The sequence below is a fragment of the Populus alba genome, chromosome 17 (genome assembly GCF_005239225.2).
Source record: "Populus alba chromosome 17, ASM523922v2, whole genome shotgun sequence".
Lineage (NCBI taxonomy): Eukaryota > Viridiplantae > Streptophyta > Magnoliopsida > Malpighiales > Salicaceae > Populus > Populus alba.
The window spans coordinates 803,248-875,336 of NC_133300.1; the positions used below are offsets into that span (position 1 = coordinate 803,248).

A 72,089-nucleotide genomic window follows, 5' to 3' on the forward strand; every position below is an offset into this window, starting at 1 on the left:
TTGAAATATCAAATTTCCTTGAAATTACTTAATAATTACAAAAACAATATCAAATGATGAAAAAACCTTGGATATCCGTTTAACAAATTCTACTTTTATTTGTAATTTCTAGAAAATATATTTCATCAAAAATAAAAATAAAAATAAAAACAAAAATAAATATTTTTTTAATTTAAAAATATTTTTCATTGATTAACAATGAGAAATTTTGATAGTGTTTTCCACCGCAAAACAAATGGGGCCATAGTTTGTTGTGTCAGCAACTTCGCGTTAAACAAAAGAACCGAAAAGAAAAAGAAATTAAAGATAGTAATCTTTAATTATACTTAGATGGTGTTTGGCGCTGCGTTAGCTTTTGCTTTTTTTTTCAAACGCAGTATTATGGTGTTCAGTTATCTTCAGCAGCTGTGTTTCGGCCATGGGACCCACAAAAAATTGATTTTTTACCTGCGGTTTGCGCAAGCAAGTTTTTCCTGCTTTTCTTGCATTGTTCATGTTAATTGTGTTCAATGAACAGTGCAATTAACATGAACAGTGTACATGGTACACTGTTCACTGCACTGCGTGAACTTATCTTTCTTTTTTTTTTTTTTTTTTTCTTTTCTTTTTTTTAAGTGTGTTAATTTTTTTAGTGTGTTATTTTTTAAAAAAAAAACTAGTTTAGAGTGAATTTTATACATGATAATATTTTATCCAATTTTATTACATGCTAAAAATATTATGAAAACTGTAGTTTTTGTCGGATGTATTTCGTACGTAATGGAATTATAAATGGTTTCATGGAATAATAAAAAATATTTTATATAAAGTATGATTTATTTAATGATATAATAGCAATAATTAAATCCATAATATTTAAATTAAAAATCATCAGTATTAATATATATTTTTAAAATTATTTTATAACCTCAATTTTAAAATTATTTTTAACCAAACACATTAAACTACTTTTTCTTTAACCTCAATTTTAACTACAGTTTTAACCAAACACCTATTTTTTCAAACCAACCTCAACTAAAAACACTTTTTATAAAACAACTTTTTTCAAATCACAACCACAACAGCTACTGCAATACCAAACACACTCTTAATTCTCCGTATATTTAAGAGGTCCTCCCTTCTTTTGCAGGAGCTCTTCATGCAATTTCCTAATTCTTAATTAATCAGTGAGACTTTGACCAAGCAAGAACTCGAAGACTTTAATCTGTGCCCATTGATTGATTTCCTTTCGTATTGATCCAAGATGGTATTCGTAGTCTGAGGATGAGTATTGTTCGCAAAAACAAATGGGAAGTATAAAAGGATCTTATTGGCTGCATGTGATTGTCTGCTGTTTGGGTTCATCTTCATCGCATTTAGAATGGGTCTTGATACACCAACTCGAAGACTTAGTAAGTGGAGCTCTTCCTAATTATTAATTTATCAGTGAGTCTTTGACCATGCAATAACTCGAAGACTTTAATTTTTGGCCATTGATTGATTTCCTTTCGTATTAATCCAAGATGGTGTATTGTTCTCAAGACCACATAATATATTTATATATCTCTTGATCAAAGTGTAACAAAGCACATTATTTGGTTTCACAAAGAAAGTTTCTCTCTCAATGTTCAGTAGAGCATTAAGGCACCTCTTCGGTGCATATGCAGCCCTCCCTTTTCTACTGATCCTATCCTCCCACCATAGCTGCAGTGCTACAAAGAACACCAGCAATTACTGCGCTCCTTCTTCTTGTGGCAATATCTCTAATATTAGCTACCCTTTTCGACTAAATACCGATCCCGAGAGCTGTGGCGAAAAAAGTTTTGAACTTGCTTGTGAAAACAACGTCCGTCCAACTTTATACTTGGACACGGAAAAGTATTATGTTCAGGCAATCAGTTACAGTGACTTCACAATTCGACTTGTGGATGCTGCTGTTCAGAAGGATGATTGCTTCTCCCTCCCTCATCGTTCTATTACAGAATTTGATAATTACAAGCCATATAGTTTCTTCGGGTTTAATTACCCAACCAATAAATTTCTTACGTTAACTTTCTTATGCTGCAAGAATCAAACGCTGAATCCTCCAGATTATATTATGGATGCTTCTTCTTGCAAAAATGGCAGTGGTACTGCATATAATTCTTCTTCGCCTAGCAGTATTTCTTCTCCCAGCTGTGTCGATATGGAAGGTCATTCCTATGTCATGGTTGGTGAGAGATTATTATCAGATGTACCTGACTTGTGCCGTATAGAATTGCTTTATTCTGTGCCAAAAAATATGAGAAATAAGGGTTCGAGCTTTCGTGGTTCTCTTTCTGTTGTCATAATGGCAAAGAGAACCGCTGCAACCTTGATGAAGCCACCGTGAAGAACCACGATTGCTTTAACAGTATCATAGGATCAGTCGGTACGTACTGTATTATGATTATTTTATATTTTAATAAATGTTCTTCACTTCAGTTAAAATTTTAAGTTCGTAATTATCAGTAGTGTTGACCTTTTGTTTTTGGGTGAGGACTATTACGGTCTTGTATGTTCTACAAAACGATACATTTACTTTTACGCATTTTCTTCGCATTTATGCGAAATCAAGAGAAGGACGTGAGAAATCAAGAGAAAAACAAGAAAAAATGAGAGAGAGCTTTGAAACTTGTAAGATTGAAAGACTTAGAACATTAAATTAAGGAAGAATCAAGTGAAGGAAGACATAAGAAAGGTGAGGAGGGTTGGCCACACTAGGAGGAGAAGAAAAGTTGGGAAAACTTGGCTTGGTAAGCATGAAAAATTTAGATTATTACTTGAATGAAGTGTTTTTAGGTTTATTTGAGTAAGTTATCAAACAATGACAATTAAATTTGATTTAATTTCTTATATTCTTGATTTTTGTTAAATTAGGGTTCTTATGAGAATTTGGGGTTTTGAGAAAAGTAGTAAACATGATGGAATTGAGGTAAATTAGTATAGAAATAGTGAATGTAAGTAGCAATTAAGAAAGAAATTGAATAATTTTGAAGAAAAAAACTTGTAATTAAGGATGAGGAAATATAGGGATGAAGTTTTGATTGTTTTATGTTTGAGAAATGATGTTCTTTATCTTATGTGAAGTATTCAAAATATGAACAAGTGAAGAAACATCATGAGAATGTGAAAAGAAGGAATAAATAAATGGTGGAATAGTTCATGGGAGAATTCTTTAAGTGAATTAAAAGAAGAAAATTGATTAAAACTATATGTTGAAAATGAAGTGATAAATGAATGAAAATTTTGGTGTAAACCCCAATTAAATAAAAAAAAATAAATATTACATGCTTCAAATTTAGGCACGTAGGAGAAATAATAATGTAGTGCAATTTGATTTATTCAGGAGTTGTTTCGGGAGTAGGACATCAGGCAGGAGGAGCTGGGCCATCACGAGCAGACGGTAGGTGATTCATCTCTTTCTTTAAAATTCAAAGTTTCATTATTAGTTATGAGTTGTTTATGACATGTTGATATGGAAGAAGTAGAAGAAGAAACTGCTGGTATTATAATGGGGATGTTGGGTGGTTGGTATAGAATTACCGGTTGGTTAGCATGAATTACCGGTTAGTATAGAATAGTATGGAATTACCGGTTTGTATGGAGTTACCGGTTAGATTGGCTATTATAAATAATAGCCGGATGTTGGGTAATTTGTATGGAATTACCGGTTATATTGGCTATTGATAGAGAATAGCCGGATGTTGGGTAATTCGTATGGAATTACCGGTTATATATTGGCTATCGATAGATAATAGCCGGATGTTGGGTAATTCGTATGGAATTACCAGTTATTTATTGGCTATTGATAGAAAATAGCCGGATGTTGGGTAATTCATATGGAGTTACCGATTTGATTATTGGCCATTTAAGAGGGTTAGTCGGGTTTGAGGTAAAATTTGTGAATTACATATATTAAACAATGAGTGTTGGTTACAGAGGTCTTATAAGTATAAGATTAATAAATCATGAATGGGTTATTAATGTTGATATATTTTGAAGACTTGTGCACATAATAGCTTTATCATTTTTAATGTGTTATCTTCCTTATTTCTTATTAATGTTATGTATACAGGTTGTTCACGAAGTGATGCGGAGCATTAGATATAGGTTTTGTGTTTTAATCTGTTTATTTTGTGGGATGTAATATATTTGCTTTATATGTAATTTGTATTATACGTAGATTGTAATATATGTGTCATGAAGATGTTTGCTTTTGGTACTTATATATGTAAAAAGTATGAGTAAGGAATCAATGGTATTAAACTACTCGAAAAGAATATTTATTAATTATAATTATGCATGTTTAAAAGATGGATGCATGTTAATGTGATAATTAGTTGAAGATGAATCTTTTGAATTTATAATTGTTTGTAATTAATGTTTTATATGTTGATGATGTAAGGTTGAGAAAATACAATGAAGTATAGTTATGTGGAAAATTGTATGATGAGATGAGATGAGATATGATCCAGGATGGTTGGATCAAAATGAAAGTTTTGAGTATTGTGATTGAATGAAGTATAGTCGATAACTTGGGAACATCAGAAAACAAAGGAAACTCTGCCGAAATTTTCAAAAAAAAAAAAAAAAATCTCACAATCTTCGACATATTATTCAATACTTGATATTAGTAAAGAAATGGTTGAGATTTCATGACATCATAATTTGAGGGTGTTACAACGCACACCGGCGGCTTCGTTCCGTTTGCTGCACATGCAAAACGGATGGTAAGATTAATTTAAATGAAATATATCGTTCAATTAATTTGTTGTTAATAAATTTTTTTCATTATAGGCTACGTCTATTGGACGTGAGCCGAGCCCTATGGAGCTGTTTGTGGAGACGCACGTGCGGAGTCAAGACTGCCAAAAGAGGGTGCAACAGTTCGTTGACAGCCGCGCCCAACATTTTATGGTATGTTTATTCATCTATTTTATTTTGTAAGTTATTATTATGTTTATTGAATTGAATATGATTATTACTTTTTTATTTTTATTTTCAGGAGACCTATAATAATCGGTTGAGGGAGACATACGGGGACGATCCTTCGACCCATCCGGAATTGGACCTGGATTTTTGGATGGAGGCTGGATCGTTAGGTGGACCAGATAAGAATCGGGTTTATGGGCTCCCCAACACTAGGGCCGACAACTTGCGGAGGACCCGTACTGCTTCAACCGCCGGGAGCTCCCAATCAGTATCGAGCTCCCAATCATTTTGTAATGAATATTATTTATCTTACATTTTTTGTTTTTGATGCTTAATATAAATTTTATTTGCATAATTGGTTTTTATTACCATTAATTTATATCATTTTATATTATGTATTCTAAATAATTATAAAAAAATATAAAAAAAAACAATTACAAAGGGATTTACTGACGGAATAAATCCGTCGGCATTAGACAGTAGCCGCGACCATCACTGACAAATTTCTAGACAGATAAATCCGGTCGGTGTTTTTATGACTCACCAACAGATTTATCGACAGACTGATTCTGTCGGTATTATATATTACCGATGAATTCACATACGGTATATATTTTGTCGGTATGTCAACAATTCACCGACTAAATTACCGACGGAAATTAACCGTCGGTATCACCGACGGACTAACAATCCATCAGTATTATTGAAGTGGGAAATTTTTTTAACCGACATACTATCAATCATAGACCGATGAAATATTTTCGTTGGTAAAACTGTGAATTCTTGTGTTCATGCTGATATCTTTTAACAGAAAAGATAAAAAATAATTTTAAATACTTAAAATTAAGTAAGTACTTAATTTTTGTTTTATATATAATACTTTATTAAAATTTAATTACTTAATTAGTTGATGACATTAAACATTTTAAAGATAAACTTTAACTTAATTATTTTATTTTAAATATATTAACTAGTACTTTTGTAGTTTAAGTTTTAATTAATGAAATCAGTGAGATAGTGAACATTCAATAATTCAAAGACTTTACTTTTTAGCCATTCATTTTATTTTAGTTTAGTTTTTTTTTTTAATTTTTTTATTTTTAAAATACATTTAAAATAATATTTTTTTAATTTTTAAAAATTATTTTTAACATCAATATATTAAAATCTAAATAATTATACTTTCCTAAAAACAAAAACATAATAAAAATCATTCTTGCAATGCTTGGAACTTGAAAGAGTAACAATTACTGCGCTCCCGGTGACAATATCCATAATATTAATTAGCTACTAAAAAATATTAATAATTATAAAAATATTACGTTCAGGCAATTAATTACTTTATCTTCATAATTTAACTTTTACCGTATTTGATAATTATTTGCCATCACTTCATCCCCTCTTTTAATTTTTTTTTTTAAGATTATTGTACAAAAACTCGCTTTTAATTGAATTATAAAGAAGATAGTTTAAAAGGTACCTGATGATTATATATGTTATAAATTTCAAATATGATTAGATTTTTTATGATAATTACAATTGTTTAATGAATAATTACTTATGGACATGATATACAAAGTATGTTATAATAATTTGTTCATGACTATTCTTGTTGCACGTTGGAAAATCCGCGTGGCATCGGTTGGCGATTTTTTTCTCGTTGTTGCATTTGCGTTGATTGGTTCGTTGGAGTCGCCACCTAGTAATTGATTGCAGGCTATTAGGAAACCCGATGTACTGGTCTTGTTAGAAATTCGCGGGTAAGGAACTGGTTGTGGTGAGTAGGGGTGAGCATTTCCGGTTCGGTCCGGTTTTTCTCTAAAAAACTAACCAAAATTAAATTTTAAAAAGCTTAAAAATTCAAAACCGGAGCCAAACCGGATCCGGTTCAAACCGGATGGTTTCGGTTCGGTTCGGTTCGGTTTTTTTAACAGAAAAACCGAAAAACCTGTATTATTGTTTTTTTTGGGCTTTTTAAGGCTTTTTGGGCTTTTTAAGGTCTTTTTGGGCTTTCTAATGGGTTTATAATTATTGTCAATATTTTCTATTTTTGTTACAAAATTCTATAATAATATATTTAATATTTTTGTCACTAAATATTCATTTATATTAAATTATTAGTGCTAATATTGTGTTTAATATGTTGCAAGTCTTTCTAATATTTATGTTTTAGAGTTTGGACTCCTCATGCATCAAAGTTTAAATAATACACACACCAAATTAAAATTAAAATTAAAATTACAAAGCATTGCCTTCAAAAGGGCTTAAAAAAAACAACAAATAACATTGTCATAAAAAATAAAATACTTCATGCAAAAAATATAAATCTTCAGTGCGCACATCATCTCAATCAAAAAGCACATCAAGATGACAAGAACATTGCACTTTGATTCCGTAATACCATTGAGTCATTGACATCAAAACCTGAAAATCAAGATCTAAAATTATAACATGATAAAATAAATTAGAATATGTAAAAATAAAAAAAGTAGTATTTTACCATCAAAGTAACTTTTGAATTAATTATCATCCGTTACTAAATGTAACTTTCCACTAAATTCTACAAAATAAAAAATTAGACATGTTAGATGATTGCAAACAATTTAATTAATAAATAACAAAATAAAAGGTACAAGTTTCTAAAATAAATTACCTGACTCAAGGTTTTCATAGGTTTCAAGATCATTTATCAAGCTTCTAATATCAGTTGGAATTGATTCATGATGCAACCAATTTTGACAACAAATGAGTGCTTGAACAGTTGCTGGAGATAAGGAACTTCGAAAGTGATCAAGTACACGACCACCTGTACTAAATGCTGATTCAGAAGCCACTGTGGATATAGGAATAGCCAAAACATGTTGTGCAACCTTTGAAAGTGTCTTATATTTCAAAGCATTACTTTTCCACCAACCTAAAATATCTAACTTATCATCATTAGGATCCTCACAACCTTCAATCAAATACCTCTCAACCTCATTTTTATTTTCCATACTATCCACCTCCAGCAAATGTCTTTTGAATCGAGCCAAAGTGTTAACATCTACCTCCACATCATCAATAGCATTAACATCCTGTTTATGCCTATTATTATCCACCACTTCATTAATTTTCAAATAAAACTCATACAAGCTCACCAAAGTATCTTTCACCTTATTTGTTAGCAGTTGTGCTTTGTCATAATCATACAAATCACCAAAGCAAAATTTCACATATTTCAACTTCAAACGTGGATCTAAGACATTAGCCACATATAACAAAAAATTCTGATTTACTTCACAACCCCAATACTTCTCAAATTTAAACATCATATTCATCGTCATTCCACTTAAAATACTATCTTTACTTTTACACAATTGCAACAAGTTCGTATGCATGTAAATCAATTCATTAAAGAAAGAATTTGATGTGACATGCAATGAACCAGAAAATCTCAATGTAACCATATAAAAGATCTTTAAGAACTTAACCAAAGTTCTTGCATTTTCCCAATCCTCCAAACGATGTGGCCCTATGTTTTTTTTATTCCCCTTTGAATCAACCTCCAAAAAGTAACTCATATACCTAGGTTCTTTTTCACCTAACCTCATAAATACTTTTTCAAACTTTTCAGCAGCTTCTAGCATAAGATAAGTTAAATTCCATCGAGTTGCAACATCTAAACACAATGATTTCTTACACTCTATATGTAACTTTTCAGCCCACTTCTTAAATGTAAGATGCCTTGAAGGTGAAGATCTCAAAAACCTAATGGCATTTCGAATCTTAACAACTGAAACATTAATCTCTTTCAAGCCATCACACACAATAAGGTTTACAATGTGTGCACAACATCTAACATGCAAGTGCTCATTTGACAATATATTAGTTGGCCAATCTTTCATCACATTCTTTAAATATGAAATGGTCACATTATTAGAGCTTGCATTGTCTAATGTAATGGTCAACAGTTTATCAATCCCCCACTCCAACAAACAATTCTCAATAACTTGGCCAATTGTCTCACCCATATGATTGGAAACTTGACAAAAATTAAGAATTCTTTTATGTAAATTCCAGTCATTATCAATCCAATGAGTTGTTAGACACATATAGTTAATATTTTGGATTGATGTCCATGTATCTGTTGTCAAGCACAATCGTTGACCCTTAAGAGCTATCCTCAATCTATCCTTCTCTTCAACATAAAGTTTCAAACAATCTCTCATAATTGTAAAACGAGAAGGAATGTCAAATCTAGGTTGCATGGTCCTAGCAAACAATTTAAATCCCCGACCCTCCACAAAATTAAAAGGCAACTCATCAATTATAACCATCTTTGTTAGTACTTGTCTACATTCATCATAATTATAACCTATTGCCTTAAGACTTCCCACATTTTGTTCTCCCAATTCACCCTTCTCTATCTTAGGTTCTAATACCAAAACCTTTTGTTTCTTATCAACCACAAAAGGGAACTTCTTGCACACTTTTAAATGACTCCACATGTTACTTGTGCCATTAACAATAGTATGAGATGCATAATGTTTTCCACAATAATTACATTAAGCTCTAGGGGCTTTAGGATTAACATCAAGTTTTGTAAAGTGATCCCAAATTTGTGACTTTTTTTTATCATCAGCATTTCTTTTCCTAGATGCAAGAACTTGAGGTTGTTTACCTTTTGTATCTGTGATGGATTCTACATTGGTTGATTCTATGTTAGGTTTTGAAGTTGGAGAAGTGGTTGATGTTGGTGTAGTGCCCGTGGATGAAGCATTTTGAATTTGAGTAGTTTTCATCTGTTATTACATAATGAAAACATGTTAAAAACCAATAATTTATATTAGATTAACAATAGTATGACATGCATAAGTTCAATTGTACAAATTTAAATATTATTTTCACAAGTTAAGTTCTTTTATTTTGGTTGATATGTTGTAAAAACAATATGTTGTTGAGTATATATATATAATTACAAGCATTACAACATAATACAATTTCAGCATATATATATATATATAGCATACTACAAGCATTATAATATACAATCTCAGCATATATATATATATATATATATATATATATATATATATATATATATATATATATAATTATACACACACACACACACACACATATATATATATATATAATAGCAGCACTGTCAATTTGTGTTGAATGTTGATATTTCACCGGCGGAAGCAGAGCTATTCTCCGGTCAGCTTTCTTGCATTTCCGGTTCTAAAAATTGATTATACTTGTTACAAATGTATTATTCATTTTGTATTTAAGATTAAAAAAAAAATTATTTTTCAAGAAATTTAGTCTCAAATTTGAATAATATTTTATTGATTATAGATAAATCCATTCATCCACTCAAATTAAAAAAAAATTATATGTTAATTTTATTTATTAACCATATATTATTTCAAGTTCAAATCAAATAAAAAGCGGGTAGAGATCTTTTATGAATTCAATTGTTCGGACGTAAATAAACTATTTAAAATTCAAAGAAATAATTAGTTTTCATAGGGAAATATCAAAATACACTGAATATTTCATACAAGTTTTTCATTTTGAGGGAAAAAAAAAGTGTTTTAAGTAGTCGATATTGTTATCTCAATAGCTAATTACAAAATTTTGAGTAATTGTTCAACATTTTTTAGTCATATTTTCATAAAATTAGGATCAATAAATTATCTTTCTAGTGGAATCATTCATTGTTTTTGTGAGGAGGAGGAATACATGTTTATGGTAATTAACAAAGCAAGCTTTTGTTTATGATACAAGTTCAGTAATTAACTTTTGTTTCTATACACAGAGATAGCAAAATAAAATTCAAAAAGTTTCAATCAACGAAGAAACAAAATAATTTATGATCATCACTCACTTGTACAGCTAAAAGTTTTGATCTTTAGGCACAAAAAGATCAAAAGTTCCAATCTTTCTTTCATGGTTCTTTCAAAAACCTCTGCAAGCATCTAAAGTCTAAACCCAAGATACTGAGCAGCCAGCACATATATATATAATTACAATATACAAACTCACAACATGCTTTTTCACTGGATGTGCTTTTGAACGGGTCAAAGAACTATGAAATTGTTTTCTTCTTTCTTCAATTCAAACTTCAAACCTCGTAAGCCTTTATTTACTATTCCTTATATATATATATATATATATATATATAAACATTATTCTTTTTTCATAAAATAAAAAAAATTAATTCAACCAAGTGAGGCTCACCACTACGTACCAGACTACCAGTGCTAATTAAATCAATATCTGCTTGACTGGTGTTTGAAGATGAAGATGGTAGGAGAGGGATGTGGTTGGCTGGTGTTTGAAGATGAAGAATCAAAGATTGTAGAAGAGGGATGTGGTTGGCTGGTGTTTAAAGATGAAGAATCAAAGATGGTGGGGCTGGTGTTTAAAGAAGGATTGCTTTCTATTTGCAAATTGCAATTGTGAATTGTGAATTGTGAGTTGAGGGAGCGGCGGCTCAGGAGCAAGGACAAGGACGGCTGGAATATGGATGCTAGGGTTAAGAAAAATAATACGATATTTTTTTGTATTTATAGTACCCCTTAAACTGAACCGGTTCGGTTCGGTTGGGGTTTTTTCGGTTTTCGGTTTCTGAAACCGATACCGAACCGAACCGAATTTTTTTGGAAAAAAATTAATCGGTTTAATCGGTTTTTTTTTTCGATTCGGTTTTTTTGGTTATTTTTTTCTCGGTTTTTTCGGTTTCTCGGTTTTTTTGCTCACCCCTAGTGGTGAGGGAAAGTATTAGCACCCCTAACACACTCTACCTGAGGTAAGTTGCTTCGTAGTTTTGACGTGTTAAAAAAGTCTTAAAATTTTATCTTTTCATCGGATATTAGAAATACAACTTACGTATAAGTTAATAAATCTAGACCGTGAGTAAATCAAAATATTAAATTCTTCTTTATTCTTTACAATTTTATCATAAATAAATAAATAAAAACATACAAACACACATAAACTTTCACTATATTTTCTTTTCTTTTTTTTTTCTTTTTTTTTTTGTTACATCCACATTTACAACCTACAAATAACAAAAACTCAAAATTAAACAAATATTACATTAAACAATAAAAAATTACAAAAACAGTCCCTAAACAATCCAAGAATTGAAGGGAAGTCCGCATGGAACAGCATGAACAGTGGCGGCGCGTCTTCCCACGTGCCACCTTCACTAGCGGCGTGTGGATTCACGCGCCGCCGCAAGGAACTCCAGGCAGCAGAGGGATCCAGAGCGGCTTCGTCCCTTTTTCCCGTCCTCGTCGGTGCTACCTGCAAAAACAACCAAAACGCAACAGGCAGTCGATTTTAGTTTTTTTTTTCTTTATTTTCATATCTGCGTTTCTTTCTCTTTTTCTCTGTTTTGGATCGTCTCCTCTACATATCAGTTCTTCTCCTTTTTGTTTCCCCTTCTCTGTTTCAGGTGGTCGGCTGTATGACCAAGAGGGCTGCCGGCTGCTAGGCTTTTGTCGAGTCTGGCCGGCGGAGATGGATAAGAGATCTGCTGTCGCCCGCGGCCGCTGGAGCGACTGTGGAGATGGGAGAGGTGGCTGACAGTGTTGAGGCGGAGATATCACCGGAGAAGGCCGGTCTGTGGTTCTGGTGATGATGGGGGCGGTTCTGTGGGCGCTGCTGCGGCTGGGTCTGTCCGTTGACCCGGAGAGAAAGGCCGATGGGTCGGCTGAGAGAGGAGAGGGGTCCGGTGAAGGGGAGCTGCTGGCTGGGTATATGGGGAAGATGATGGCCGGTCTTGCCGCTGGTCTGGTGAGGTGAGGGAACGGCCGAATGGAGAGGGAAAAAGGAGGCGACCTCGAGAGAGGGAGCACCGGCTGAGGGAGGGGGCAGCTGTGTTTGGCTGAGGAATGGCTGGTCTGGTTTCAAAGGGAGAAGGAGATAGTGAGGGCTGTGTGGGGAAGATGAATCAACCGGCTGAGAGGGAAGAAGAAATTCAAGCTGGGGGCTGCTGTTTGGCCGGTTGAGGGAGAAGAAAAAAATTAAAAGGTGAGTAGGGGGAAAGAGTTGGGTTTTAGGTTTTTTTTTTGTTTTTTTTCTTGAATCTATCAAAATTGACCCCCCCTTAAGTGTGTGTTGAATGATGTTATTTATAAGCAAAATGTTACTTGTGCCTCAAAATTAGTCCCTTAATTTCTTTCTTTTTTGTAAAAATTTGATTTTTCTTAATTTTTTAAAAACGAGTAATATTAACGTCAACTCGATGAGGAAAATCAATGATTTAAAAAAATGACGCGTGAAAAGTCGAACGCGTTCGAAAGACCCTTAAAAATTTAAATTCTTTTTTAGACGACGTTAAAAATGTTAAAATGACGAGAATATATTAAAAAAACATATTTTTGTGGATTTTCATTGTTTTTCTCTATTTTTGGATTTTTTGAAAATATATCAAAAACATGGGTCAAAAATTGGGTAGCAACAGATGCCCCCTCTTTACAATGCTTACGAAGCAAAACTCTTCAATGTTTTGCATAGTAAGCTTTGTAAAGAAAAACTTGTCTTCTTATCTTCCTAACTTGTTGAATATCCACTCATTTAAAGACCTTACTTCTTTTTTTTTTTTTTTCTATTTCTTTTTCTTGTCTTTCTTTCTTTCTGTCTCTCTCTCTCTCTCTCTTTGTTAACCTGAGATCCCATCTGGCGACCTCCTTTACCAAAACCAAAGAATGTTGTAGCTCGGTCAACCTGAAATCCCATATGGAGATTCCCTTTAACCAAAGCCACATGAGATCCCATCTGGCGACCTCATTCAACTGGAACTAAAAAAATATGTGTAACTCGGTTAACCTGAAATCCCATCTGGCGATTCCCTTTAACCAAAGCTACATGAGATCCCATCTGGCGACCTCATTCAACTAGAACAAAAAAAAAATATGTGTAGCTCGGTCAACCTGAAATCCCATCTGGCGATTCCCTTTAACCAAACCGACATGAGATCCCATCTGGCGACCTCATTCAACTGGAACTAAAAAATGCAGGTAGCTCGGTCAACCTGAAATCCCATTTGGCGATTCCCTTTAACCAAAGCTACATGAGATCCCATCTGGCGACCTTATTCAACTGGAACAAAAAAATATGTAAAAAGTTGTCTCATTATAATGGGTGACCAACCCAGGTGGAAAGAATGTGAAAAATGGTCTCATTATGATGGGTGACCTACCCAGATGGAAAGAATATGAAGTGCGGTCTCATTGTAATGGGTGACCTACCCAAGAAAAAGGAAAGAGTGGTCTCATTGTAATGGGTGACCTACCCAGGTGGAAGAATGGCCTCATTGTAATGGGTGACCTACCTAGAAAAAAACATGAAGAATTGGTTGTGTTGTAATGGGTGACCTACCCAGAAAAATGTTGGTCTCATTGAAATGGGTGACCTACCCAAGAAAAAGGAAAGAGTGGTCTCATTGTAATGGGTGACCTACCCAAAGAGAAGAATGGTCTCATTATTATGGGTGACCTACCCAGGTAAAAAAAAAAGATGGAGAATGGTCTCATTCTAATGGGTGACCAACCCAGAAAAAAATGATGGCCTCATTATGATGGGTTACCTACCCAAGTGGAAAGGGGGAAGAGTGGTCTCATTGTTATGGGTGACCTACCCAGGGGGAAGAATGACCTCATTATTATGGGTGACCTACCCAGGTAAAAAAAAGATGGAGAATGGTTTCATTCTAATGGGTGACCTACCCAGAAAAAAAATGATGGTCTCATTGTGATGGGTGACCTACGCAAGTGGAAGGATGGTCTCATTGTAATGGGTGACCTACCCAGGTAACAAAAAGATGGAGAATGGTCTCATTGTGATGGGTGACCTACCTAGAAAAAAAAAATGATGGTCTCATTATGATGGGTGACTTACCCAAGTGGAAGAGTGGTCTCATTGTAATGGGTGACCTACCCAGGTAAAAAAAACATGGAGAATTGGTTGCGTTGTAATGGGTGACCTACCCAAAAAAATGTTGGCGAGGACTCAAAAGGCGCCCTTGAAATGAGGTAGGGTTAGAAAACGCACTACCCGAGAGGTGAGGGCTCAACGACACACTCGAAATGAGGTAGGGTTAAAAAATGCACTACTCGAGAAGTGAGGGCTCAACGACACACTCGAAATGAGGTAGGGTTAGAAAACGCACTACCCAAGAAGTAAGGGCTCAAAGGTGCACTCAAAATGAGGTAGGGTTAGAAAAACGCACTACCCGAGATGATGGCTCAAAAGAGGATTACAAAGGATATATTTTAGCCTCGTGAAAAGATTATCAAAGATGCCTTTCTTCATTTCAAACTCCTGCATTTAGGATCGATAAGCTTTACTTTCATACGATGGAGAATGGTCTCATTCTAATGGGTGACCTACCCAGGTGGAAAGGGGGAAGAGTGGTCTCATTCTTATGGGTGACCTACCCAGGTAAAAAAAAAAGATGGAGAATGGTCTCATTCTAATGGGTGACCTACCCAGAAAAAAAAATGGTCTCATTGTAATGGGTGACCTACCCAAAGAAAAAGGAAAGAGTGGTCTCATTGTAATGGGTGACCTACTCAAGTGGAAGAATGATCTCATTGTAATGGGTGATCTACCCAGAAAAATGTTGGTGAGGGCTCAAAGGCGCACTCAAAAGGAGGTAGGGTTAGAAAACGCACTACCTGAGAAGTGAGGGCTCAAAGGCGCACTCGAAATGAGGTAGGGTTAGAAAACGCACTACCTGAGAAATGGTGATGAACCACCGATCTGACAATGTTGAAAGCAATGCATTATGGTCAATATGCATGTATTCTTACCTGAGAAAATATAGGTCCCCATTTCTTCATGATGTCTTTCTCTTCTCAAAAGTTGGAGTGTTGGCAGTGAACTTCGATGGCTTTTTCGCTCTTGCTTACTCGAGTCATCTCTTGTAATCTTGCCCTCTAGGAAAGACTTGATATCATCATACTTCTTTGTCCTCCGCCCCTTTATCTCAAAGGTTGTTGATTTTGCCCGGCAGTTTCTTAGAAAGGGAATCATGGAGCCAGCCTTACCAGATATATATATTTTTTATTGCTCCCCAGCTTGATCATGCCCCCAAGTGTTCAATTAAGGTTTGGGGACGAGGCTATGTGAAGGAAGGTTTGACAATGAGTTTTTTTTTTTTTTTTTTTTTGCAGAATTTTCGGAATTCCAAAGCTATTCCAGACACAAAAATCATTTTGACATCTATTCAAAGAAAACTCATTCTGAAAAAATTCAAGTGATTCCTATGGAGAGGTTATCAGAAGTGATGAAAACCTTTTGTTTTGCTTTTTGGTGAAAAATATGAAGTGACATTTGGCTGGTCGAAATGGTTCAAGATTTAATATGAGAGTTTCAAAGATCCAGTCTTGAAAGCATTCATTTTATTTGCATGAATAATGATTTGGTTCACATGAGAAAGCATTGCCTACCGATCCAGATTGCTTGCCTTTGAGGGCTTGATTAGGCACGTAATGTAGGATTGGGCTCTTGGTTATGAAGAAAATGATATTTGTAGGCTCGAAAGGTGTTTAAGGGATTTTCAAAACTAAGGATCACTTGTGCTTGTTTCTTGACCTTTTGTCATTTGACTGTCTTTCAAAAATTGTCTGTCGTGCCCCCTAGTGATGGGTTTGGGCTTTTTCTCTTTGCTTTTGTTTTCTTCATATGGTTTGGAGTATTGTTTTTTTTTTTTTTTTTTTGCTCAAAACTTTTGGATCCTTTGGGTTTTTCTTCATGACCTCTAGCTTTGTTTGGGCACCTTTGATGATTGAGAATTTTCTTTTATGCCCCCTAGTATTGCTTGGGCACTTTCGATCATTGAGGTTTTCTCAATGCCATCGCACTTGCCCCTAGTGTGGGGTGTGATCCTAGCCAAGGTTATTTCCAAAAAAATATTATCAGGCTCAAAAAGGGGACTACAAAAGGATATATTTTAGCCTCGTGTGAAAAGATTATCAAAGATGACCTTTCTTCATTTCAAATTCATGCATTTAGGATCGGTAAGCCTTGCTTTCATGCGAGTATACAATGTGATTTCTCATTATTCATTCAAATAAAACTCAACTTTTAGAGTCACTTCATGGGTTCTTTTTTTTTTTTTTTTTTTAGGTTTTCTAGGTGTATGGTTACCTTTCTAAGGAATCACCTGAATTTCCAGAACTCGTTTGTTTTGGACAAACATCAACATGATTTCTGTTTTTGTACTAAACTTTGAATTCCCAAAAATCCTTGATGTGCGATCATGCATAATTTTGGAAGAAAGGGGAAACATACCCAAGGAGTCTTGGTGTAATGGCTTCATGCTTAACGATTATTTGGTGTAATGGCTTCATGCTTAACTGTTATGCTCAATGTGTTATTTGCATGAAACAACAACAAAAATGAAGGTGTGTTATAAACACATGATCTTATTAACAAGAAAGGCTCATTTGATAGGGAAAGTTTTTTTTTTTATGAAATTTAGAGCCAAATTACCAACAAAACTGGAACAGGTTAAAACAAAATTTTCTAGGCATGATCAAACTAAGGTTTTTTTTTGCAAAACAAGATAGGCTCCATTCTGCATCGGTAGTGCACTTCCCCTTCGGTCAACCTTCCCACCAAAGCTTTTGCAGAAATACATGATTGTGTCAAGGCTCTTAACCATGTTTGCCCCCAATTCCTTCAGGCTGAGTCGTTGTTGGGTTTTGAACAAAGATGATAGGTCGATAGGAAGGAACTTTCCTAGAGTTATTTTTTAGTATTTTGCTCGAGTAAGCTAAAGGCGAGTCATGCTTGTCTTCAAAAACTCCAACTCTTCTTAAAAATGGGCGTTACGTCGAGCACCCTTTTAATCTTTCCGTGTCTTTTTTCATCAAAGTCGGGTGTTGTAGACTCGTAGGGGACCTACTTTTCATTCCGGCGCATGCATGAAAAATATATGAACATGTAATCTATATTGTCATAACCCAAATTTTGACCATTTTATTTTTATTTTTAATATTATTATTTTATTTATTGAAAAGGAAAAAATAATAATGATAATAAAAAAGGAAGTAAAATGAAATAAATGAAGAAATGAATTAAATTTTGGGTTAAGGGCAATATGAATGAAGGTTTTAGGGTTTAATTAAATGTTGGAATTAATCTAATTAAGCTTGGAATTAATTTATTTAATCCAATTAAGGGTTTAATTGGAGAATTGATAAGTTTGGAGACTTAATTAAGCTTGGAATTAATTCAATTAATCCAATTAAGAGTTTAATTGGAGAATTTGATAAGTTTTGAGACTTAATTAAGCTTGCAATTAATTTAATTAATCCAATTAAGGGTTTAATTGGAGAATCGATAAGTTTTGAGGCTTAATTGGACTTGGATTTAATTAAATTAATTAAAGCATGGACTTAATTGAAGAAATATTAAAGTTTGGGTAAAAATTGCAAAATTAAAACCCAAGGACCAATGTGTAAAATGACGCTGAGATGCAGGGGTTCAATTACAATTTACCCAAGGACTGGACTGTAAAAATGAAAAATGCCAGGGATGAAAACACAAAACACCAAAACGGCGCCGTTTTCCCGCAACTGTTCATCTTCTTCCCGACTGAAAACGGACGCCCACCGCCGCTCCCACCGTTACACCTGCAATTAACACAATTTATGGCTTGAAGAAACGGCTTTGTTCTCTGGCTATAAAAGCCAGAGATAGTCCATACACGCAAAAGGGGGGAGAAACACAGAACCGGGGGGAAGAAAAAAAAAGAACCCGAACAGAGGCGAAGAAAACCCAGAAAAGGGGAAGAAAATCACAAAACAAAGCAAGAAAAATACCCAGGGGAAGCTAACCTAGACTCGAAAAAACCAGGGAACCAAAGGGGAGAGACCAGAGAAAGACCCGAGAAAAACAGAGCACGACAGAGAGGAAAAAACAGAGCGAGACAGAGGGAAGAAACCCAGCCAAACCGATAAAGAAAATACACAGCCAAAAACAAAAACAGAGAAAACGCAAGCATATGAACCCAGAAAACCCAACATTAGCATCACCGTCTCCTCAATCCCCCCTGCAAATCAGAGAAGGAAGAACCAAACAGCAAGCCGTGACCTTCATCGTCACCGAAACAAGAGGAAAACAGAAAGGGGAAGGTCATATAACAGACGAGAGAAATCACTATGCTGCTAGCCTCCTCGCGATCTCCAGAAGCAGGTAAGCCATTCTCATTCCCTCTTCGTTCTGGTTTTGTAACTGTGCACAATGAACGAACTGTGGGAAGGTAATTTAATTACCTTCGCACAGTTGATGCACGCGTGAAATTGCTTCACGCGTGCATCCGATTAAAACCAGCCAGGCCACTGGCTTGGGCCAGTGGCCAGGCTGGCTGGGCCTAGCCCAGTCCCTTTTGGGCTGAGCTGGGCCCGGCCCAAAAAAACATGTGCTGGGCTGGGCCAGACCCGGCCCAGCCCAAAAAAATAAAAAAACATAGAAAAATAAAAAAAGGCAAAAAAAATAAAAAAATAAAAAATATGTATGCATGAATAAAAAATAATGTAAATTTATTGGTTTATTCACTGACGTCAGAGTCAGGAATAAAAATACCGGTTTAAATTTATATTATTTTTATTCGTTGTATTTTTTTATTCTGTTTAGCCAGAAAAAATAAAAATGTGTGCATGCGTAAAAATAAATTTATTTTTATTTATTTATTACTGACGTTAGGAGTAGGGAATAAAAAATATATTGATCTAATTTTTGTCTAGCTACGAATTTTTACCACGCCAGAGTTGGAATTATTCGAGCTCGAATATTCACTGGCGCCAGAGTCAGGAATATTATAAAACAAATCATCACAGCATAAATTAATAAATATTTAGCAATTTAAGACAAAACCAGCAATGCAGTTTGCCTTAGGCAGAACGTTTAAGGGTGATAATATCTTCCCTTTTACGTAACCAATCCCGAGTCATAGAATCTCTGTTGACCAGTTAGGGTTCCTAGTGACCATAATACTAGGTGGCGACTCCTCAAATGAGACATTTTCCCCTAAAAGAACCGGATGCCAGAATCTGTTCTTTTTCCATAATTAATTCAAGAGAATTAGAATAATTTTTTAGGGCCGCCGCGATGTCGGGTGCGACAGAATGGCGACTCCACTGAGGACTTAGGATTAAGCTTTGTCTTTTGCCTTATTATTGCTATTTTTTTATTTATTTGTTTGTTTTTTGTTGTGTTTATTTGTTTATTTTTCCTGCATTTACTGCTTTAGCATGCATCCTTGTTTATGTTGTCATGCATCACTTTGAGAGCACACACTTTGCAACCTAGGATAAGTGGGAAAGTAACGGTACCCCAATGGCTTGAGCCTGGGTAAGACTCGTGAAACCATCCAACTCTCGCTTGATTGTTTACTTGGAAGGGGTTGATATGCCAAACTGATATTACTCAGGGCCTCTATCTTCACACTACTTGTAAGCCTCATATCGACCTTTCATGGACGATCACTGAGCATGCGAGAGACCCTTTGAAACTAGATAATGACCAACCCCTTGATGCACTCAGTAATTAGGATCTTCCAATTAGGTTGTCACCCCGTGAAAGACAAGTTCACATTTCATACGCATTTTTTTTTATTGCTTTAGCATTTTTTGCATAAATGCATGATTTTACATTTAGCAGGTTGAAATATAGGTCCCCCATTTGAAACTCATTTATAACACTCGTTCGAGAAAAAGACAAATGGAAAACGAAGAAAGAGCCCAGTTGGAAGCCCAACATCAAAAAGAGGTGGACAATCTTAAGGAAAAAGTCGCAAGGCTTACTAGTCTACTCGAGCAGGCCTTGAGAGATAAATCCGGAAAAGCAACACTTATAGCTCAGCCTGAACATATGCATGTAACTCATTTCGATTCACAGAATCTGGGGGCAAATAAGGTGTCATCTGAATTTCAACAAGCTATGCATTTCCAGCCAGCATACCCCTCAAGAATTTTGCCTACCATTGATTCTACCGAGAAAGAATATCAAAAGGGCAAAATGGTGAGAGAAGAGGGTTTGGAAAAATGGACTACCCTAGAAAAGAGGATAAGGGCAGTTGAGGGAAACCATTTGTGTGACTTGGTGAAAGCTGTCAATATGTGTTTGGTGCCCCAACGTTGTTCATTCCCAAAAAAGTTTAGAGTGCCAGAATTTGTCAAATATACGGGAACTCAATGCCCTATAACTCATCTCAAAGCATACTGCAACAAAATGGCTGAGGTGGTTGATGATGAAGAAATTGCTGATTCATTTTTTTTCAAGATAGCTTGAGTGACGTTTGCCCTCACTTGGTATATGCGGTTGGACAATACCGAAGGTTTAAAAAATGGAAGGACTTAGTTGAATGCCTTCATGAGGCAATATAAGTTCAATATAGACGTGGGCCCCTGATCGGTTTAAGCTTGCAAGCTATGGAGAAGAACAACAAGGAGTCCATAAGAGAATATGCCCGGAGATGGAGTGAGGTAGCTGCACAAGTTAATCCTCCCATGTTGGAAAAAGAGATGATCAGTTTATTTTCCAATACATTTAAAGCTCTGCACAACATTTCACTGACCTAGTTGTTATAGCTGAGAGGATTGAACAAGCCATTGGGTTAGGTAAGATTGCTAACCCGACTAAGAAAAACGGTTTCACTGAAGGTGCTTGCCAAGGCACTTATCGTTCCTATAGCTGATTGCTTCGCACCAACTCCCAGATATCAATTGTTTTGAAGATAAAGCTATGGTGATAATAGGTCGAGAATGGTCTACATGTGACTGAAACTAAGTGTTGAAGAGATGCCCTTTGTTAATGAGAATGAATGATTGAAAGATTCCTAAAAATTCTAACGAATGATCGCTAAATGTTTAGCCCTTTTATGTGTTATCATGCCAATATTCATGTTGGCATAAGTTCTTTGTTGTTAAGCTTCTTTTCCAAAGCTTCAATGAAATAATGAGTTTCTCATTCAATTGTGTTTGCGACCAATCATTATTTATCTTTTTAAGAGAGTTTTCTTATAAGGACTCACGAATACACCTTTGAAGCCTCGCGTGATCTCATAGACACAATTCATCTCTTGTACCAAAATTCATTTCCCTATTGGAGTTTTGAAAAATTGATCTGGTATTTTGATTTCAAAAATAATTTGATGTTCTTTCAAAAATGATATTTTTAACATTCACTTATAGAATGACAATTGAATCAAGCAACTCCATATCATTGAGGTGACTAAATTATAAACCAAAAAAAAAAAGAAAATGAATAAACACCCTTACCCTATGACTCTTGAATCGTGTGTTTTTAAATGTATGAATAATGGTATGTAGTGAACTCTTAACTCATGACTCATGAAATGCATCTTTGCAAAGACCAAACCATCATACTGGATGAGGTCAAATTTTATTGATCTTAACTGCTTGCGCTTGAAATGAGGAAAGGCCATCTTTGTTATTCCTTTCACGTTCTGAAATAAATACATCCCTTGCTATCCCTTTTTGAGCCCGAATAATTTTTCTTTCATGAAAAAAAAATCCCGACTAGAATCACACCCCACACTGGGGCAAGAGAAGAAACTTCAATGAGAAAAGAGAAAAAGCCGTGAGAGAAAAGCCAAAAAAAGCATAAGAGCTCAAGAAACTCAAAAGCTAGGGGGCATGCCCAAATCACTAGAAAAAGTGACATCCAAGATAAAGTGAGTATGTCCTAGCAAAGCAAAGAAGAAGAGAAGAAGCAGCAAATCAAAGAAGAGCGGCAAAAGAAAATAGGAATGACGTCAAGAGTCAAACTATTGATAGTGATCCTTAGTCTTTGAAACCCTGAAACACTCTTTGAGCCTTATGAATCATTTTCTTTCATAGCCAGAAATCACAGCCTACGTTACGTCCTTGTAGAAGTCCTTTCTAATCAAGCAAGCAAGCAACCTGGAATAATAAACAATGCTCTCAAAATGCAAAGAATACTTTTTCATAAGATTCATGACATCAAGAATAAACTACTCATTATTATTTATGCTGATAAAAATGAATGATTCAAAAAGAGACAAAATTTTTCTCATATAAAACCTCGAGCTTTTCTCGAGCCCTTCACTTTTGAAACAAAAAGGTCATCTCATGACGTATTTTCACTGAAGATCTCATTGCCAAACAAGAGCAAATAACCTCTTTTTCCAAGAAAGAAGATAGCCAAGGAGTTGTAAGATTTCAAAAGCAAATTGTTTTAGATTCACATCGAAATAATTTTTGTTTTCAAAATGCAAGATCAAGATTTCAAGATTCATTCTAGACCCACATTCCTTCACCAAAATGAACAAAAAGAGAAATGAGAGAATGGTCTTTTAAAACCATTATTTGTCTAAGTCGCTGACAAAGCACACTTGGGGGACAATGACCAGTACAAGGGGGCAACATTGTATTTTCTCTTCTAGAAAAAAAGAGAGGAATATTTCCTACAACAAGACAAGGGGGCATTTTGGTTTACGAAAAACAATTTGATCCTTTCAGCAAGTGACACAGAATGTTTTTATCAGTGAGACGAGGAGTAATGAATGATCCTCTCAAAATATTTGACGAGTCAGAAAATCTTTAGCAAGCAAGTGGGTCACGATGGGCACCACAAAGGCTAAGTTGTGCAAACAAATCTGGAAATAAACTTACAAGGGCCAATTCGAGTGGACTAGAAGCCAAGCGACAAAGATGACCCGAATCAGAGGTAGCAAGTCCTCATTAGTCAAGCAACAAGAAGACTAAGAAGAAATGGGGGCCTATATTTCAAAACAGGTAAAGATGCATGCATATCATCTAAACTTTGAGACATTGAACAATGAGTTTTGCAAATTTCATATGAGAAAATCCCAATGGAATCCATCAAAGTGGAAAGGCCAACTTGAAATGCCAAAGATCAAAATTATTGTTGAATGTTTTTCATTTTTGAGAATTTTTCAACATGGGAAGGCCGCCCATAAGAAATAGGCCATCTGAAAAATCTTCGTGCTTTTCTTCCTCTTCGAGTGCCTTTGAGCACCCGTTTTCCTTTTCAAATGCCTTTGAGCATTCACCTTCCTTCTCGAGCGCCTTTGAGCCCTCACTTTCTTCTTCAAGTACCTTTGAGTGCTCGCCTTCCTTTTCGAGCGCCTCTGAGCCCTCGCTTTCCTTTTCGAGCTCCTCTGAGCCCTCACTTTCCTCTTCGAGCGCCTTTGAGCACTCGCTTTCCTCTTCGAGTGCCTTTGAGCCCTCACTTTTCTGTTCGAGCGCCTTTGAGCACTCGCTTGCCTCTTCAAGCGCCTCTAAGCCCTCGCTTACCCTTCAAATGTCTCTGAGCACTCGTTTTCCCCTTCAAGTGCCTTTGAGCACTAGTGCCTCTGAGTACTCGATTCCCGTTTAAGTTCCTTTGAGCACTCGTTTTCCGTTTAAGTGCCTTTGAACACCAGTGCCTCTGAGCACTCGTTTTCCCCTTCAAGTGCCTTTGAGCACCAGTGCCTCTGAGCACTCGTTTTCCCCTTCAAGTGCCTTTGAGCACCAGTGCCTCTGAGCACTCGCTTTTCCCTTCAAGTGCCTTTGAGCACCAGTGCCTCTGAGCACTCGCTTTGCCCTTCAAGTGCCTTTGAGCACCAGTGCCTCTGAGCACTCGCTTTTCCTTTCAAGTGCCTTTGAGCACCAGTGCCTCTGAGCACTCGCTTTGCCCTTCAAGTGCCTTTGAGCACCAGTGCCTCTGAGCACTCCCTTTCCCTTCAAGTGCCTCTGAGCACTCGCTTTTCCCTTCAAGTGCCTTTGAGCACCAGTGCCTCTGAGCACTCGTTTTTCCCTTCAAGTGCCTTTGAGCACCACTGCCTCTGAGCACTTTCTTTCCCTTTCAAGTGCCTTTGAGCACCAGTGCCTCTGAGCACTCGCTTTTCCCTTCAAGTGCCTCTAAGCACTCGCGCCTCTGAGCACTCGCTTTTCCCTTTAAGTGCCTCTGAGCACCAGTGCCTCTGAGCACTCGCTTTCGCCTTCAAGTGCCTCTGAGCACTCGCTTTTCCCTTCAAGTGCCTCTAAGCACCAGTGCCTCTGAGCACTCGCTTTTCCCTTCAAGTGCCTCTAAGCACCAGTGCCTCTGAGCACTCGCTTTTCCCTTCAAGTGCCTTTGAGCACTCACTTTCTTCTTAGAGCGCCTTTGAGCACTCATTTTCTTCTCGAAGTGCCTTTGAGCACTTGCTTTCCTTTTACGAGCACCTTTGAGTGCTCGCTTTCCTTTTCGAGCGCCTTTGAGCACTCGTTTTTCTCTTTGAGTACCTTTGAGTGCTCGCTTTCCTTTTGGAGCGCCTTTGAGCACTCGCTTTCTTCTGGGAGCGCCTTTCAGCCCTCCCTTTCCTCTTTGAGTACCTTTGAGTGCTCGCTTTTCTTTTGGAGCGCCTTTGAGCACTCGCTTTCTTCTGGGAGCGCCTTTCAGCCCTCCCTTTCCTCTTTGAGTTGCCTTTGAGCACTCGTTTTCCTTTTCGAGTGCCTTTGAGCCCTCACATTCTTTTGAGTGCGCCTTCGAGCCCTTATTATTATTATTATTATTATTTTTTATTATTATTATTATTATTTTTTTTTACTTGGGTAGGTCACCCATCATAATAAGACCACTTCTAAAAAACAAAAAAAAAAAACAAAATACAAAAAAAAAAAGGGTCGTCTTCCAAATGACTTGTTTCTTGATTTCTACATCTCTCTGTAAAGGTCATATGTCCATCTGCCATTTAAAAAAAAAAACAAACAAAACAAAAAAAGAGGTCGTCTTCCAAATGACTTGTTTCTTGATTTCTACATCTCTCTATAAAGGTCATGTGTCGATCTACCGTTTTCAAGACTAAAACAAAAAACAAAAAAAGTGGGTCATCTTCCAAATGACTTGTTTCTTAATTTCTACATCTCTCTCTAAAGGTCATGTGTCAATCTACTGTTTTCAAGAAAAAAAAAAAGAGGTTCTTTCTCTATCTACTTTTCTTTATAAATTTACTACACAAAGATAAAAGAAAATGAAATTTTCCAATATCTTTGCATAGTAAATATTATAAAGAGGGGGCAACTGTCATAACCCAAATTTTGACCATTTTATTTTTATTTTTAATATTATTATTTTATTTATTGAAAAGGAAAAAATAATAATGATAATAAAAAAGGAAGTAAAATGAAATAAATGAAGAATGAATTAAATTTTGGGTTAAGGGCAATATGAATGAAGGTTTTAGGGTTTAATTAAATGTTGGAATTAATCTAATTAAGCTTGGAATTAATTTATTTAATCCAATTAAGGGTTTAATTGGAGAATTGATAAGTTTGGAGACTTAATTAAGCTTGGAATTAATTCAATTAATCCAATTAAGAGTTTAATTGGAGAATTGATAAGTTTTGAGACTTAATTAAGCTTGCAATTAATTTAATTAATCCAATTAAGGGTTTAATTGGAGAATCGATAAGTTTTGAGGCTTAATTGGACTTGGATTTAATTAAATTAATTAAAGCATGGACTTAATTGAAGAAATATTAAAGTTTGGGGTAAAAATTGCAAAATTAAAACCCAAGGACCAATGTGTAAATGACGCTGAGATGCAGGGGTTCAATTACAATTTACCCAAGGACTGGACTGTAAAAATGAAAAATGTCAGGGATGAAAACACAAAACACCAAAACGGCGCCGTTTTCCCGCAACTGTTCATCTTCTTCCCGACTGAAAACGGACGCCCACCGCCGCTCCCACCGTTACACCTGCAATTAACACAATTTATGGCTTGAAGAAACGGCTTTGTTCTCTGGCTATAAAAGCCAGAGATAGTCCATACACGCAAAAGGGGGGAGAAACACAGAACCGGGGGGGAAGAAAAAAAAGAACCCCGAACAGAGGCGAAGAAAACCCAGAAAAGGGGAAGAAAATCACAAAACAAAGCAAGAAAAATACCCAGGGGAAGCTAACCTAGACTCGAAAAAACCAGGGAACCAAAGGGGAGAGACCAGAGAAAGACCCGAGAAAAACAGAGCACGACAGAGAGGAAAAAACAGAGCGAGATAGAGGGAAGAAACCCAGCCAAACCGAGAAAGAAAATACACAGCCAAAAACAAAACAGAGAAAACGCAAGCATATGAACCCAGAAAACCCAACATTAGCATCACCGTCTCCTCAATCCCCCCTGCAAATCAGAGAAGGAAGAACCCAACAGCAAGCCGTGACCTTCATCGTCACCGAAACAAGAGGAAAACAGAAAGGGGAAGGTCATATAACATGTCGCACCCCAAAAAAAATCCGGTCTTTGTTTTGCGACATTCGACTGGCGACTTTCGTTTTGTTTTGTTTTGCTGATTTGGTTCTTTGGAGTCGCCACCTAGTATTTTGGTCACTAGGAACCCTAACTGGTCTTTCAGAGATTCTAAAGCAAGGGACTGGTTGCGTAAAGGGAAGGTATTAGCACCCCTAGTACGCCCTACCTAAGGTAAGCTGCTTGGTGTTTGGTTTGCTTTATAATTGCTATGGTGTTGGTATTTTCTAGGCTCATCAATTGATTTTAGATAGAAATCTAAGGAGATTCCACGTGCTTTGAAAGCTCATTTTTCCCTTAGTATTTCAAAAGTTTGCGACTCATAAGTCGTGGAATAATAATAAAAAAAAATTAAATTTTGAAATGTCCTCGATTATAATCAAGGCTTCTTTCAAGAATATGTGTGGATTTATTACTCCCAATAATATTTTGGATATTCATCCTTTTAAGGATTTCTTTATCCAAAGATTAGCGGTAAATAATAAATTCCTTCTCCAAAATAAGATTTTTATAGTTTTTGGAATATTGGCCAATACCCTTTGGAGTTTTACAAACATGTTGTAAAATCCAGAAATGCAAGAAAATAATTTGTGTTTAAGAAATCTATGCGAAAACACACTTTCTAAGCTTCCAATATATTTTTTATAAAAAAAGAACATTTAAAATATGTTAGAGTATTGGCCGTATGCAACACGCAAGAAAACACATTTTTGTAAACAATTTTTTTTTTATGCTTTGACGAAAATCGGGTATTTTAATACTGAGCTTGTATCCTTATGGTAAAAAATACAACCCAATATTAATCCACTTTAATAAAAATATGCAAAAAAACAACAACATTTTTAGGGACTTTTTAGAATTTTTTTTTGAAAGCAAAAACATTTTTTATTCTGAAAAATCTTTGATGTTTTGACGAAAACCGGGTATTTTTTTTTTTTTAACACTGTTTTATATCTTTATGGTATAAAAATACAAACCAACATTAAACCATTTTTACAAAAATATGCAAGAAAATCAACAATATTTTTTAGATTTTTTTTTAATATTTTTTTTTATAAATATTTTTTAACATATATACACATATATAATAATAATAATAATAATAATAATAATAATATAATATAATATAATATAATTATAATATATTTATATATTAAAAGGGGCTGGGCCGGCCCAACTAAACTGGGCCAGATCCAGCCCAACAGGTACTGGGCCGAACTCGGCCCAAAAAACTAATTAACCTCGGTCTGGGCCGGACCCGGCCCAGACAGACGGACTGGGCCAGATTTCTCTGGCCCGGACCACATAGTTCTGGGCCAGACAACATCTGGCCCAGAGGAATTAAAAAACACAGGGGGGGAATTATTTTCCCCCCCGTCCGCTGCATGCAGAACGCCTCTGCATGCAGGAGACGAAATTTAAGAACAACAAGAAAAAAAAATGTGCAGGGGGGGGAAGCGTACCTGGCACGGCGGAGACGACGGCTTGCTGGCGGTGCTGCTGCGGAGGCGGTGGCAGCTTGGCTTAGGACGGCGGGTCAGGCGGTTTTCTCTCTCTCTCTCCTCCCTTCGGGTCTCTCTCTCTCTTTTCGGGTCCTTCGGGTTTTTTCTCCCTCTCTCTTCGGTTCGTCTCTCTCTCTCCTCTCTCTCCCGGTCCTCTCTCGGGTTTTTTTTCTCTTCGGTTTTCTTCTATATTTATAGGGGCAGAACGGGTGGGAGACCATGGTTAGTGCGCCTTCAATCACGCAACGGCTGGTCGGCCATTGACGCTTTCGGTGGTGGTGGTGGGGGCGAGGAGAGAGAGGCGGGAAGGTTTTCAAAATTTTCGTCTTCTGTTGCTGCTAAACCGGGGGGAAGGAAGAAGATGAACAGTGTCGTTCAAAACGACACCGTTCTAGTCTTCCCTCTTTTTTTTTTTTTTTTTCATATATGAAACGGCGTCGTTTTGGATAAAACGCGCCGTTTCATTTAAATTGGCAAACTTCAAATCAGTCCTCCGAATTCAGTCCCCGCCCCTCTTGTTGGCCGCCTTTTTCACTTTAGTCCTTGGCCTCTGATTTATGCAATTGAGCCCTCAATTGATTAATAAACTTTCAATTTCTTCAATTAGGCCCCTGAACCGAATAATTGCAGCCCCTCCATTTACGCGCCTCTTCCAATTTGGTCCCTGGTTTCGGATTTTCTTAATTAAGTCCCTAATTGGCCATTAAACTTTAATATTTATGCAATTAAGCCCCTGATTTGACCCAATAAATTCCTAAAAAATATATTTTGGCCCCAGAACTTAAATTTCTTCAAATTAAAGCCCAAATTGACTTAAAAATCAATTTTTCTTGCAATCAAATCTTCTATAAATTCAAATAAAAATCCAATTAAGTCCATAAAAATCCAATTAAGTCCATAAACATCCAAATTTGGGCTTTTCTCCTCAAAATTCAAATTTTCCTTCTCAATAGGGCTTTCATCCTTCAAAAATATACTGTCAAAAATTCAATCCTTGTATTTTTTAAATTCCTTGACCAATTTTCTGACTGTTTCCTGAGCGCTTCTGCCTCCTGTTATTTTTTCTACACTCTTTTGGCTATTTATTTTATTTTTATGGGGACCCAAAAATGGGTTACAACATAACAGACGAGAGAAATCACTGTGCTGCTAGCCTCCTCGCGATCTCCAGAAGCAGGTAAGCCATTCTCATTCCCTCTTCGTTCTGGTTTTGTAACTGTGCACAATGAACGAACTGTGCGAAGGTAATTTAATTACCTTCGCACAGTTGATGCACGCGTGAAATTGCTTCACGCGTGCATCCGATTAAAACCAGCCAGGCCACTGGCTTGGGCCAGTGGCCAGGCTGGCTGGGCCTAGCCCAGTCCCTTTTGGGCTGAGCTGGGCCCGGCCCAAAAAAACATGTGCTGGGCTGGGCCAGACCCGGCCCAGCCCAAAAAAATAAAAAAAACATAAAAAAAATAAAAAAAGGCAAAAAAAAAAAATAAAAAAATAAAAAAATATGTATGCATGAATAAAAATAATGTAAATTTATTGGTTTATTCACTGACGTCAGAGTCAGGAATAAAAATACCGGTTTAAATTTATATTATTTTTATTCGTTGTATTTTTATTCTGTTTAGCCAGAAAAAATAAAAAATGTGTGCATGCGTAAAAATAAATTTATTTTTATTTATTTATTTACTGACGTTAGAGTAGGGAATAAAAAAATATATTGATCTAATTTTTGTCGTAGCTACGAATTTTTACCAACGCCAGAGTTGGAATTATTCGAGCTCGAATATTCACTGGCGCCAGAGTCAGGAATATTATAAACAAATCATCACAGCATAAATTAATAAATATTTAGCAGTTTAAGACAAAACCAGCAATGCAGTTTGCCTTAGGCAGAACGTTTAAGGGTGATAATATCTTCCCTTTTACGTAACCAATCCCGAGTCATAGAATCTCTGTTGACCAGTTAGGGTTCCTAGTGACCATAATACTAGGTGGCGACTCCTCAAATGAGACATTTTCCCCTAAAAGAACCGGATGCCAGAATCTGTTCTTTTTCCATAATTAATTCAAGAGAATTAGAATAATTTTTTAGGGCCGCCGCGATGTCGGGATGCATGAAAAATATATGAACATGTAATCTATATGATGAACTCGCCCTTCGAGGGGTGACAATATGGTCGTAACTCTTGTATAATGGAACAAAAATCGTGATTTTTGTCCATACTCTACAATGAAAATTTTCTAAGCGACGGCTATTGTGTCACCCACAAGTCTTGAGTTCAAGATGCTTCAAGAAGGGTTTGCCCTTATGCAAATAACAATAGCACATACAACCTAAGGACAGGTTTTATTCATTATGTGAACATGGGTAGATTTTCTATCTGGTCTCAAAAGGGTCTCATATCTGCCCAGTGACGTTCTTCGTAAAGACAGTATGGAGGCGTTGCAAGGAATAGTTAAGGCACGTATACCCACCATTACCAAGCAGGCACTCAGATATGAGTTGGGTGTTTCACGCATCTGAACCCTGACCAATAGTCTTAGGGCAGATCACTAGTTCCCCACCTAGCCTAGAAGCTTGTGTGTGCTTTCAAAAATAAGAACAGGTGATGCATGAAACAATTACTATAAAATGCATGAAAAATACGATAACAAGAAATAGACAAAAAAGAAAAAACTTAAACACATCAAATACACAAAGCTTAGTCCAATAATGTCAGAAACGGTACCTTCCCCAGTGGAGTCGCCATTCTGTCGCACGTCAGAAAAATCCGCGCGGCATTGGCTGGCGATGTTTTCTTTGTTGTTGCGTTTGCATTGATTGGTTCGTTGGAGTCGCCACCTAGTAATTGATTGCAGGCTACTAGGAAACCCGATGTACTGGTCTTGTCAGAAATTCGCGGGTAAGGGACTGGTTGTGGTTAGGGAAGGTAGTAGCACCCCTAACGCACCCTACCTGAGGTAAGCTGCTTCGTGGTTTTGGATGGAGTTGATGACATTCACAAGCCTCATTATTATGGGTGACCTACCCAGGTAAAAAAAAAGTATTATATACTTAAAATTAAGTAAATACTTAATTTTTGTTTTATATATAATACTTTATTAAAATTTAATTACTTAATTAGTTGATGACATTAAACATTTTAAAAATAAACTTTAAGTTAGATCTAAATTTAATTGTTTAATAGTTATATGTACATATGACTTAACCTAAAGTTTTCACACGAAATGTTATAATTTATTTTGTTAATTTTTTTTTATTTTAGCACACTGGCATTAAAATTATAGATGGATGATATTATTTTAATATATTTTTAAATAAAAAAATTAAAAAATATTATTCACCACAGTACTTAATAGACATGTAGTCTAGTAATGAGAGGATCAATATATTCTCAAGACCACATAATTTATTAATATTAATAAAAAATTCCTAAAATACTCAATTGTTAAAAACTAAAAAATTTCATGAAAAAATAATACTTTCCAAAAATCGGCTGAGCATTTCATATTTTCATTTTATGTAGAAAAAATAGATTTATTTGTGTTAAATCTATAATCTTGTGAATTTTCAAATACTCCTGCCTTCAAACAAAACAAAGAATATATTTATGAAAAAAATATATATTGTGAATTTTCATTTTCAAAGGCTAAAGGCAGCGTTTCATATTGTAACCCCTTTAAAAACAGAAATGTAAACAACGTAGTTTTTATACAGTTTTGCATTTTTACTTTACTCCTACTATATTTATATTTAAATATTGAACGGCACCCCATTCTTTCCTTTGCTTTTTTTTTTTTCTCTTATTGACTTGGAAACTTCAAGGCAGGCTCCTCATTTTGGAAATTTCAAAAATATTGAATGGGCTCGTCTGCATCTCATTTAGAAATTTGAAAAATATAATTAATGAGAATGGGCCCATAAATTTAATGAGAATGGGCCCAAGACAATAACTCGAAGACTTTAATTTGTGGCTATTGATTGATTTCCTTTCGTATTGATCCAAGATGGTATACGTAGTCTGTAGACGAGTATTGTCCTCATAATATATTTATATATCTTGAGCAAAGTGTAACAAAGCACATTATTTGGTTTCCCAAAGAAAGTTTCTCTCTCAATGTTCAGTAGAGAATTAAGGCACCTCTTCGGTGCATATGCAGCCCTCCCTTTTCTAGTGATCCTATCCTCCCACCATTGCTGCAGTGCTACAAACAACACCAGCAATTACTGCGCTCCTTCTTCTTGTGGCAATATCCGTAATATTAGCTACCCTTTTCGACTAAATACCGATCCCGAGAGCTGTGGCGAAAAACGTTTTGAACTTGCTTGTGAAAACAACATCCGTCCAACTTTATACTTGGACACGGAAAAGTATTATGTTCAGTCAATCAATTACAGTGACTTCACAATTCGACTTGTGGATGCTGCTGTTCAGAAGGATGATTGCTTCTCCATCCCTCATCATTCTCTTACAGAATATCAATTGCTCCACTCTCATTATGATATAAATTGGACAGACAGATCTGTGTTAACTTTTTTATGCTGCAAGAATCCAATGCTGAATCCTCCAGATTATATTATGGATGCTTCTTCTTGCAAAAATGGCAGTGGTACTGCATATAATTCTTCTTCGTCTAGCAGTATTTCTTCTCCCAGCTGTGTCGATATGGAAGGTCATTCCTATGTCATGGTTGGTGGGGACATCCAGGATGTACCTGACTTGTGCCGTATAAATTTGATTTATCCTGTGGGAAAAAATATGACAAATATGTCGTATACAGATGTCCATGATGTTTTGGTATATGGGTTCGAGCTTTCATGGTTCTCTTTCTGTTGTTTATATAGCACAGAGAACCGCTGCAACCTTGATGAAGCCACCATGAAGAACAACTATTGTTTTCATGGTTCTCTCTCTCTCTCTCTCTCTCTCTCTCTCTCTCTCTCTCTATCAGCTTACCTCAAGTACTGTATTATGATTATGCATACCATATTTTTCTTTGTTTTATGTTGTAATAAATGCTGACCTTTTCTTTTTTCTTGAAATGCAGACTACTTAGTGACGCCGGGAGAAACGTTTTTTTGGGGTGCGGATTGTTACGGTCTTATATGTTCTACAAAACGATACATTTACTTGACGCATTTTCTTCGCAAATGAGGTTTTTTTTTTTAATTACTCGTCAAGATTTTGCACGCTGATTCATATTTTCTTGGTGATTATAGGTATCCGCTGGATATTTTGTCGAATTAACGGGGGTGGTGAGTTAATTTATTTTGTGTAATTATATCATTTTACAGAAAGAGTACTAATATTTAATTTTCTAATCAAATAAATAAAAGACCCAAAAAAGCTCCTTTTTTTTTTTCAATCCAAGTTTCAATCTCGTACATATCAATGTTCTCCTTCAAGTTACCCATAGCTAGGAAGAGAAGTTTTTTTTAATTAATCATTACAGGTATCTCCTGGATAGTTTGTCGAGTTACTGGGGGTGGTGAGTTAATTTATTTTGTGTAATTATATCATTTTACAGAAAGAGTACTAATCTCGTACATATCAATAGTAAGAGAAGTTTTTTCGGTCACTAAACTCTTAAATTTTGAACATTTTTTCGGTCACTTCTAATTTTCATCATCTTTTATCCTTATAGTCAAATAACTACATGATTTTTTATTTATTTTTTTTGTTTTTTATTTGGCAGGTTCTGATTGTCCTTTTTACCATCCTTTTTACCTTAAGACCAACTCTTCAAATTTACTAAGATTTCTCATATTCTTTCCCGCTACGATACTTGTCCTTATCGGTAAGTATTTTAATTTACTTTTATTAGCTAATTGTGAAACAATAAATATATGTATATCAGCGCACAACAATTACAGTTTAAAAAATAATTATGTTTTCATGATTTATTTTCATTAAATTTATTTCGTTGTAAAAAATAAGTCCTTGAAATTTAAATATATCTTTTGAATCCCTACTATTTCAAGTTTTAACTTTAGCTTAAATTTATATTATTTTTGCATCAAATTAATGTATCTAATATTCTTTCTATGTTTGTTTTCAATTATAAACAACGATTTTCAAGCATTAAAAGAAAATGTTCTAATCAAACACAGAGTATTTTGAAAATATTTACTATTTTTTTAGGATAACACTTTTCTATTTTCTTTCTGTTAATGATCTTATCTTATAAAAAACTATTATTTTTTTTTTATGATGGCCATTAATTTTCTAAATGGCTAGAATGATATTAATAATACTATCAATTAACATATAAAAAAATAGAATTAATAATTAAGACTTGCATGGATAATACAATTTTGTTTTTAATTTCATGAGGTATTTATTAGAGTGTTGAGAGCCATGACGATAAGTTTCTAAAATTGAAGAATTAGAATGAAAAATTCCCACATAGCTTACATGCATATACTCGTCAATAAAATCAATGAAGTATTTGTAAAATGTTTTGATAAATGCTTTTCTATTTTATTTTCTTTCAGTTAATGATCTTATTTTATAAAAACAATCTAATTTATTTATAGTTCCCTTTATTTTTTGTATCATAGACTTGCACGGATACTGTTTTGTTTTCAATTTCATGAGGTATATATTAAAGTGTTGAGAGGCACGAGGATCAGATTTTGAAATTAGAGAATTAAAATGATAAATTAATCACATATATATACTCGTGACTAAAATCAATAAAGCATTTGTAAAATGTTTTGATATGTTTCAAATGTCTCTATGCAGTGATATATCATGTACTATTGTTTCCATGTGGGCTTCCATGTCTCCTAACTTTTCTTATCTATAAATGGCGAAGACGACATTTATCCATGTACGAAGACATTGAAAAATTCTTGCAAAGTCATGATAATGATCTCATGCCGATAAGGTACACTTACTTAGAGATTAAGAAGATAACCAATGGATTTAAAGACAAGTTGGGTGAAGGAGGCTTTGGCTTAGTGTATAAGGGAAAGCTTCGTAGTGGTCGTTTTGCAGCAGTTAAATTATTAGGCAAGTCAAAAGCCAATGGACAAGATTTTATGAACGAAGTTGCCACAATTGGAAGAATTCACCATGTCAATATCGTGCAACTTATAGGCTACATTGTCGAGGGATCCAAGCGTGCTCTTATATACGAGTTCATGCCTAATGGGTCTCTTGAAAAGTACATTTTTTCTAGGGAAGGTAATGTCTCACTAAGCAATGAGAAAATGTATGAGATTTCTCTTGGGGTGGCTCGTGGCATTGAATATCTACATCAAGGTTGTGATATGCAAATTTTGCATTTTGATATCAAGCCGCACAACATTTTGCTTGACGAAAAATTTGTTCCAAAAATATCAGATTTTGGACTAGCAAAATTGTACCCAACATCTAATAACACTGTGCCCCTCACTGCTGCTAGAGGAACGATAGGATACATGGCTCCTGAACTATTTTATAAAAATATTGGAGGTGTCTCTTACAAAGCTGATGTCTATAGTTACGGGATGTTATTGATGGAAATGGTAGGAAGAAGGAAGAACCTAAAGGCATCGACAAGTCATTTAAGCCAAATTTACTTTCCTTCATGGGCTTATGACCAAGTTAGTGCAGGCAAGGACATAGAAGTACAAGAAGATGCCATAGAACATGAAAAGAAAACTACAAAGAAGATGATTATTGTGGCATTGTGGTGCATACAGTTGAAGCCTGTTGATCGTCCATCAATGCATAAAGTTGTAGAGATGCTTGAATCAGATGTTGAATCCCTACGAATCCCTCCTAAACCTTTTATCACCCCACATCAGATGCCAGAAGAAGACGATAGAGCTAATCATGCAAAGTTATCGGATCCACCAAATGATTGTATTGACTCTTCATATCAGTTTGGTCGTTAATGATGAGATGATGAAGATAATATAGTTTAATGGTTATTAGTTTTGATAATGTATTAACTATTTAAGCTTTAAGTATCTAAACGTTATTGATCATATCCATAAACTGTATATCCGCTAACAATCTCTAGATAAAAATAATTCAATCAAGGAAGCATATAAATGTTATTGCAAAAGTGTGTTCGGAATGAAAAGACATCAAAATTCTTACTTTTTTCATGATTTACTTGTTGTCACTTTGAGGCTAGGCACTTGGAGAATTGGATAGACATGACCTTTAGCAAGATAAAAGATGACTAGTAAATGACTATGTTCTCATACGTAGGACTTGTAAAGAGATTTGCCAAGCAGAATTTGCAGAGCAGATGTTGTTGGCGATCATCCACTCTCATATTCTTTCCTACTACCATTTATTTTATTTTAACATTTTGTTGAATAGTACTTAACGAGAATAATTTTTTTCCTTAACTAAACACTCGCATATTCTCACATGAAATTTACACTTCCAAATTCCAATCATAAAATTAATGATTTCGCGCATAAAAAAAATTCCCCGTATAAGATAATCGGTGACTATACATATAAAATCATAAAACATAACACCATAAAATTCAAGAATATGTAAAAACATTATTTAGGTTTTGAGATCAATGTTCTACAGTGGATGAGGTGGATAGAAAGAGGCTGAAACAATGCTGGAAAGCGAGGAGGCAGTGGCGGTGCGTAAAAGCACGTGCTAGGGGAAACTGCCACGATTAGGTTGTGGACCTACCCGCTATAAACGCCACTTTATGCTTTGTTAATCGATGTTGGTGTTGATAATCACTGTCTTCTAGAGGAGAGATCAGACACCTAAAAGTTTTGGTCTACACCTCTCTCTTTCCTTTTTGTCCAGATCTATACTTTCTCACCATTGCTTAGCGGTTGCTGCCACTAATCCTTAATGCTCCTGCATCTGTTGTGCAAGGAACATTGTTGTTATTGGTGCTACTGTGTTGGCTGGTGAGGAAGAGAAGGTGTTAGTTCAAAAATGAAGCTGTAATCGAGAAAATGGGGAGAAGATGGCGTTTTGTCACGGCGAAGTGAGGAGATCTCCTAGGTCAAATCAGCGTGTGGGTGTGAAGGAGCTTTGGGCAGAATCAAGGTGATAGAGATGGTGGAGGCTTATGGCTTGGTAGGAGAGTTGTTTTTACTTTTTTCTTCTTTGGTAGAGAGAGAGAGAGAGTAAGAGTTCCTTTTTCTTCTATTTTTTTCTTCTTTTTTCTTATCTTGTTTTTCTTTTTAATTTTTCTTCTTTCAATTTTTCTTACTCCTTTTTTTTTTTTTTTTTTTTAATGTCCGCTCACATTTCTCTTTATATTTTTTTTTGAATTATGACATAAAAGTATTGATATAGAAAGAAGATTAAGGGGCCTTTTAGTCATGTGAAAAGTATTTATATAGAGTTTAGTTTAAGATTAGGGGATTGCATGTGTTGTTTGAATGCTGGAATGATAAAAACTTTTAGTGCACTTATGTTACAGTTTTATGCTGATTATGATCAAGTAGAGAGAAGGATTATGTGGTTTATTATATTTTCTACATTTTGTTAGTTTAATTAATAAGATAAACGGTGTTTTAAAAAAAATAATAATAATTCTATGATTTTTTTTATTTTGTTTTCATATCCAGTATTGTTAGGGTTTGTTACTTTCATATTTATAGAATTATAATGGCTTTTTCGCATGTATATTTTTATAAATAAATATTAAATATTTTAGATGTTGTCACACCATGATGTCAGTTGAGAGCTTTCTAAATTTAAAAGGAAAAATATATATATATATAAAATAATTAGAGTCAGCCCTTATCGGTAAGTATTTTAGTTTGCTTTTATCATCTTATTGTGAAACAATAAATATATATTATTGTTCATTGTGGTTGTAGAAATTAAGTCCTTGAAATTTAAATATTTCTTATGACTATCCCTACTATTTCAAGTTTTAACTTTAGGTTAAATTATATTATTTTTTCATCAAATTAATGTATCTAATATTCTTTCTACTTTTATTTTCAATTATAAACAATAATGTTAAAGCATTAGATGGAAAATGTTCTAATCAAACACAGAGTATTTTGAAAGTATTTACTTTTTCTATAGGATAACACTTTTCTAAATTTTTTCTTTTAGTTAATGATCTTATTTTATAAAAACAACTAGATGTTTTTATGGTGTCCGCTTTTCTAAGTACCTAGCATGATATATATATATATATATATATATTGAAAGCTTTTATAGTTCTTTTTATTGTTTGTATCATAACTTGCATGGATACTGTTTTGTTTTCAATTTCGTGAGGCATATATTAGAGTGTTGAGAGGCATGAGGATCAGATTTTGAAATTAGAGAATTAGAATGAAAAATTAATCACACGTATATACTCGTAACTAAAATCAATGAAGCATTTGTAAAATGTTTTGATATGTTTCAAATGTCTCTATACAGTGATATATCATGTGCTACTGTTCCCATGTGGGCTTCCATGTCTCCTAACTTTACTAATTTATAAATGGCGAAGACAACATTTATCCATGTACGAAGACATTGAAAAATTCTTGCAAAGTCATGATAATGATCTCATGCCGATAAAGTACACTTACTCAGAAATTAAGAAGATAACCTATTCTTTCACCATCTTGCTCTTTTGTGATTCTTTCTCGGTAGAATCAATGATAGACGAAATTCTTGAGGGGTATGCTGGCTAGAAATGCATAGCTTGTTGAAATTCAGATGACATCCTATTTGCCCCCAGATTTTATGGATCGAAATGAGTTACATGCATATCTTCAGGCTGAGCTATAAGTATTGCTTTAATTACCTTGATTTAATATTATTAGATCATGTACTAATACAAACTAAATTATTTTTAAATTAACATTTTTTGCTAGCAAAATACTCTAACCAATGCCAAAAGATAGAAATTGTTATGTTTTATTTTAAAATTTTCCAAAAAAAATATATAAGTTTTTTTCCAAAAAAATATCAAGATAAAACCATTATTTTTTATTCCCCTTCAATGTTAAATGGAATATCAAGGCACTTCAATTATGGTGGATTGATAGGATCACGAAAAAACGTTTTTCTAGTGATTTTATCAACCCATTATAGTTGCAGCGATAGAAATAGCAATAATTACCGTTTAATCCGTAATATTAGCTACTTTTTTAGATTAAAAAAAATGATTGAAAAGGTGGACCGGCGTTTCTAAAAATGAAAGCAAGATTGAAAATATAAATTTGCTTGTGAAAACTTTATACGACCTGTGGATGCTGCTGTTCAGAAGGATTTTAATTTTTTCTCCTTCCCTCAACGATATTTTACCGAATTTGATAATTATCTGCCATCGCTTTCTTTCTTTCTTTCTTTTTAATTATTCTTTAAAATTGTTGTATTAAATTTGATTTAAATTGAATTATGAAGAAGATATTTTAAAAAAATATATGATTATGTCATCGTTTTTAGAAAAGGTTAGATTTTTTTATGATAATATTAACAGTTTTCTTATGAATATATATATATATGGACATGATATACAATATGTTTTTTTATTACTTTTCTCATGGATATATATTTAGTCAAAATAAAATATCTTTTATTGTATTACTTTTTTGTTGATTTTTTTTTAAAAAATTAATTATTCTTTTATTTTAGCGAACACTAACATTAAAATTATAAATGCATTATATTATTTTAATATATTTTAAATAAAAAATATTTTTTAAAAATACCTTACACCATAATTCCTAATAAGCAGTAGAGGAGTATTGTTCTCAAGACCACATAATATATTAATATTTTTCAAGAAAATAAAAAAATTTAAAATTTTAAGAATCCTTTGGTTTCGTGCATGGTCTCCTACTTATGAGAGTATTATTACGAATTGCCAATATAATTGTAAAAGTTATATGAAACCTTGTATTTACATGGCTTTTTAATTAAAAATATTTAATTATGTATAAATAAAATTGGAAATAAACTTTTAGTTTTAAATTTTTAAATTTATTTGTTTTAGGCCTCTTTAGTGTTAGATGGTCAAATAAAGTTTAAATAAGATACTATATTGATAAGAAGTAATTCAAAGGAATTGATTTGATAATCGAGGAGGTTTATTAATTTTCTCCTTTAAGTTTTCATGTTGAATAAAAGAAAAAATATATATATATTGCGAATTTTCATTCCCAAAGGCTAAAGATATCGTCTTATATTGTAACCCCTTTAAAAAAAGAAACGTAATCGTTTTCACTTAGAGTTTTGCAAAACGACGTGGTTTTTATACAGTTTTGCATTTCTACTTTACTCCTCCTATATTTATATTTAAATATTGAATGGCACCACATTCTTTCCTTGTTTTTTTTCTCTCACTGACTTGGAAACTTCAAGGAAGTTTCCTCTTTTTAGAAATTTAAAAAATATTCAATGGAAATTTCGAACTTTAATTTGTGGCCATTGATTTCCTTTCGTATTCTGTAGACGTGTATTGTTCTCAAGACCACATGATATATTTATATCTCGTGAGCAGAGTGTAACAAAGCACATTATTTGGTTTCCCAAAGAAAGTTTCTCTCTCAATGTTCAGTAGAGTATTTAGGCACCTCTTCGGTGCATATGCAGCCCTCCCTTTTCTACTGATCCTATCCTCCCACCATAGTTGCAGTGCTACAAAGAACACCAGCTATTACTGCGCTCCTTCTTCTTGTGGCAATATCCGTAATATTAGCTACCCTTTTCGACTAAATACCGATCCCGAGAGCTGTGGCAACAAATATTATGAACTTGCTTGTGAAAACAACGTCCGTCCAACTTTATACTTGAACATGGTAAAGTATTATGTTCAGGCAATCAATTACAGTAACTTCACAATTCGACTTGTGGATGCTGCTGTTCAGAAGGATGATTGCTTCTCCATCCCTCATCATTCTCTTACAGAAGAATTGCAGTACCACAATTATTATTATGAGATAAAGTGGCCACACAGTTCTGTGTTTACTTTTTTATGCTGCAAGAATCAAATGCTGAATCCTCCAGGTTATATTATGGATGCCTCTTCTTGTAAAAATGGCAGTGGTACTGCATATAGTTCTTCTTCGTCTAGCAGTATTTCTTCTCCCAGCTGTGTCGATATGGAAGGTCATTCCTATATCATGGTTGGTGAGGACTGACAGGTTGAATAAAGTAGAATACATAAAACGTGCAGTAGAAACTTTCTGTTAGCAAACGTCCCAACTGTTCCCAACTGTTTCTGTTGGAACCGTTTCTGTTAGCAACTGTCATGCTAACAGAAACATGCACGTGACAATATTCATTCAGTTTTCTGTTAGGATTGTAAGGCTATATATAGCCAAGCTCATTCAATAACATACACAGGGGATTTACAGAGTTCTACATTGTCTTCGTCGTAAAGAATTCTTAACAAGGACATCCAGGATGTACTTGACTTGTGCCGTATAAATTTGATTTATTCTGTGCCAAAAAATATGAGAAATATGACGTATACAGATGTCCATGATATTTTGGTATATGGGTTCGAGCTTTCATGGTTCTCTTTCTGTTGTGATTATGGTAAAGAGAACAGCTGCAACCTTGATATAATAAAGTACAGTTATTGTTTACAATAGAACCTTTTCCCAGAACCATACCGTACGTACTCTCTCTCTCTCTCTCTCTCTCTCTCTCTCAAGTACTGTATTATGATTATACTGCATAACATGTTTGCTTTATTTTATGGGTTTAAATCTACATGTCTGCATAACACAGTTTCAAATTTTCAGATGGTAACAGGAAATCTTTTGAAAGTAAAGTAAATAATGATAATCTAATATAATGCTTCAATAATGATTTTATATTTTAACAAATCTACATTTCTTCAGTTAAAATTTTAAGTTCATAATTATCAATACTGTTGACCTTTTTTTCTTGAAATGCAGTTGTGAGACTCGTGACGACGCTGGTAGACCCTTTTTTAGAAGGTGAGGACTATTACGGTCAAAACGATACATTTGCTTCACGCATTTTCTTCGCGAATGAGGTTTTTTTAATTAATCATCCAGATTTTGCGGGCTGATTCATATTTTCTTGGTGATTATAGGTATCTTCTGGACAATTTGTCGAATTACTGGGGGTGAGTTAATTTATTTTGTGTAATTATATCATTTTACAGAAGGAGTACTAATATTTATTTTTCTAATAAAATAAATAAAAGACCCTAAAGAAGTTTTTTTTTTTTCAATCCTAATCTTCCACTCAAATTAGAAGATTTAAATGAAATAAGTTATCACTTCTAATCTTCTTATATCTAGTAGGATAAAGATATAGTTTTCTTTTTATTATAATTTATAATGCTTTTAATTTGAATGAATTGATTCTCAATCATAATGGTAAAATCATTCATTATTTTTTATTTATTTATTTTTTTGTCCTTGTGTTTTTATTTGGCAGATTATTGTAATAACCAGATAACCATCCCTTCAGTTTTACTAAGGTTTCTAATGTTTTTTCTCCCTATGATACTTGCTTTTATCGGTAAGTATTTTGCTTTGTTTTTATTAGCTAATTGTGAAACAATAAATAGATGTATATCATCACGCAACAATTACAGCTTAAGAAATAATTATTTTTCATGACTTATTTCCATTAAGTTTATTTAGTTGTAGAAAATAAGTACTTGAAATTTAAATATTTCTTACAACTTAAATTCATATTATTTTTGCATAAGATTAATGTATCTAATATTCTTTCTACTTTTGTTTTCAATTATAAACAATGATTTTAAAGCACTAGAAGGAAAATATTCTAATAAAACATAGAGCATGAGTATTTTGAGAGTATTTACTACTTCTTTAGGATAACACTTTTCTATTTTTCCTTTCCGTTAATGATCTTATTTTATAAAAAAAATATCAGATTTTTTTTATGTTGGCCATTTTCTAAATAGCTAAAATGGTATTAATAATACTATCGATTATCATAAATAAAAAAAGAAGGCATTTTGAAAGTTTTTATAGTTCCCTTTATTGTTTGTATCATAGACTTCCATGGATACTGTTTTGTTTTCAATTTCAAAAGGTATACATTAGAGTGTTAAGAGGCATGACGATTAGATTTTGAAATTGAAGAATTAATCACACATAAACTCGTCACTAAAATCAATGAAGTATTTGTAAAATATTTTTGATGTTAACCCTTTTTGTAATGTCTCTATACAGTGATATATCATGTGCTACTGTTCGCATGTGGTTTTCCTTGTCTCCTAACTTTGTTGATCTATAAATGGCGAAGACGACATTTATCCATGTATGACGACATTGAAAAATTCTTGCAAAGTCATGATAATGATCTCATGCCGATAAGGTACACTTACTCAGATATTAAGAAGATAACCAACGGATTTAAAGACAAGTTGGGTGAAGGGGGCTTTGGCTCAGTGTATAAGGGAAAGCTTCGTAGTGGTCGTTTTGCAGCAGTTAAATTATTGGGCAAGTCAAAAGCTAATGGACAAGATTTTATCAACGAAGTTGCCACAATTGAAAGAATTCACCATGTCAATATCGTGCAACTTATAGGCTACACTGTCGAGGGATCGAAGCATGCTCTTATATACGAGTTCATGCCTAATGGGTCTCTTGAAAAGTATATTTTTTCTAGGCAAGGTAGCGTTCCACTAAGCAATGAGAAAATATATGAGATTGCTCTTGGGGTGGCTCGTGGCATTGAATATCTACATCAAGGTTGTGATATGCAAATTTTACATTTTTGATATCAAACCTCACAACATTGTTCTTAATGATAAGTTTGTTCTGAAAGTTTCAGATTTTGGACTAGCCAAATTGTACCCAACAAATAATAACACCGTGCCCCTCACTGTTGCTAGAGGGACAATGGGATACATGGCTCCTGAACTATGTTATAAGAATATTGGAGGTGTCTCTTACAAAGCTGATGTCTATAGTTACGGGATGTTATTGATGGAAATGGTAGGAAGAAGAAAGAACTTGAATGCATTCGCAAATCATTCTAGCCAAATTTACTTCCCATCATGGGTTTATGACCAAGTTAGTGAAGAAAAGGACATAGAAGTACAAGAAGATGCCATGGAACATGAAAAGAAAACAACGAAAAAAATGATTATTATGGCATTGTGGTGCATACAGTTAAAGCCTGTTGATTGTCCCTCAATGCATAAAGTTGTAGAGATGCTTAAATCCCTCAATGCATAAAGTTGTAGAGATGCTTAAATCGGATACTGAATCCCTACAAATGCCTCCTAAGCCTTTTCTTACCCCACATCAAATGCCAGAAGAAGATGATAAAGCTAATAATGAAAAGTTATCAATTCTACCAAATGATTGTATTGACTCTTCATATCAGTTTGGTCGTTGATGATGAGATGATGAAGATAATATAGCTTAGTGATTATTAATTTTGATAATGTATTAATTATTATTTAAGCTTTAAGTTTATTGATTGTGTCCATTAACTGGATCCGTTAACAACCTCCGGATAAAAATAATTCAATCAAGTAAGCATATAGATATTATTGCAAAAGTGTGTATGGATTGAAAATACATCAAAATTCATGACTTACTTGCTGTAACTTTGAGGCTAGGCACTTGGAGAATTGGATCATTGGATAGACGTGACCTTTAGCAAGACGTAGGACTATTGCATACATGTGGAAAACATACTTAATTTGGCCACAACAACTTGTAAAGAGACATGCCAAGCAGACTTTGCAAAGCAGAGACAGGAGTGGTTTGGTTAACAGAAATGGATCAAGCGCTTTCAGATCTTTCATAACTTATGGTGATCTTATTGAATTTTTATTGACCGGAAGGAGGTACACTTGGTTTCGAGAATGATATATGAGCAACATAGATAGGGCTTTTGCAAGCTCTCATTGGATGTCCTATACTGATTGACCCAAAATTGAAGTAAAAGTGTTTCAATAGCACACCGTAAATATTATGTGGAAGCAAAAAACATGTTGAACCTTACTTTTGCAACAGTAGTTGAACTTTTGGATGAATTTTAGAATTATTTTGCTATATAATGTGAGTATTTATTTTATTTAAAAGGTCAAAATAATCTTAAATATTTAAAATTAACTAAGTTGGATAACTTTTGTTTTCTATATAGTACTTCACTAATATTTAATTACTTATTAATGAAATTATATTTTTAAAAAATAAAACTAACTTTAATTATTTTATTTTAAGAGTATTTGCTTCCATCATATATAGATCTTAAAATATCCATGTGAGTTTATTTTTGTAAACATTAAGAGTAATCTCATGACGGACAAAGCTAACATTGTTTATTTTTTATTATTTGGGAAAACTCATTAACAATATCACTAAGACCGACTTACCTTTAAATTTCCCACTTGATTGTTAGTACAGGCCGAGCATCAAATTAATCATACAAGAGGGTGGTTTGGTTAATAGAAGGGTGATCTTATTGAATTTCCATTGGCGGGAAGGAGGTACTCTTGATTTCGAGAACGATCCATGAGCAGATAGATAGGGCTTTTGCAAGCTTTCAATGGATGTTGAGCTTAATTTGGTCTCTAAAGAGGTCTTTCAGATCGTTGTCCTATAATGATTAGCCCAAAACCGTTTTGTTTATAGATTGACATGAATCATTAAAGAATATGTGATATGTCGTTTGCTTAGAGGAACCTGGTCTCTTCTATTTTTTTTTTGGCAAAGCTTAAGGGTAAGCTGAGACTTTATGTTGCAGTGGACAATTGTTTATATTTTTTTATGTTGGCTAATTATAGCTATCTTGGAAGTTCCTAGTTCTATTAAAATTTCATTTAAATTTTGTTTTAGTTTTTGAGAAGTTTTTTTTTACAGTCATTAGTTTATATTTTATAGTTGTTAATGTTGTTTGGGATTACTATTTAATTTACATACAAATACTATATAAGTAGCAGGAAATAGAGAGAGTGGGTTAGGGAAGACATTATGATAAAAAAAAGGAAAAGGAAAAAAAAAACAGTGGAGTGAGTAAAGTAAGACAAATAATAATAATAATAATAATAACATATATATATATATATATAGTCTCTCAAGCAAGGATAGATATGTAGGTTAATTTATATGAAGTTAGTATAGCTTCGATATGCATAGCCCCTTGACATAATAGCGAGTTGAACAACTATCTTATAACAATACTCTTTTCTTTCTTTTTTTATAATAGTCGAGAGGCTTTATTGATAATACCAAAATACCATTAAGCCAATGATATACTGCTTGAAAAAATAGAGTTTAATTGTATATAATATAGAATAATTGTAAAATGAAAAGGAAATCAATCAAAATCTATACATGAATCAAAAATGAAAGTGAAGAATACTCGGTCATCACTTGTTTGACCATTTCAAAATACCATTAGAGCCTCTAAATAAATCATTTCCAGTATAGAAGAAATTAAAATCGATGAAAAACGAGCTCAAACATTGTATTCCAATTTGGCATCCTATCCTCGAAAATCAATTTGTGTCTGTCATTCCAATTTGCCCATAAAATACCTTAGGATAACATTGGAATGCTCTTCATTTGAACCTGTCTTTAACAAGTAAAGTCCACTTCAAAACAACTGGATCTATAGATTTTGGCATGCTCCAACATAATGCAGAACATTTCTTGAAATGTTGTCAAAGCTTCCGGGGTTCATATATAATAGTGAAGAATAGAGATTAATTGAGTTATGAATGGATTGATTGCAAGAAAATTTGATTTTTTAAGTTAATTTTGGTTTTAATTAAAAGTTAGGGGAGAGAAAAAAAAAAAAAGAGAGGAAATTAGCTGAAACAGAAGAGAAAAGAAAAGAAAGAAAAACATGAGAGAACATGGGAAGAAAGGAAAGGAAAAAAACAAAAGAGGAAAAAATGAACAAAAAGAGAAGGAAAACAGAGAAACAAAGAGGAGTAAGACTAGAAACATAACAAAAAGAAAACACAGAGAAAAAGAAGAGGAACTACCAACCCAACAGCTCACCGGTATATGTTATATGTTAAAAAAAAAAAAAAACAACAAAAAAATTCTGAAAAAATTTCAAATCTTTTCAAAAAAATATGTGGTTATCTCGCGTATTTTTTTACTAATTTTTTCTTAATATTTATTTGTATTTTTATACTATAAAGATACAAATTCAGTGTTAAAATATTCGGTTTTTCTTTAAAATGTTGAAAACATTATATAGAAAAAAACAAAAACATTATCTTATTTTTAATGCATATAGTCAAGTCTCTCAAGCTTATAAGAAATTTTCATATCATATTTTCATACAAAAAAAAAATTCAAAAAAATAAATATATTAGCATACATTTTGAGCTTTAATAACTAGTTATTAAAACTATCAGAACTAGGCTAATATTTCAAAAATACCAAAAAAAATTATTTGTTTTCTTTTCATATGTAGAATTACAAACTTATATGTAAGATGTATTCTAATATTAAATAAGAGTTAGTTCTTTTTTTGTCGACATTAGAATAGTTATGTTTTACTCGATAAAATAAAGATCTACTTACCAAAGAGGATTTTTCTTAAAATCTTAGACAGACTAACAATTAGAAAACACGACAACACCTTAGCATATATTAGAGAATTAAACAATGTAGCTTACCTTATTTCTTTTCTTTACACAACCAATCCTCGTGTCTGATCTCTGAAACCAGTTAAGGTTCTTAGTAACCAAAATTCTAGGTGGCGACTCCCATTCCTTTTTTTCATTGATAAAAAACAAGAAATCATTGTCTTTCCTATTTCCTGATTTCCAGATACTCGAGAAGACAATCATTGCAACGCCGCACTTGTGCAACAACTAGTAAGCCTGAGGGATTGACATGGTAGAAGACTCGGACAAAACATAAATACCATCATTATTCTGGCTGGAAAGGAGTACTGCTTTGGTGGTGAGATCTCTTATATAAAACACAGATGCATGAAATTCAAAATAAAGATTATTATCACAATAAAAAATTTTAACAGAAAGTAATGGCTTTGTACTATGAGGAACATGAAGAATACTATATAAGGTGAAGGTGTGTTTTAGGGTATGTAACATGGTATGTCCAATATTGGATATGAAAATGCCCTTATCATTGTCACATCCGGACATCGCAGCGATCGATAAAAAATTAATCTGGAATGAAAAAAGAAACAAATATATGGCATCTTATTCTTTTAGAGGAAAAGGTCTTGCTCGAGGAGTCGCCATTTTAGTATTATGGTCATTAAGAAACCCTAACTGGTCAATAGAAGATTCTATGATACGGAACTGGTTACGCAAAGAGAAAAGATGTTATCACCCCCTAAGTGTTCTACCTGAGACAGACTGCATTGTTGTTTGTTTTAAAATGGCTAAGAAATTTGTTCTCCTTTTTTCCTTTTTTATTCTCCTTCATGTTCTTGACTCTGATGTTAGTGATCAATTCCTACGAATATTTTCAACTTGGACGTTGATAAATATTGCACAAATCCAAAAAATACGAAACTCTTGACTATGGTATTAGTGAATATTTTCGCACAAAATGAATTTGATGAATAAATTTTCTATGCTATTTTTTTCTTGTTTATCTTTTATTATTATTCACCCTTTTTAGATGAAAATAAAAAAATATTGGACAACAGATTTGCATTTGACAATGCAACAAATTGAGCACATAACTTAAAAAAATAAAAACACAAAGAAAAATAACTTTAAAAAATAAAAACACAAGGAAAAAAAAATGAATCAACATGTGAGGAGCCCACCAATTAGTCAACGAAAAACTCTAAATATTTTTGGAATTTTTTGATATAAAAAAGAGGCTTGTTTAGCCAAATATCAAATTAAAATAAGCATAATTACTATGGTTAAGATAAAAAAAATGTGTTTTACCAAATACACTTTTAATAAATACAATTTGAGCCAGTTGGGCTAAAACTCAAACTCAGGGCTGTGTCCAGCCTAGCTAATATAGAATGGGTTGGAACCAGCCGCCCTGCCTGATCCTGACACAAGCCAGCCAGTAACTTGGCTGGGCAGCAGGCATGCGTCACCTCCGTCACTGTCTTGCAACATTTACATTTGAAACAGAGGAGAATGGTTTTACCTGGCGAAGATGAAGACGAAGGTATCGATCCGAGCGTCGGCCGGAGAATATTCTCCTCTTTCTCTTCCTTTCAGTCTCTTCCCCTCTGTTCTTGTGTTTCTGTTTGCTGGGTTTATTTTTTTTACTCTCTGCTCTCCTCTGATTTCCTCTTCTGTTCGTTTTCTCTGCTTTTTTCCCTGTTTTCTGCTTCTTTTCTCCTTGCCCTTTTTCTGGCTACTCACTGGCTTTTTATAGAGGCAGAACCAACTGGTTGTTCCCCATTACGCCTCTTCTTTCCTTGGCAGAGGATAAGTCCTGCGGGGACTTGGATATGGGATTCAATCCTTATCTCCTCCAATGTTTATCTCCATGTGGGGATACTCTTTAAACCCCGTGTTTTGGGTAGATTGGGACACCAACAGTCCCGCAGCTGCTGGACTGTTAGTGGTGGTTTCTTCCCCATCTCAAAGACCTGCTAACTGGAGGGAATAATCTGAGAAATGACGATAGAAATCGTGGAGATTGTTCGTTCGATTGTGGTGGCAATTAATGTTCTTCCTCTCCTTCTTTGCAGGGAGTTTCTTTTGTTCTTAGAAGGAAGAAGACGAGGACCAGAAATGAAAAACGGCGCCGTTTCTGGTCAGGGCGGCAGTTTTTCAATCTGGTGCTCCAAGTTTCAACATGTTTTTAAACAGGCCCCTAGACAGAATTCAGCGCCTTTTACAAAATGGTCCCTGGACCTTAATCACTTGTAATTTTGTCCTTAATTAACTCAGAAATTTAATATTTATTCAATTATGTCCCTGATTTTATTAATTAAACTAAATCTAAGGTTAATTAAGTCTTCAAACTTATCCATTCTTTAATCAAATTCCCGATATCATTAATTAAAACCAATCAAAGTTTAATTGAAACGTCATACCTATTAATTTTTCTCAATTTCTTTTAAAATTAACTTTCAAAGTCATAAATTAAATATGATTAACCCCTCAAAGCTTCCCATTTGTGTTATCTTGATCCAAACCTTAATTTTTTGTTTTTTTTTGTTTTTTTGAATTTTATGTTATCAAAAATTGGGTTATGACAATCATCACCAACATGCAAATGATCACAACCAAGATAAGGTTCATTCCCGGTCATAGTCGAAACATCAAGTGTAACGTGTTGATTTGCACTAGTTTCTAGGGACCAATCTATAGGATTAGGAGAAGAGACATTATCAAGAGCAAGATTGAAAGTCGGCTGTTGTCCATGGCTGCGAAGCTAAGAGCATTAAAGGGTTGAATGGCTAAAGGAGAAGTAGATTTGACACTTGACATTATTCTTAAAGGAGCACTGAGGAGACCACTGTGAAGGGCCAATATTCCTTTTATTTTGTTGTCACTTGCCTTGCTTCCAGGTGGTGTTAACAGACCCCTGAAAGCCACAAAAATCATACACGTGTTAGTGGCTGTTACGGTTGTTGGAACACTGGCTGCCATGAAAACATCCTTTGTTACGACTGAAATTAATCATACACGTGTTAATGGCTGTTACGGTTGTTGGAACACTGGCTGCCATGAAAACATCCTTTGTTACGACTGAAATTAGAATTGTTGCTATAGGTGGCAGAGGACTAATACTGGGATACATTTGCCAAGGGCGACAGAGGTGGTGTGGGCAGTAGAGGAGGATTGACAACCATGGATTGAAGGAAGGTCTTGTGAAGGAATTTATGGGTAAGGAGATGGCTATGAACATCTATATATGAAAGAGGTTTTGCCTTGGTTGCAAGGCTGGTCACCAAGTCTTTGAACTTACCATGAAAAACACAAAACACATATAGATTGAAAAGGCTAACTAATATGTTAAGCCTCTTATTTCTCTTCAACTAGTTAGAATTTGTGATATAAAAGGAAACTAATTTCCTTTCCTTTGAAGGATAAAGCCAATCAGACTATTAAAACCCTTTTAGACAACAGTTAACACATGTTTTTTTATACCCAAAACACACAACAAGAGATAGGAGGCGACATCTAGGAACAGAAGCAATTAGAACTAAAAGAAAGAAGCTACAAACAAAAAACACTTCAAAACATCAAATTCTCTTATTTTCCCATACTCGTAAGTGATGTTCATTGTATTAGGTTTGTCTCCTTTTAATTTAGCTATAGAGTGGTTCTTTATTCTAATATTTGTTGAGTATTTTATCTGAACTTAATGCTTGTATATGCTTGATCACCGTTTACATGATTTGAGATTCAATTTGAGACCGAGAAATGATAATTGTTTTAATTATTGTTTGAAATACATAAGGAATCAATATGATAGAGATATCTATAGAACTTGTGTGTTTCTTAAAGGTTTTATCATTTCTAATGAATTTTGACAAGTTTAGAATTTTTACAAAGATGTACAAAATTTTCTCATTAAAATAATTCATTGATACGTGAGTGAGATTAGTGACTCAATAAAACCTAATTATTAACAAAAAAAAAATTCAATATGGTTAATTCAATTGAGAAATTCGCATAGTATTAGTTATGGCAAAGTCATAAATCATGAGATTCGTTAAATTCAACCTCATTTAATTATTTGTCTATTTGTTATACTTTTTTTTGTTTCACAAACTTTAATAATTGAATCAGAGGTTTAATAAGTTTGGTATTATTGATATTTTTCGTGAATCCTCATAGAATTTGTTAGGATATCTTACTCATTCACTTAATTACTTTTTACGAATTATGCACTTGAGATTTTGTGATTTTGACCAACAATAACCCCTCTAAATTATCTTCTACTCGTTGCAAGATGGGACCGGACATGAAAGATCGCTTGAAAGGCACCACATTTTTTCCCCACTTTTTTCTCTTACCGACTTGGAAACTTCAAGGAAGACTTTTTTCGCTTGTATATTTTTTTGTTCTTTCCATTTTTGCTTCTCTTGTGTGGGCTCGTTTGCATCGCATTTAGAATGGTCCAAGATGTAGACGAGCTTGACTTTGTATGTGGAGGCCATTCAGAAGTCTTCCCCTTGTTTGGTGGGAACTCTTCATGCAATTTCCTAATTCTTAATCAATGGAAGTGACTATTCAATAATTCAAAGACTTTAATTTCTGACCATTGATTGATTTCCTTTCGTATTGATCCAAGATGGCATTCGTAGTCTGTGGATGAGTATTGTTCCCAAGATCTTACAAACCTTTTGTGCGAAGGGTAACAAAGCGATTATTTGATTTCTCTGAAAGTTTTCTCCTTCAATGTTCAGTAAAATATCAAGGCACCTCTTTGGTGCGTATGCAGCCCTTCTTTTGCTTGTGATCCTATCCACTCACCATAGTTGCAGTGCTAGAAAGACCAACAATTACTGCGCTCCTTCTTCTTGTGGCAATTTTCATAATATTAGCTACCCTTTTCGATTAAGTACCGATCCCGAAAGCTGTGGCAACAAAAACTATGAACTTGCTTGTGAAAACAACGAGCGCCTAACTTTACACTTGAACATGGTAAAATATTATGTTCAGGCAATCAATTACAGTGACTTATCAATTCGACTTGTGGATGCTGCTGTTCAGAAAGATGATTGCTTCTCCCTCCCTCATCCACTTAGTTTTCGCCAGTTAGATTACTCGGTCAAAAGCTCTTTTACGTTAGTTTTCATAAGTTGTGAAAATCCAATACTGAATCCTCCATCTTATATAGTGGACACTTCTTCTTGCAAAAATGACAGTAGAACTGCATATAATTCTACTTCGTCTAGCAGTGTTTCTTCTCCCAGCTTCTTTAATATGGAAGGTTACTCCTATGTCATGGTTGGTGGTGTTAAAATGGCCGACATACCAGACTTGTGCCGTATAAATTTGATTTGTTATGTGCCTGGATTTCTTCTGCCAGAAAACAAGACCAAGATGTCGTATATAGATGTTCATGATATTTTGGTATATGGGTTCGAGCTTTCATGGTTTTCGCCCTGCTGTGGTTCCGTCAGAGAGAACCGCTGCGGGTACTTTGATAAAACAGCCATGGCCTCCTACTGTGGTAAGCATGCCTGTGATTATGCATACCGTATTTGCTTTATTTTAGAATGATAAAAACTAAATATTGTTGATCTATGTAATCTTAAAATAAGATTTGAACACTGATACGACCTTTTCTTTTCCTTGAAATATTGCAGTTGGAATCGTGATAAACTGTTTTTTAAAAGGTGATGACTCTTGGAATCTTATTTGCTGTTGCTCAATTTTACAAAAAGTTGCATATACCTTTGGCTCGATCATACATATTACGGTTTTCTTCTGTTTTTCATTCATCGAACCCTTGCACGCTGACAATGACTCAATCTCTTTTTGGTGATTTCAGGTATCGACTGGGCAATAAATCGAATTATGGGTGAGTTGATTTATTTTGTCTAATTATAGCACTATCAAGAAAGAACACTAATATTTTACAAGTACAAGAACCTAAAAATAACTTATAAATCCCAAATATATGTTCTTTTATCCTTTAGTTTTTTGAGTTTGATATATCAAGAAAGAGTACTGATAATTTAAATGTAATCTAATAATAAAATCCTGGGAAAACTGATATGATTTTTTCGTTTCCATGAGCTGTAGCAATATGGTTGAAAGGCACATGGTTGAATGCCAGGTATTTAAAAGGTGAGGACCATTGCTTGTCTTTTTTGTTTTCTTGAAATACATGGATTGGACTTGTTGCATTTACCCTAATCATTTTCTTCGCAGAGAAGGTTTTCTTTTGTTATTTATTCATCAGGATTTTACACTCTCATGCTAACTCTTTATTGTCTGATAAATATAGGTGTCATGTCGATAATAAATCGAAGCATAGGTGAGTTAATTTATTTCTTCTAAAAATAACTTAATATATTCTTTTTATTCATTAATCTTTTGAATTTATATGAATATCATATTGTTAATTTATGTAACGTAATAATAAGATTCTGAGCACTGCATGACCATAAAATAACCGAACTGGATTGAAATCAGTCAGTAAAGTTTTTGATTTTTTATTCTAAAATAAACTCATATGATGAGCAATCTGATTTTTAGGTATGTTTTCAATCAAACAATTTTCTTTGAATTCATTATTGAGCTCGAAAACCATGTTGAGATTTGATTTTTCTATTTTCAATATATAAAAAAAACACATTTATATAAAAAAAAACCCCAAATTCTTGATTTAGTTTGGTGATTAAAGTAATAATTTTAATCTAAAAATTTAAATTATTAATTAAAGTTAAAGTATTTCTAATGATATTTTTATATTATTTTTAATATGTCTTCACAAGTAAAATCCTCTGGAAACTCTTATACAATTGTTAGATAAAACTCTTTGCTGTTTATTTTTAAAGGTTTTACGTTCTGACGCTACCTTTCCTTGTTTTTTTTTTTTTTTTTTTTTTTGGGTGAATATAGATCACAACTCGATGTCTTATCGAAACCCAGGTGAGTTAACTTATTAATTTCTTCGTATTATAGTACTAATTATTTTCGTTGTGGGTCATTAACCATTTGACCTTGTTTTTTTCCGATTCATAACCTTTCAATTAGTCTTTTATCAAGTGATTTATTAAAAGAGAATTACAAGTCACCTAGCATTGCATTTATATAATATTTATTTATGATTCTTAGTTTTTCTTATCGATTTTTTTTCATTAATTGTCCTCGTGTTTTTTCTTGTTAGGAAACGACCATCGCTTCAAATTTACTAATCATTCTCGTAAATTTGTTCTTGACGCTGCTACTTGTGTTACTTGTCTTCATCGGTAAGTATTTTACTTTGCTTTTTTAGACTAATTGTGAGACATTCAATTAATTCATGTACATCAGACATAAAACAAATTCATCTTAAAGCATAAGCTCTATACATGATTAAGGAAAAATTAAGTGCAAGAAATGATCTCCAAGTTTTGGCTCATAACAGTTAATTTTTAAGAGTTAGAATATTCATATTAATGATTTTTAGTAATGTAAACAAGTATTAAGCTAATGTTTAAAATAAAAATCATGGGCAAAACTAAAGCATGCATGCTCACACAAATATTCACACGCAGCATAAAATAAAAGAAATATTTGTATGAATATTTTATTTTAATTTTAAGCTAAGAATTTGATGTTCCAAAAAAAATATGCTTTCGTAGATACACTATTAAATTGGAAGGATTCAACATGGAGATACATAATGAAAGTCACTTTTCTATTCATAAAAAGAATGTTGATATAAAGTCTAATAACACTATATATTTTTTCAACATTGATTGTTTTTGTGATGTCTTTACACAGTGGCATTGCATGCGCTATTATTCCTTTGTGGTCTTCCATGTCTCATAATCTTCCTTATCTACAAGTGGCAAAGAAGGCATTTATCCACGTATAACAATATTGAGAAATTCTTGCAAAGTCATGATAATGATCTCATGCCGATAAGGTATAATTATTCAGAGATTAAGAAAATAACAAACGGATTTAAAAACAAGTTGGGACAAGGAGGCTTTGGCTCAGTTTATAAAGGAAAGCTTCGAAGTGGTCGTTTTGTAGCAGTAAAAATATTAGGCAAGTCAAAAGCCAATGGACAAGATTTTATCAATGAAGTTGCCACTATTGGGAGAATTTACCATGTCAATGTCATGCGAATCATAGGCTTCGCTGTTGAGGGATCAAAATGTGCTCTTATATTAGAATTTATGCCTAATGGGTCTCTTGAAAAGTACATTTTTTCTAAACAAGGTGTTATCCCACTAAGTAATGAGAAAATGTATGAAATTTCTCTTGGGGTGGCTCATGGAATTGAATATCTACATCAAGGTTGTGACATGCAAATTTTACATTTTGATATCAAACCTCACAATATTCTGCTGGATGAAAAATTTATTCCAAAAATCTCAGATTTTGGACTGGCCAAATTATATCCATCAGGTAATAATAATGTGTCTCTCACAGCTGCTAGAGGAACAATTGGATACATGGCTCCTGAATTATTATATAAAAATATTGGAGGTGTTTCTTACAAAGCTGATGTCTATAGTTTTGGGATGTTATTAATGGATCTGGTAGGAAGAAGGAAGAACTTGAATGCATTGACCAATCATTCAAGCCGGATTTACTTTCCTGCATGGGTTTATGACAAAGTTAGTGAAGGAAAGGACATAGAAACACAAGAAGATGCCACGGAATATGAAAAGAAAATATTAAAGAAGATGATGATTGTGGCGTTGTGGTGCATACAATTGAAGCCCGATGATCGTCCTTCAATGCATAAAGTTGTTGAGATGCTTGAATCAGATATTGATTTCCTCCGTATGCCTCCTAAACCTTTTTTGAGCCCACATCAAATCCTAGAAGATGATGATAAGGCTAACCCTACAAAGTTATCAGATCCACCAAATGATGAGTATACCGACTCTTCATATAAGTTTGGTAGATGAAAGTATAGATATGTATATATTTATTAATTTTCATGATGGATTAACCATCTACACAATAATTGTTAAACTTCACTGATTGTATCAGTAATTGGATATCGGATAAATATCATCCAATCAAGTATGTATTTTTATAGAAGTACATTTTAGCTGAATATGTATCAGATTTTTATACGTTTTCAACTGGATTTTTTTTATGATTCTAATACATGTACATATTCAACAAGATAAGAGCTTTATTCCGGTTTCGAAACAATAATAAAGCAATGCCAAATCTAATAAAAGCCTAGTTGATGGTTACTTTAATGCATGTTCTTCTTCGCATAACGAACACAAACCAGAACATGTAGAAAATCTTTCTCCATAACTTATTAGGTTGATTTCTACAACATGTTTTACAACAATTGAATATGCAAATTGAACCTTCTACTCTGCAGAACCGTTGGACCTGCATACAAGTTTTGCTGCAAACTCTTCGATATTTCTTGTCGGAGCTTCCACAATCATCTAATGTCACTTTAGCCAGTTTCTTCCACTTATATTAATTCCTTCTAATCTCATTCCTACTCTCTCCTTTAACAAATTCCTTTATGCACATTTCTATATCTTCTTTAGTCACAATCCACTTATGACCAGTTTGTTTGGTCACAATCCCCTTCCGTCGAAGTCCTACATGCAAAACATCAGTGATATACTTAGCATTTGTTGATTGATCAGTCCACCGTGGCATTGCCACCATTGACACTCCAAAGCTCACTGCCTCAAGTGTTGACTTATATCCATTTTCGCACGTGTGTGCGGTGCGGCGCGGCGATCATCACCTCAAGGGAAAATCGGAATATTTATTCCTGGAAAATAGGGAGAGACAAGAATTCAAGTTACTAGGATCCCTAACTGGTCTTTAGAGATCGGGTACGGAGATTGGTTGCGTAAAGGGAAGGTATTAGCACCTCAACTACGCCCTACCTAAGGTAGGCTGCATTGTTTTAATGTCTGATAAAATCAAAATAGTGTTGTGTTGTGGTTTTTTAATTGTTGGTTCGTTTACGGTTTAAGAAAAGTCCTCCTCTGTAAGGAGATCCTTATCTTTGTCGGGTAAAAACCTAACTATTCAAAGTCGTCAAAAGAAAATATCTTTTTAATATCAGGAATACGATTTACATATAAATTCATAATCCCTGATACTAAAATCAAACAAAATAATATTTTTGTTGTTTTTGAGATTTTGGCCGATGTTCTCTTGACTTTAATAAACTGGTTTATTAAAGCCAAAATGCATGCTAAAAATATTGTTTTTTTGGTGTATGAAAAAATACAATATGATTTTTTTAGCTTTGAGACACCTGGTCGTATGCACAAAAACATTTTTTTTTCACTTTTTTTTCAATTGTTTTTTTTTGTATTTTTTGAAGTTTTTTGCCGAAACCCGGTATTTTAATACCGGATTTATATTTTTACGATGTAAAATACAAATCGATATTAATCAAAAATGACATAAAAAACTACGCAGAAAAAATTATAAAATGCTGAAACAAATATTTTTTATTTTTTTTCTTTTTGAATGGGTCGGGTCAGGCCCAAATACATGTGTGCACAGTGTCGTTGAACAGTGTCGTGTGAACAATACCGTGGGATGAAAACCGGGTATTTTAATACCGGATTTATATTTTTACGATGTAAAATACAGACCGATATTAAGCAAAAATTGTAAAACAAATGTGCTGGAAAAATTGTAAAAAAAAATTGAAATGGGCCGGACCCGGCCCATTTCAGTGAGCTGGGCCAGCCCGGCCCATTACCAAATGGGCTAGTTACTGTGCCTAAGCACAGTAACCAGCCTCCTTCAGTTGCTGCAGAAAGTGAATTAATTCACGTTTTGCATGCAAACGAGACAACGGACGAGGGCAAACGAAGAAGGAGACGGGGCGGCGAGAGATTACCTGCGGTGACGTCGTGGCGGTGCTGCTGGCGGCGTAGGCACGATGGCGATGGTGGCGGAGGCACGGTGTCCAGCGGTTTTCCTTCTCTCTCTCTCCTCTGTGTTTTTTTTCGTTCTTCTCTGCTTCTTCTTTTCTCTTCTCTGACTTCTCTCCTCTCTTCTCTCGGTCTTCTCGCTCTTCTCCCTCTCTTTTCCCTTCTGTTCTCTCGGTCTCTTTTTCTTCCTTTTGCTTCGGTTCTCCCCTGTTTTTATAAGCAAAAACAGGGGAGACGTCATGGTGGTGGTCGCCCCCTCCACTATCGATCCATGGATAAAAAGGAGGAGGCAAGTGGGTAATTTCGGGCGTCTTATTGCGCCAAATTCGGGTGGGAAGTCGGTGCGAAATAGAGGAGAAAAGAAAATCTCTGTCTCCCATATTCTCTGCGTGCGCAGGGAAGAAGACAATGGTGCCGTTTCAAAACGTCACCGTTGTCGCACGTGTGCGGCGGCGCGGCGGTTGTCCACCCTCAAGGAAAACATCGGAATATTTATTCCTTGAAAATAGGGAGACAAGGAATTCTTGTCTCTACAAGTGAAAAAATTGGAATGGGAGTCGCCACCTAGTATTCTGGTTACTAGGAACCTTAACTGGTCTTTAGAGATCGGGTACGGAGACTGGTTGCGTAAAGGGAAGGTATTAGCACCCCAACTACGCCCTACCTAAGGTAGGCTGCATTGTTTTAATGTCTGATAAAATCTAAAATCGTGTTGTGGTTTTTGAATTGTTGGTTCATTTACGGTTTAAGAAAAGTCCTCCTCCGTAAGGAGATCCTTATCTTTATCGGGTAAAAAACTAACTATTCGAAGTCGTCAAAAGAAAATATCTTTTTAATATCCGGAATACGATTTACGTATAAATTCATAATCTCTGATACTAAAATCAAACAAAATAAAATATTTTGTTGTTTTTGAGATTTTGGCCAATGTTCTCTTGACTTTAATAAACTGGTTATTAAAGCCAAAATGCATGCTAAAATATTGTTTTTTGACATATGAAAAATATGATATGATTTTTTAGATTTGAGACACTTGGCCGTATGCACAAAAACATTTTATCTTTTTTTGAAAAAAAAATTTTTAGTTTTGGAAGTTTTTGCCGAAAACCGGGTATTTTAATATCCAAGAAAAATAATTGTTAAAGAATCCTTGCTAACAAAAGCTTAATGTCTTGTAAAATAAGAATTGATATTTTACCAATTAATTCTTCTTGTTTGATATAGAATTCTTGTAAAAAAAAGTAAGTCAAAGGCTGCCACAAGAATTTCAATTAGCATTAAGTACGCTTTGCAGTGGATATAATCCTTAACTCTTAAGGAAACAATATTTTTTCTATTTTCACACTTTACTGATAGGTTAAGGCTTAACTTCAAACATGTTATTTTCTCTTGTCCAGATGAATTAACAATCTTACCATATATATTTGAAAAGATATAGATATTTAATTTCCAATCCAATTTGAATCACATTTAAAATCCTTTTGTAGATTCAAATATAACCTAAAAAGTAAATAAAAATCTATATTGGTAGATTTGAACCTTTTTAACCAAAGTCTTTTAACTTAACCTATCAAACTCTTTTTGGATTCAATTTGTTTAAGGCCCTTATAACAGATTCAATGGACACTCCTAATAGATTCTTTGATATCATTTCTAGGATCACATCATCCCATCTCTCTTCAAAAGGATTCAACCTCAAATCATACCTATATTGAACATGAAAAAAGATTTAAAAAAAAATCTTTGAATATAGCACTGGCATCATACTAACCTTATAAATCCATTTTGTAGGAATTAACTCCTTCAATAATTCTAAATGAACCATCTCCTCTAATCATCAACTTTGATTTTCTATGTTCAGGAAACCTCTCTTTGCGTATATACATCCAAACTCAATCTCTTGGTTCAAAGACAACCCTTTTTATCTTTTGTTTGCTAGGAATGCATACTCCTCATTCTTTTTCTCAACAAAGCTACCTATTAATGCACACAATATATTATTCATCAATATCATTAAATTACTATGTGCAATAGTAAGACTAAATAACATGTCTAACCATTCAAACAATCCACATTTAGCTTTAAAAATATTTTCCCCTTCATCCTATTCTTTCATCTTAATTTGATAATAATCAATTTTCAAATCAATCTTACTAAACATATAAGATCCATGCAACTCATTAAGAATATCATCAAGTGTAAAGATAGGATGTTTATACTTTTTCATACTATTATTGACTGTCATTTATCAAAGGCAAACCACTATGAATCTCATAAGGAAATACATAGCAAGATTTGGAAAATAACTTCTATCATTTTATCAAAAATTCTTATCAAACTCTGATCGTCCTAAAATTTTAACACATGATTAAAAAAATATTTTTGAAAACTTTAGGTAAAGTTTCAACTTGATCCAAATGTCGAATAAAAAAAGTATGTTTATTAGCGTTAAGCTATGTAATAGGACATATTAAGCTTAAATCCAAATTTTGATTGTTCCATATCATCCTCAAAATCATGTAACAAAAATATAGCAACACTAGGAATAAAAAAATCAAGATTGTTAGTATTAAAATATGTCTTTTTAGACACAAGTAAAATCATAAGCATGTCAGAAAAATAAGTATTCTTGATCTCGTTATATTTTATATAGAAACTCAAGTATTTACCTATATTTTCCTTCATTGGTTTTCTCATCCTTATTTTCTTCTCTCCACTCGCGACTTCAATTGTCTTTTTTTTTTCTATAGAAAAATCTAAATCTTTTCTCTCATCTTTTAATTTTTTTTCTTTATTCACACTTTAAATCATGACCTCACTATGGTTTATTTGTCTCCTCAACTATGCTTTCTTTTTTAAGCTTAGCTGGTCTTGTTTAAGCCTTTAAAGCTATTTTTTTACCTACTTTTGCCTTCATCGACACTATACAAAAATAATTGTTGATAATAATTTTAGATAAACACACTTTACTAACCACTTTCATACATATTTCAAATAAGATCTATAATGCTTGACAATGTTTAGATTCAATTTCTTAACAATTATATTACTACTAACATTAGAACTTTCACTATTAATAATCATACTATACATCTTGTTACTAATGTGACATCTAATATGGAAGATGTTCTTTCTTTATTGCTCCTTTATCAATTTCATGGCAACTTTCTAATTATCAACCTTTGAAAACTTCTTTTTTTTTTCTTTAGAATTATCACCCACACTCTTATCATTCATTGTAGCCCTAATGGTAGGCATTTTAACTTCCTTTTCTTACTCATTATCAGTTTTATCATAGCTTCTATTTTATCATGCCTTTCCTTTATAGTTCTCGTCTTTTTTGTTCAACACTTTTTAATGACATTGTTTATACCTAAAATAAAGGTTAATAGCAAATAAAAAAATAATTTTTTCCTCACACAAACCTCACATGTTTACTCTCACAAAAAAAAATCCACCTCTTTCGTGTTTCATGCAATTTTATTAGGCTTTTCACTAATAGACTCGCTACGCCTTTTACCACTCTATTCCTATACTTTGATTATTTAAAGTAACTTAACAACTTATCAAAGATTATTTAAAGTAACTTAACAACTTATCAAACAATTAACCAAATTACATAATGATTTATTTTATGTTTAAAAACTCCAAAATCAAGAATTATTCAAACTTTCAAAACAAAACATGAGAACGAACTTACAAGCGGCAATGTAAACTTATGCAAATATAATGTTGAAAACGAAAACACCAAATAAAAGCAACAATTATTATTAAGAAATAATGAAAAACTACAAAATTAAAGAAAATGATGCAAGAAAACAAGAAACTAAAGAAATTGATGCAATATAATCAAGAAACTACATAAATTTGCAAGAAATCAATCAAGATCACCAAGAATTTGCAAGACAAGTTTAGGCTAAACCCTAGTTCTTGCAAGATCCAAAATTTCCAAATTATTTGTCCAAGAATCCTTTCAAGGTTTGTGATTTTGATTCTTTTTTTAATAGGTGCTGAATTTCTCAAATTCAAAGATGAACACAATTTGTTATTTGTGTGCGATTTGTTTTTAGTATCTTCAAGATTTTTTCTCTTTCCTTATCAAAAACCGATTCTCTTCTTCCTTCTTCCTTTTTTTTTTAAGAAAAAAAACCAAAACACCACAAAGATTAATCAAGATTTTATTATTATTTTTTTTTTTGTAATAGCCAAATCCATAGAGAGATAGAATCCAAAGAAACCAAGAAACAAAACCTAGATAAATTACAATGAGATGCGAATGAGAAATATAAATTACAACGAAGTTGATCGATTCTTCGAAGAGTTTGTTTGTAAATTAAATTAAAAACTTAGAATGAGAATCACTCAACTATAAAAAAAAAAAAAAAAAAATAGACACACAATATACGACAAACTTAGATAAAATTTCATCAACTAAATAAAAATCCTTACATAAGAGTATTTATTATTTTTTTGATAATATATTTTTTTGATTTTTTTGTATTTTATTATTTTTTTATGTGGGGACCCAAAAAATAGGTTACAACAACCGTTTTGCATTTTCCTTTTTTTTTTTCAAACAGTGCACGAAACGGCGCCGTTTTGGTCAAAACGCGTCGTTTTCATTTAAAAGGAAAAGGTGCCAAAACGAGTCAGATTCAAAATTTCGGCCCTCCATTTGCGCGCGTTTTACAATTTAGTCCTTGGTCTCGGATTTCTTCAATTAAGTCCCTAATTGCCCATTAAACTTCAATATTTATGCAATTAAGCCCCTTGATTTGACCAAATGAACTTCCAAAAATTATAATTTGACCCCAGAACTTCAATTTCTTCCAATTAAAACCCAAATTAACTCAAAAATCAATTTTTCTTGCAATTAAACTCTCCAAAAATTCAATTAAACCTTAAATAAAATTTAATTGAGTCCATAAACTTCTAATTTTGGACTTTTCTTCCTCAAAATTGAATTTTCTTTATCATCGGGGCTCTCATCAGTCAATGATATACTGTCAAAAATTAATTGTTATATATTTGAACATCCTCAATCAATTTGGCTCGGTTTTTTTCGATTTGGGTTTGGTTCGGTTTTTTCAGTTTTAGATTTATAAAACCGAACCGGTCAGTTTTTTTAAAATTTTAATTGGTTTTTTTTCATAATTTGGTTTTTTCAGTAATTTTTTTCCAATTTTCTCGATTTAATCGATTTTTTAGTTTTTTTACTTACCTCTCATAACTAGTAAAGAAGCACCCAACATATTTGTGCTCCAGAACTTGTAGTGGAGTACTCCATTTAATTACAAGACCCTTTTCTGGTGTAGGCTATATTGATTGTTTTGTCCTATCACGTTAAAACCCTAATTGTATTGTTGTGCTATAATTTTGATGAATTACCTATGACATTTTTTATTTTAATATTCTTGACTTTGATGTAAATAAATTTAAGACTAAAATTTATCTTCAAATCTAATGCTAACACTTCTAATTCTAGCGGTAGTGGATATTAAATGTATCCTTAATTATTGTATTGCTGACTACAAATGTTTATGAATACAAATTGAGAAAAATAGATATTAGTTATTTTACTTTTAAAATAAATTTAGTTATTTTACTTTGGTTGTATTTATGAAAGTTTTGGAAAGTATTTTATGGAGAAAATAAGTCCATCAATATAGTTATCATATAAAAAGCCTTAGCCATAGCTAAGCCCGCAATGGGTGGCTCCTGACGTAGCCCTAAGTCCAGAGCCTTTAGGCCTAGACCCACAAGGCCATCAATATATTTGGACGAGTGTATTGAAGATGATGGTTACTATAATCTTGATCTCTTTACCGAGTGGATCAGCAACAAACCACCAAGGTCAGTTATATATGTGGTCTTTGGTAGCATTTCTGATCTAAGCTTGGGGCTTGAACAAGGTCAGTAATTTCTATTTCTTGTGGGTAACCAGGGATACTGAGCAAACCTAGCTCCCCCAAAACATTTGTGGATGACATATGTTGTGGGATACTTTTTTAGTTTCTCGTGGGTGAGAAAGGTTGTGTAGTAGGGTGGAGTCCGCAAGTTAGAATGCTAGCTAATGAGGCTGTGGGATTATTTTTTTAGTCATGGTGTCATAGTTTTGAAACCCGACTGACCCGAGACTAAAATCAGACCGGGTTAATGAAAAAATAAAGAAAAAACTCGGTGTGACCAGGCAGGTTGACCCGGTGACTCAGTTGACCGGCAAGACCCAATCAATACCCGGCCACAAATCCGTTGACTTTATTTTTTTTGTTTTTTTTACTAAAACGACGTTGTTTTGATTTTCTTTTTAAAAAAAATTTAACCCGTCTGACCCGGTGATCTAATCAAAACCTGGAACCCAGACCACCAGATGACAAAGTTGTAGAGGATTTTTGGAAGGTGGGAATTAGGGTTATGGTCAATCTAGGCAGGGATTCCTTTTGATTGATTCTATTATAAATTTCTGTCCATTTTACAATGAAGTTCTCAGGAAGGCTATTGGACCATTCCAGGTTCGGCTGATGCAGTCTTTGCAATGGAAGTTCTTTGTAAATGGTTCGATGCAAAGAAAACTTTATTTAATATTAATAATTGTTTTATAATAATTATTTATGGAACTAGTATGCAGAGTTTTTTTTAAATTATTTGCTTCTGGATATAAAATGAAAAAAAAATATTTCTTTTGTTGTATTTTTTAATTAATTTTCTTAGATTAATTATTGTTTTTTTTTTCATACATTGGTATTGACATTATCAATGCATGTTGTTTTTCTATTTCTCCAAGAATCCTTTCAAGGTTTGTGATTTTGATTCTTTTTTTTTTAATAGGTGCTGAATTTTTCAAATTCAAAGATGAATACAATTTGTTATTTGTGTGCGATTTTTTTTTAGTAACTTCAAGATTTTTTTTCTCTTTCCTTATCAAAAACCGATTCTCTTCTTCCTTTTCCTTTAAAAAAAAAAAAAAAAAAAACCAAAACACCACAAAGATTAATCAAGATTCTGTTTTTTTTTTTTTTGTAATAGCCAAATCCATAGAGAGATAGAATCCAAGGAAACCAAGAAACAAAAACCTAGATAAATTACAATGAGATGCGAATGAGAAATATAAATTACAACGAAGTGATCGATTCTTCGAGAAGTTTGTAAGTTAAATTAAAAACTTAGTATGAGAATTACTCAACTATAAAAAGAGAAAAAGACACACAGTATACGACAAACTTAGATAAAATTTCATAAACTAAATAAAAATCCTTACATAAAAGTATTTATATGTAATCATCCTAAAACTAATGGGTCAAACATACATCTAATTTAAATGAAGCCTAAACTAGTTAAAATAAGGTTTAAAATAATAAAAACTAATAAAACAATAGTCTAAAATTATTTCCACCATTTGTCTCGTATGATAGTGAAAAAACACCTAAGAAAAATAATTGTTGAAGAATCCTTGTTGAACAAAAGGAAGATGCCTTCTAAAATAAACATTAATTTTTTTATATGGAATCCTTATAAAATAAGTGAATTAAAGCCTACCACATAAGCACTCAATAATATTAAGGATTCGTTGTAATGGAATCCATAGTTTTTAAAAGAAAATATATATTTTTTGTTTTTGCACTTTACTGGCATTTTCTATACCCAACTTTAAATATGTTGTTTTTTTTTTTCTAGATGAATTAGTTGCCTGCAATATATTATTTGAAAGATATAAATGTTTAGTTTGCAATTCAAATTGAATCACATCCAAAACCTTTTTGTAGCCCTAAATATGGTTCAAAAAAATAAACAAATATCCATAATTATAGATTTGAGTCTTTCTCTTCAATTCACTTCATTTTAGGCTTTAAAATAAACTCAATGAACCCTTCTAATGGATACTTTGACTTTTGTAGCCATTATCTCATTAGTAGATAAGTATTAGCTAAGACTTTGAACTCATCAATAATTTGTGGCCATTGGTTTGCTTTTGTCTTGATCCAAGTTGGTATTCGTAGACAAGTAGTAATTGCTCTCATCTCAAGAACACATAATACAGTTATATCCTATAAATCTTTTGTGCAAAATCTAACAAAACCATTATTTTATTTGCCATAAATGTTTTGTCTCTCAATGTTCAGTGGCATATCAAGGCACCTCTTTGGTGCGCATGTAGCCCTTCTCGTGTTAGTTATCCTATCCACCCACCATTCTTGCAGTGCTAGAAAGAACATCAATGACTGCGCTCCTTCTTCTTGTGGCAATATCCGTAATATTAGCTACCCTTTTCGATTAAAAACCGATCCCAAAGGCTGTGGCAACCAAAATTTTGAACTTGATTGTGAAAACAACGTTCGTCCAACTTTAATCTTGAACAAGGTAAAGTATTATGTTCAGGCAATCAGTTACAGTAACTTCACAATTCGAGTTGTGGATGCTGCTGTTCAGAAGGATGATTGCTTCTCCCTCCCTCATCAACTTGTGGATTATCATCCATATAAGTTCTTTAGCCCAGTCGTCGACTTCCCTAAGTTGATTTTTATAACTTGTGAGAATCAAATACCGAGTCCTCCAGATTATATTTTGGATACCAGTTCTTGCATAAATGGCAATTCGACTGCATATAATTCTACCTTTTCTAGCAGTGTTTCTTCTCCCAGATCCATCAACATGGAAGGTCATTCCTATGTCATGGTTGGTGCCGCCTTGCTGGAGGTGCCGGACTTATGCCTTATAAATTTGATTTATTTTTTGCCTCCATCTCTCCTGCCGGAAAACAAAGCCGATATGTCGTATACAGACGTCCATGATATTCTGGTGAATGGGTTCGAGCTTTCATGGTTCTCCTTCTGCTGTGATTCTGTCAAAGAGCACCGCTGCAGTTATCTCGATGAAGCCACCGCGGACAAGAACAGTTGTGGATATTCATTCTACTGTACGTGTTTTCTTTTTCTCTCTCGGCCAATTAATGTATCTGCTTATTTTTGTATTGCTTAATAGAAATCTTCTACAAGACAATAGAGAAAGAAAAATTAGTCGCGTAACACAATTTCAAGTTTTCAACCAATTAATCTCTTAAATCAATTATTTTAATTTGACTTTTGTTTTTATTTCTTTTTAATAAAACAGCCAACATCATGGATGATCCGATCAGAGTTGTAACAGGTAAAAAACTCCTTCGTATCGCTGTTATTTTTTACATATATTATTCATTTTTTAATTAATATTCTATTTAATTAGCTCCAAAGGTAACAAACAGCATGGCATTGGTTGAAAACAGAGTTTTCATAGTCATGTACTTTGTCAAGCTCCCTCCCTCCCTCTCTTATATATTATAAATATAGACACAGACATTTAGTTAAGAAAAGGAAATATTTTTTATTATTATTAGAAAGGTTGCAAATTAACTCCCGTAGTTGGGCTAACTTTTAAACACCCCTTCCCCAATTATATATTAAATATATCTTTTTTTTATTTCTCTCTCAAATTTAAACCTCTCTCCTACAGCATTATAAACTAATTTTAAAAAAACATTTCCCAAGATCTGTATTATTATTTAAGTTTTATACACAAAATATTATGCAAGATTTTCACCTTTATTTACCAAATGCGCAGTGTATAATTATTATAAAAAACCTAATTAGCAAATTCATTATAGAGTGTATTCTGCCTAATAAATCACTGTCTACTGGCTAGACCAATTTTTGAACGTATATATCAAAATCTAAGTTAAAAATTAAAATTTTTGTTGCAACTTAGAAAATACTTGAGCAGCAGCAAACATGTTTCTTATTTTAGGTTTAAAGATTTTTTTGACCCGGCCCGACCCACAATAAAGCACAAGGCAATTATTTAGTTATTATATTTCTATATTTCCCGGTAAACAGTACAATTATCAAGATCATTTTTTTTTTAATTTAATAACAAAAACAATCGTTTGTGTTTCTTGCAGAATTTCTGGCTGATGAGGTACTCACAAAACTTGGTAAGAGCTTTTCTATTTACCTATTAAACATGGAACCTAATAAAAATTAAATTAAAAACAATATCTTGACCCTTTGCTAGCCAAGAATTTTATGTAAAATCTCATGTAAGATGGCAATGAGCGGAGCATGAAGTGAATATCCACTCTACCTGGCTAAGTAATCACGTATTAAGTATGTCAAATGAGAATTAAGGAAGGTATGAGATAATAAATAAATAAATAAATAAAATAAATAATAATATCTATCGATATGATTTTCGGGTAATGTGTACCTACTTCATACCCTTCTAATTAATGCCATTAATTAAAAAGAAAAAATGACACAGGAGCCTAATTTCATAAAAGAAAAATTAACACCCCGACTCCATTGTTTTTTCTAAAACAATGAGGTGCAAAAAACCTCTAATTCTAGAACTTATTTATAAAAATAATATTGAAATTAATATATAATTAAGATAATTGTTTCTTTTACTTGAAACTCTCTAATTTGAATATTCTCAAAATAAAATAAGATATTGGACATATTATGTTTCTTTCATGCGTTGATTTATTTAACGTCATTATAAGATTTTTAACACTGTCACTACTGTTTTTTAGGGCGAAAAACCTGGTTTTTACAAGGTGAGGACTATTGATGTCTCATTGATTGTGGCTTAATTGGATTGGACTCCTTGCAATGTATATCATGGCTTGTTATTTATTCATTATCAAGATTTTGCACGCTGACAATAGTTTTCTCTTTTCTTTATGAATATTAGATATCTGGCTGACATTTGATCAAGACAAGGGTGAGTTAATTTGCTTCTTTTTTTTTTATTAATATTCAACTAATAAAAATAATCTGAAAATGGTTTCATAAATTTACCTTAAGCATTTCATCGGTCATGAATCATTGACCATTTGACCTTGTGTTTTCCAATGCATAAGCTTTGAGCATTTTGTACATATCTTTCCTAAAATCCATTGATATTAAATGTACTTGTTTTCTTTGGGAACAGGAAAACGGTATCTGGAATTCGGCTTGGTCACAAGTAAGGATCAATTTTTTCATATACCTTATTAGGCAAAATTACTATAAATAGAGATTTCACTTAATATTTTCTTTTCCTTAATTGGGGTAAATATGATCCATTCATCTTATTATTGCTACCGTATGATGTGTAAATTACAACGTGTGTTGCGGAATTGTAATGATGAATTGAAAACTGCACATATATCCATAAACTATTAACATATATATACACGCACTACAATCAAATTAACTATTAATGGCTTTTGTCTTAAACATTTTTTAAAACAAATTTTATGATGGGTATATGTCGCATGATGCGCCGAGTCGGGGTGTTAGGGAATCATTATCTAGTTGTTTAGTTCAGGGTTGTTAAGAAAACTTAGATATACTGGTCTTATCAAAGATTTCATAGGTAAGAGACTGATTGTTGCTAGGAAAAGTATTAATATCTTCTAACCCAAGATAAACTGCATTGTGTGGTTTAAATATGGTTGAAAGGTTTTGATGGGTTTTTGATCGATAGTTTGTCTATGATTCGGGGTAAAGATTCATCCATGTGAATAAATATGGCTTTTTAAATTTATTATGGACTCGTATACTCAAATAAATTCTTATAGAAAAGATTCATACAAGTGCCCTAATAGGGTTCACTCATCTTGAAAGGCGGAAGGGTTTTCCACAACTAGTTTGTGGTGGTGAAAAAATACTCTCAATTAAAATTAGTGAATATTCAGAATAATTCTGAGAATTATATAGTCAATTCATGATATTTAATTACCAGTCTACTTATAGATCCAATATTTATACCAGAATATTGACCATTAATTCTCATGAACTAAAATTTTATAAGTTATTTCAAATATTGATCAAATTCTCATTAATTCAATAAACTGATTATTAAATCTAAAATGCATGCAAATATATATTTTTTAAAAATTTCCATAAACATACTAAAACACCACCACGTATTTTATTTTTTAAAGCAAGATATGATTTTTATTTTTTTTCATTTTTAAGAGACTTAAGCATATGCAATAAAAAAAACATTTAATTTTTTTTGTCTTTTTGGATTTAAACATTCAAAAACATATAAGAAAATACAAACACACATACCCATCTATTCTTACTAATTAACCCACACACCCATGCAATTACAAACATTTACACAACATTGTAATTAAACACAGATCATAAAAAAAATCATCTGAATCCCAAAATAGACCTTCTAGAGGCTGAGGATAGCTTTGAGAGACTGCTATAAGGTGCTGGAAATGGAGAAACGATAGTGGCGTGTGAGTCCAACGCGCCACCATCACTATCGGTACATGGTTCCATTCACTGTCACCAGTGAATTGAAAAACAAGGTGGATCTGAGGTGGCTACTTCTTCTCTTCCTTCTTATGCCAACAGTGGCTCTCACCATGACCTGCAAGCAAAGGAAATCACACAGATAGTTTATTTATATTTTGATTTTTTTAAAAGCCACATTAACATTAACTTAAAAAGCACGTTAACGATTGAATGCGTCGAAAGTAGATTTTTTTATTTCTTAGAAAAGACTTTGAAAGTGATGTAACTATGTCAAGAATGTATTTTTTAGGTTTTTGTTGTTTTGCTATTTTTTTCAAAAATGGGGTAAAAAATTAGGTTACGACAGATGACCCCTCTTTACAATACTTATGGAGCAAAGACTTGTTAAGTGCTTTGCGTAGTATCTTTGTAAAGACAAACGAACTATTTTTTTCAAAACTAATCTTTTCAAAGCTTTTAGTTTGATTGACCTGAAACTCTGTTTTCGCAGCAATCCCCTTCAACCAGAACTTCGATCTAATTGTGTACAACTTAGTTATCTTGAAATTATAATATGGTGATTCCCTTTAACCAAATCAAAAATCTTTACCAAAAGTTTGGTCAAACTAAGATCCCAATCTAGTGATTCCCTTTAACTAAAATTAAAATCTGAAATGCAGCTAACCTGAAATCCTAATCTAGCGATTTCCTTTAACCAGAA

At 33.5% G+C, this 72,089-nt stretch overlaps 5 protein-coding genes and 1 long non-coding RNA gene across 9 annotated transcripts; all 6 read left to right on the forward strand.

The window, feature by feature from the left end:
* Nucleotides 1-2,578: 2,578 nt before the first annotated feature.
* LOC118053344 (uncharacterized) lies at nucleotides 2,579-4,140 on the forward strand. Its single transcript, XR_004688351.2, has 3 exons — nucleotides 2,579-2,753; nucleotides 3,347-3,403; nucleotides 4,076-4,140. It is a non-coding gene; the product is annotated as an uncharacterized lncRNA (long non-coding RNA).
* A 28,632-nt stretch (nucleotides 4,141-32,772) lies between these two features.
* On the forward strand, nucleotides 32,773-36,762 carry LOC118053343 (LEAF RUST 10 DISEASE-RESISTANCE LOCUS RECEPTOR-LIKE PROTEIN KINASE-like 2.1). The gene is made up of 5 exons (XM_035064554.2): nucleotides 32,773-33,615; nucleotides 33,760-33,795; nucleotides 33,932-33,967; nucleotides 34,408-34,509; nucleotides 35,457-36,762. The coding sequence occupies exons 1-5, from the start codon at nucleotides 32,829-32,831 to the stop codon at nucleotides 36,593-36,595; spliced, it is 2,100 nt and encodes a 699-aa protein (XP_034920445.1). The 5' UTR covers nucleotides 32,773-32,828; the 3' UTR covers nucleotides 36,596-36,762.
* A 7,158-nt stretch (nucleotides 36,763-43,920) lies between these two features.
* LOC118053340 (rust resistance kinase Lr10-like) lies at nucleotides 43,921-44,845 on the forward strand. Its single transcript, XM_073405878.1, has 2 exons — nucleotides 43,921-44,356; nucleotides 44,439-44,845. The coding sequence occupies exons 1-2, from the start codon at nucleotides 43,921-43,923 to the stop codon at nucleotides 44,843-44,845; spliced, it is 843 nt and encodes a 280-aa protein (XP_073261979.1).
* An 8,010-nt stretch (nucleotides 44,846-52,855) lies between these two features.
* On the forward strand, nucleotides 52,856-54,514 carry LOC118053346 (uncharacterized). The gene is made up of 4 exons (XM_035064556.2): nucleotides 52,856-53,725; nucleotides 53,862-53,891; nucleotides 54,047-54,076; nucleotides 54,301-54,514. The coding sequence occupies exons 1-4, from the start codon at nucleotides 52,948-52,950 to the stop codon at nucleotides 54,378-54,380; spliced, it is 918 nt and encodes a 305-aa protein (XP_034920447.1). The 5' UTR covers nucleotides 52,856-52,947; the 3' UTR covers nucleotides 54,381-54,514.
* Nucleotides 54,515-55,398: 884 nt separating this feature from the next.
* LOC118053341 (rust resistance kinase Lr10) lies at nucleotides 55,399-57,231 on the forward strand. The gene is made up of 2 exons (XM_035064552.2): nucleotides 55,399-55,472; nucleotides 55,990-57,231. Exon 2 carries the CDS (start codon nucleotides 56,124-56,126, stop codon nucleotides 57,129-57,131), a length of 1,008 nt encoding a protein of 335 aa, XP_034920443.2. The 5' UTR covers nucleotides 55,399-55,472; nucleotides 55,990-56,123; the 3' UTR covers nucleotides 57,132-57,231.
* A 9,802-nt stretch (nucleotides 57,232-67,033) lies between these two features.
* Nucleotides 67,034-71,031, forward strand: LOC118053342 (LEAF RUST 10 DISEASE-RESISTANCE LOCUS RECEPTOR-LIKE PROTEIN KINASE-like 1.2). Of its 4 annotated transcripts, none has more exons than XM_073405700.1 (7): nucleotides 67,034-67,629; nucleotides 67,727-68,016; nucleotides 68,211-68,246; nucleotides 69,034-69,066; nucleotides 69,664-69,687; nucleotides 69,825-69,854; nucleotides 70,065-71,031. In XM_073405700.1, the coding sequence occupies exons 2-7, from the start codon at nucleotides 67,752-67,754 to the stop codon at nucleotides 70,127-70,129; spliced, it is 453 nt and encodes a 150-aa protein (XP_073261801.1). In that variant the 5' UTR covers nucleotides 67,034-67,629; nucleotides 67,727-67,751; the 3' UTR covers nucleotides 70,130-71,031. The 4 variants fall into 4 exon arrangements, with proteins under 4 accessions (XP_073261801.1, XP_073261802.1, XP_073261800.1 ...); XM_073405701.1 differs by having other exon boundaries at nucleotides 67,034-67,460; XM_073405699.1 differs by having other exon boundaries at nucleotides 67,036-68,016; nucleotides 69,034-69,050; nucleotides 70,065-70,097.
* The last annotated feature ends 1,058 nt before the right edge of the window (nucleotides 71,032-72,089 follow it).

Coding starts and splice junctions, on each gene's coding strand:
- LOC118053343 (XM_035064554.2), top strand. CDS start 32,829: ATGTTCAGTAGAGAATTAAGGCACCTCTTCGGTGCATATGCAGCCCTC. Junction 33,796..33,931: donor GGGAGAAACGTTTTTTTGGG/GTGCGGATTGTT, acceptor TGGTGATTATAG/GTATCCGCTGGATATTTTGT. Junction 34,510..35,456: donor TACGATACTTGTCCTTATCG/GTAAGTATTTTA, acceptor GTCTCTATGCAG/TGATATATCATGTACTATTG.
- LOC118053346 (XM_035064556.2), top strand. CDS start 52,948: ATGTTCAGTAAAATATCAAGGCACCTCTTTGGTGCGTATGCAGCCCTT. Junction 53,892..54,046: donor GATAAACTGTTTTTTAAAAG/GTGATGACTCTT, acceptor TGGTGATTTCAG/GTATCGACTGGGCAATAAAT. Junction 54,077..54,300: donor GGCAATAAATCGAATTATGG/GTGAGTTGATTT, acceptor CATGAGCTGTAG/CAATATGGTTGAAAGGCACA.
- LOC118053341 (XM_035064552.2), top strand. CDS start 56,124: ATGCCGATAAGGTATAATTATTCAGAGATTAAGAAAATAACAAACGGA.
- LOC118053340 (XM_073405878.1), top strand. CDS start 43,921: ATGTATGACGACATTGAAAAATTCTTGCAAAGTCATGATAATGATCTC. Junction 44,357..44,438: donor CATTGAATATCTACATCAAG/GTTGTGATATGC, acceptor TGAAAGTTTCAG/ATTTTGGACTAGCCAAATTG.
- LOC118053342 (XM_035064553.2), top strand. CDS start 67,200: ATGTTTTGTCTCTCAATGTTCAGTGGCATATCAAGGCACCTCTTTGGT. Junction 69,688..69,824: donor AAAAACCTGGTTTTTACAAG/GTGAGGACTATT, acceptor TATGAATATTAG/ATATCTGGCTGACATTTGAT. Junction 69,855..70,064: donor GACATTTGATCAAGACAAGG/GTGAGTTAATTT, acceptor CTTTGGGAACAG/GAAAACGGTATCTGGAATTC.